Source organism: Adiantum capillus-veneris, chromosome 16 (assembly GCF_014529385.1).
Source record: "Adiantum capillus-veneris isolate H3 chromosome 16, ASM1452938v2, whole genome shotgun sequence".
Lineage (NCBI taxonomy): Eukaryota > Viridiplantae > Streptophyta > Polypodiopsida > Polypodiales > Pteridaceae > Adiantum > Adiantum capillus-veneris.
Window position 1 is genome coordinate 120,519,880 of NC_140946.1, and position 72,089 is coordinate 120,591,968.

Here is a 72,089-nt window from a genome sequence, read left to right on the forward strand (position 1 = left end):
AGCCTAATTGAGTTCATTTTTACAACAGGAGAAAATATTTCATTGAAGTCAATACCTTTCTTTTGAGAAAAAACTTTTACCACAAGCCTAGACTTGTACCTTTTCTTCCCACCTTCTTCTTCCTTTAGCTTGTACACCCATTTGTTTTGAAGTGCCCGCTTACCTTTAGGCAACTCAACCAACTCCCATGTTTGGTTGCGATGTAGTGAGTCCATCTCCACTTGCATGCTCTTCGTCCATTCTTCTTTGGATTCATGTTGCATAGCTTCTTCATATGATTCCGGCTCTCCAGAATCTGAGATCAAGAGATGGTTGAAGGAAGGAACAAACCTTTCTGGAGGTCTACTTGCTCTTGTAGATCTTCGGGGAATAGGTTGAGACTCCTCATTTGGTTGACGTTGTTGCCCATTGTCATCGTTTGCAGTCCTTGAGTCTTCACCGTCCTCAAGCTCCATGTACTCATCACCTGTTTCTTTTGTTTGTTTTCTTTCCAAGTAATTTTTGTACATATTTTGTTCGTTAAAAATTACATCCCTACTCCTTAAGATTTTACCATCTTCAGGATTCCATAGGCGATACGCAAAGTCTCCTTCTCCATAGCCAATGAAGAAACACTTTTTGGACTTTGCATCTAACTTTGATCTTAGGCTTCTATCTATGTGCATGAAAGCCTCATACCCAAACACTTTGAGAAATGCATAATTCACCGGTTTACTTGTCCATGCCTCTTCTGGAACTCCCCCATCCAATGCTGTTGAGGGTGACTGATTGATTAAGTACATAGACGTACTTACAGATTCCGCCCAAAGCTCAAGTGGTAGGCCTGCATGTAGCCGCATGGTTCGTGCTCGTTCCATGATTGTCCTGTTCATCCTTTCCAAAATCCCATTTTGTTGAGGTGTCCTTGGGGTTGTCCTTTGCCTCCAAATGCCATTGATAGCACAAAAGCTTTCAAAAGCTTGGCTGCAATATTCGCCTCCATTGTCGGATCTGAGGCATTTAACCTTGGTACCTGTTTCATTCTCCACAAAGGCTTTCCACCTTTGAAATATGGAAAATACATTGGATTTATTCTTCATAACATAAACCCATGTTTTTCTAGTCGCATCGTCTATGAATGTTACATAGTACAATGAGCCACCAAGTGATGGTGTACTTGCAGGACCCCAAACATCAGAATGAACCAACTCAAGTTTTTTATTTTTTCTTTCATTTCCTGATTTTTGAAATTTTACCCTCTTTTGTTTACCATAAACACAATCTTCACAGAACTCTAAGTCCACTTCTTTCAAACCTGGTAGAAGCTTCTTTGTTTGAAGGATTTGCATTCCTTTGGCACTCATATGCCGAAGTCGGTAGTGCCACACCGCACTGTCAACTTCTGTAGTTGCTGCACAAGCTGAAGGTTGTGTGCTAACAGTACACAAGTAAAGTGTACCGACTTTTTCACCCTTGGCAACCACCAAAGATCCCTTTGAGATCTTCCACCGTTTGTTTCCGAATGCAATGTTGTGACCTTCATCGTCCAATTTTCCTGTAGAGATCAAATTTTTGCGAAGAGAAGGAACATGCCTAACATCTTTAAGCTTCCATTCATTTCCGTTAGCAGTTTTGACAGAAACTGTACCTTTGCCGACAATCTCACAAGCTTCATCATCTCCCAAGTATACATACCCAAAATTACCTTTGGTGTAGTCTTGGAAATGTTGCTTGTGTGGTGTTGCATGGAATGAAGCCCTGGAATCTACTATCTAGGAATTAGACACATTGTCTAATGAGAGAATTAGAGCATCTTGCTCTACTTTACCTACCACATTGGCCTCCGATGCTGGCTTGTTGTCTTGAGACTATGTCTCCTTCTTCTTCTTGGACCAGCAATCCTTCTTGACGTGGCCCTTCTTGCCGCAGTTCCAACATTCAAGAACTGACTTTGTGCGTGACTTGCTCCGCCTTGAGCGATCACGACCCTTTTGGTTTTTGAACCTCTCCTTAAGCCTTCCTCTTGTTTCCACTGATAGTGCAACACTTGATGATTCTCCTGTGCTTCTTCTTCGCATTTCCTCGCTTAGGAGAACACCCACAACATCATCAAACTTAAGAGTATTTATGCTAGAGATAGAATTACTTACAGCCATCACAAGGCTGTCCCAACTATCCGGTGGAGATGATAGTATAAGGAGAGCTCGCACTTCGTCATCGAAATTGATTTTCACTGATCGAAGTTGACTTATGTTTGTGTTAAAGTCATTTAGGTGTTCTGAAACTGAACCATTCTCTGCCATCTTTAGATTGAACAAGCGCTTCATAAGAAATACCTTATTGGATGCCGATGGTTTCTCGTAGAAGTCGTCAAGTGACTTCCTCAAGTCCTCCGTGGTCTTCATCTCCGAAACATTGAAGGCCACCGTTGACGCCAAGCTTAACCGGATTGTTCCCAGTGCCTTTAGATCAAGGACAATCCATGCTTCATCTGCCATTGTTGCGGGCTTCTTCGCAAGACCGCCTAGTGGCAAATAGAGGTCCTTCTGGTAGAGATAGTCTTCAATCTGCATCTTCCAATGTTGGTAGTTTTTGCCGTTGAACTTCTCAATCTTGAGCTTCCCTTCCTCCCCCATAACTCCCACTCAATTCAAGGAATCCTTTCCTTGAGATAATTTAGCTACAAGCAAACCTTGCTCTGATACCAGTTGTTAGGAAATAAGACGTAGCTAAATAGATAATTGAGTAGATTACTTAATGGAGAGAGACAGATTTATATATACGAGATTATAGAGTAGAGAGAGAGAGAGAGAGAGTACACACAATATACGTGGTTCACCCAATGTGGGCTACGTCCACGGGAAAGCAGCCACTCAATGGCTTTAGTACTTCAAAACAAGAAGTAGTTTACAAAGGGATTATACCCTTAATGGAGCCCCCGCCTTGCTTCACTCTCACCACCTCACACTCACCTTGTTGCATCAACTTCACACTATGAAATGTGTGTAGAAATGGCCTCCTTTTATAGGCCAAAAGGGCTGCCCTCTCTTATGAGAGACAGCCATGTGTAGCTGCCCTTGTGCGAATAAGTCCAAATCGGACCCTCCAATCCGCCCATGTGTGGCCGCCCTTGAGAAGACAAGTCCGCCTTTGAATTCGGCCACCAGCCACCGGCCATTGACTTCTGACCGCCGGCCACCGGCCATTGACTTCCAACCACCGGCCATCGGCCATTGACTACCGGCCACCGGCCAACCGACCGGTTGTTTTCCGGCCGCCGTCCGGCCATAATATTCTGGCGAAAAAGAATATTCCGGCGAAAAAAAAGTCTCGGGGGCCTCCGCCCCCGAGGCCTTTAAAGTTGCCCCTGATTCTTGTCCGTGAAAATTTTGGTTTCCGGTGAGTGATTTTCCTTCACGCACGATGGCTTCTCCTCATAATGGGGGCCTTACAAATGTGCGCTTTTACCACAGAAAATTACAAGGGTAAATCAGGCTCCATACTTAACACATTGTACATAAACACTCTTTCAATAAGTCAATAAAGAGCTCTATTTCCGTGTACATGACTTTTGTTAAAAATTGTCAAAATGAACCTAATGTTTTAACAAAAGAAAATATACACACTCACAAGGACTTAGAGTTATCCAATTTTCTCAAGGGATTTCAAGATGTCTTTTATTGACAACATTCCTTGTGAGCTACCTCCTAGATGCAAGGCAATATGACCATGCAATTGAACTTCTTCCAAGAAGTTCACCACCTAATAAACCTCCTTATAGAGTTTCTCAAGCTCAACACGAGGAGATTATGCGGCAAGTACATGAGTTAGTTGAGAAGGGCATGGTTAGGCCTAGCTCATCTCCATTTTGCTCACACGTGTTACTAGCGCAAAAGAAAGATGGCACATATCGAATGTGTGTCAACTATAGAGCACTAAATAGGATCACTATCAAGAATAGGTTTCCCGTTCCACGGGTAGAAGACCTATTTGATAAGCTACAAGGATCGACCTACTTCAGTAGGATTGACCTAAAAAGTGGCTATCATCAAATAAGGATAGTTAATCAAGACATTGTAAAGACCACTTTTTGCACTACATTTGGTCTTTACGAATATATTGTCATGCCTTTTGGCTTGACAATACACCAGCCACATTCAACAGCTTGATGGAGAAGCTATTGAGGCCTCACCAAAAATTTACTGGAGTGTTCTTTGATGATATCATCATCTACTCTAGTTCATTAGATGAACACAAGCAACACCTCCAGGTAATATTTAAAGTTTTAAGAGAGAATAAACTCTATGTTAATCGAAAGAAAAGTGAATTTTTCTTACAAGAGATTCCGTATTTAGGCCACATTATCTCTCAAGATGGCATCCAAATGGATCCATCAAAATTGGAGGTAATAAAAGGATGGCCTAAACCAAGGAATCTTCATGAACTAAGAAGCTTTATAGGTATGTGCGCATACTATAGACACTTCATAGCTTTATAGGTATGTGTGCATACTATAGACACTTCATAGAAAGTTCTCACAAATTGCACCATTACATGACCTAACAAAGAAAAACATTAGGTATACATGGTCTGCCAAGGAGAACAATGCTTTTGAAAAGCTTAAAGAAAATCTTATCTCTCAACCTGTGCTTACACTACCGAATATCTCAAAGGTATTTGAGGTCCAATGTGATGCTTATGTTGACTACCTTGGAGCTGTTTTGCTCCAGGAAGGACACGCCCTAGCCTATGAAAGTCGAAGACGCAATCCTGTTGAGCAAGCTCTAGGCATATATGAAAAGGAACTCCTTGTAGTTCTACATGCCTTAGACTCATGGAAGCACTATTTATTGGGGACTCCTTTCATTCTGCAAACGGATCATCAAAGTCTTAAGTACTTCTTGATGAAGACCAAGCTCTCCAAAAAACAAATGAGGTGCAAAAATTTCCTTTCACAATTTCATTTTCATATTGCTCACATTGCTGGCAAGCATAATCAAGTAGCCAATGCACTCTTAAAACGGCCGAGAGTGAATGCGGTTTCCAAAGCAACTCACAATGATCTATCTTCTATGATAGATGATTATGCTATTGATCCCAATTTTAGAGATGTGATTTCAGCCCTTGCATTAGGGAAGAAAGAGGAACAATTTACCTTACAAGATGGTTATCTTCTCTAGGGCAATAGACTATGCATTACTAACTCACTACGTGAGAAAGTAATGTATGAATCTCATGCTCCTCCTTAGGCAGGGCATAGAGGGATTTAATCTACCCATAGGGAATGGAAACATATTTCTATTGGCCTACCATGAAAGAAAACATAAAAGAGTATGTTTCTAAATGTGTGGTATGCCAAAAGACAAAGTTTGATAGAAGGAAGCAACCTAGATTGCTTCAGCCTTTGCCAATCCCTAATTCACCATGGGAGAGCATATCCATGGATTTTATCTTTGGATTGCCTAAGTCTATCCATGGGAATACGAGAATACTTCTTGAAGCACAAAGATGAGGTGCTCAAGGTCTTTAAGACATTCTTGCAGCTTGTGGAGAATCAGAGTGGTCAGAAGTTGAAGTGCTTAAGGACAGACAATGGTGGAGAGTATGTTTCCAAGGCTTTCCAAGACTTTTGTGAAGCAAAAGGGATAAAGTGGGAACTTAATGCCCCATACAATTATTCACAAAATGGAGTTGCAGAATGTATGAATAGAACCATACAAGAGAAGGTCAAAAGCATGTTGTCAAATGTTGAGTTGCCTGATGGATTTTGGGCGGAAATGGTGGCTACAGCAATCCATTTGATCAACAGGTCTCCTAGTAGGGTTCCGGATAAGAGTGAAGTGGCCGAGATGCTATGGACAGGCAAGGCACCTTCGTATAAGCATCTCAGAGTCTTTGGTTGTGAAGCTTATAGACATATTCCTAAGGAGTTTAGGAATAAGTTAGAACCAAAGAGCGAGAAGTGTATATTTCTTGGCTACGGAGAATCGGGCGAGATGGGTTACCGGCTTTGGGAACCTGAGTCCAGAAAACTTATTTGTAGCAATGATGCGCATTTCAATGAAGCCAAGTTTCACACTAAGCCAGAGAAGACAGAGGAGATCAGAAGAGTTGTCTTTAGGGAAGATGGACCTAGTGCTAGCACATCAAGACAGCATGGTCAGGCTCAGGAACAACCTATAGTGGCTAGAGAGGCAGAATCAGTTATGGTGAGACATTCTGAGCGTGTCTCCAAACCACCTAATCGTTATGTGCCATCTCTAAATTATGTCATGCTCACAGATTGCGGAGAACCATCTTGTTACAAGGAAGCATTACAAGTGGTTGACTCGAAAAAATGGTAGTTGGCCATGCAGTCAGAGATGACAGCTCGACATAAAAACCAGACATGGAAGCTAGTTAAATTACCACAGGGCAAAAAGGCTCTACCTTGTAAATGGGTTTACAGGTATAAGATCACCGCTCATGATAGTCAGCCAAAGTCCAAAGCAAGGCTTGTTTCCAAGGGCTTTAAGCAAGAAAAAGGCATTGACTTTGATGAAGTCTTCTCTCCAATGGTTAAGATGACTACATTGAGATGCTTTCTTGCATTGGTTTCTATATTGGATTTGGTGTTGCACCAAATGGATGTCAAGACAGCGTTCTTGCATGGTGATTTAGATGTGGAAATTTACATGGAGCAGCTAAAAGGGTTTGTTGAGAAAGGCAAGGAATAGTTGGTATGCTAGTTGTTAAAGAGTCTTTATGGCTTAAAACAATCACCGAGGGCATGGTACCATAAGTTCCAACACTTTATGCTTTCTCAAGGCTACAACCGTAGTGAGTTCGATCACTGTCTATATACAAAGAAGGCTAAGGATGGCAGTTGGCTGATCCTTATTTTGTATGTGGATGACATGTTGATTGTTGGCAAACACTTGGAAGAAATTTCAGCTTTGAAGTCAAAGATGGAAAAATCATTTGACATGAAAGACATGGGTGAGACAAGTCATATACTTGGTATGCGCATTGAGAGAGACAGATCAAAGAAGTTGATTTGGTTATCTCAAACAGAGTATATTGACAAGGTTTTGCAACGTTTCAATATGGAGAAGGGAAAGGAATTGAATGTTCCATTGCCACCATATGTGAAACTTAGCAAACAAGATTGTCCTGTGTCTGAGGAAGAAAAGGTTGAAATGGATAAGATTCCATATGCATCTGCAGTGGGTAGTTTGATGTATGCAATGATTGCTACACGTCCGGATATTGCATTTGCAGTGGGAGTGGTTAGCAGATATATGTCAAATCCCGGCAAGAAACATTGGGAGGCAGTGAAAGGTATCATGAGATACTTAAAACATACAAAGAGTATGCGCATATGCTATTGTAGTCAAGATTTGAGTGTCAGAGGATACACTGACTCAGATTATTCAAGAGACTTGGATAAGAGGAGATCTACATCAGGCTATGTCTTTACATTGGCTGGAGGTGCCATATCATGGCGATCTCGATTACAAGATTGTGTTACGCATTCTACTACAGAAGCTGAGTATGTTGCAGAAAATGAGGCATGCAAAGAAGCTATTTGGCTTGGTAGATTGGTAGTAGACTTGGGAATCAAAGTAGATATGCCAGAGTTATATTGTGATAGTAAAAGTGCTATACAATTGGCAAAGAATCCAGTGTTCCATTCGAAGACTAAGCATATTGATGTGAAATATCACTTCATTAGGGAAGTACTTGAAGACAAGCAGATACAACTGTTGAAGATCCACACCAAGGAGAATCTTGCTGATCTACTCACAAAGGGACTTCCAGGACAGGGATTTGTGCATTGTCGTGATTTATTGGGCACTGGATAGATGGCAGCCATGTAAATCTTTGTACATTTATGTTCATAGATCTACAGTTACTTAAAGTGCCACATTGGACTTTAAGTGGGAGGTTGTTGGGATTAAAGCCCAAGTGGCCTCTTATACGGATATGGCTGGCCGCCCACCTAACTCACTTGTCACTAACTCTTTGTATATACTCACTTATATTTTTGTGGATAATAAGGTTTTGGGAGATAACCCTTCAAAACTATTCTCTGCGTACTGCGTAAGCTCTTTGTGTATCTGTGTGTGTGTGTGTGTGTGTGTGTGTGTGTGTGTGTGTGTGTGTGTGTGTGTGTGTGTGTGTGTGTGAGTCGATCCACGCTCCACTCCGTGACTTCACAAACACCATGTTCATGAAGCATTGAAAATTTGCAGAAGCATTTGTCAGGCCAAATTGCATGACTCTAAAATCATAACAACCCCAAGGAGTGATGAAGGTTGTTTTCAATTGATCTTCTAGCGCAATACCTATTTGAAAGTAGCCTGAGCATCCATCACACACAATGTACTTCTCATGACCAGCTACCTCATTTAGTATCTCATACTAAAATGGAATCTTGATCTGTTCTACACACACAACCAATACAAACAATTTTATCATCAAGTATCATATGCACTTTCTCCCCAGATTCAAAATCTATCATGTAAGTGAAAAAGATGGCCTTCTTAAGTTCATAGTCATAAATAAATTCCCTTCGAACAAAAAAATTATAATTTCCATTTTACAAAATACATGAGGGTTATAAGCATTATAACTCCACTTAGTCTCAATGTGATGAGCCCAATCAAGTCTAGCTTGGACAAGTGGTTTGTGGGCCTTCCTTCTATCCATACATCAATGGGGCTTACCTTGGGCTGGTGGGGGATCTCAAGTTCAAATTCCCCATGTTACAACATGCAAAAGACCTAGATAGGTTGGAGACATGGTATATCTTGTGATTAAACCACCCTTTTTACACCAATAGATGATGAAAATCTAACGATGTAATCAATGTTGAACAAGAGGTGGTCTAGCTAGTGGTTATTGGAACCAAAAACCTCTTTCTTCATTAGACCATAGCTTGTGAAAGACCTAGTTTTAATGCCCTGTGTCAAAGGTCACCTATTGTAGGACCTTGCGTGCGAATGTCCAAGTAGCCCTCTCTTCTTTCAATGGAAGCAAGGTTGGACAAGTGGTGGAACTATTTTTGAATGCCCAATTCCCAAGAACCTTGTTTCACAATGCTCGAGTAAACCTTGCTTCTTTTGATGGAAGCAAGGTTGGAAAACTGATGGACCTAGTGGTGAACGTAGTTTTTTTGGCAGATGCCCAAGGTGAGGTGTTGTAGGAACTTCCTTACCAATGACAAAGTAGCCCTTTCTTCTTCCAATGGAAGGAAGGTTGGATAAATGGTGGAGCTTAAAAATGAATGCCCTTTTTCTATATTAAAGGGTACCTTAGACAATTGGTGGATCTAGTTTTAATGGTCAATACCCAAGGTAAATAACTAGAGGACCTTGCTTCTTAATGTCTAACCCTTTCTTGTCAATGGAAGAAAGTTTGGAGAAGTGGTGGATCTTGAAACCAAAACACCTTCCCACCAATGTCCAAGTAGCCCTTGCTTCTTACAGTGGAAGCAAGGTTGAACAAGTGGTGGACCTTGAAACCAATTTTCCCTTTGCTATATTAGACTGTAGCTTAGACAAAGTGGTGAACTTAGTTTTAATGGCCAAAGCCTAAGGCAAACTATTGAAAATAGTGTTGAAGAAGGGGTTGGACCTATGATGGATATTGAGAAGCATAGCTTGGACCTATGATGAATAGGCCCCAAAATTGGTGCACTTTGAGAATTCCCATCAAGCGAATGTCCGGTTTTAGGATTGAACATGCGGTGGAGCAAAATTCTAAATGATTGAATGGATCAATGATCAATATTAAAATGAGAAATCCTCTTGCCAAAAAAATGTAGTGAATCAACAAATTATGCATGTTAAAACCACACAAGTGCAATCAATGTATTTTCAATTGCCTTAGCTTGAGAAGTTCACTAAAGTCAATGTAACATAGCACATGGCGTCAACAAAAGGAATTTTATTTTCTTGTGGAGTTATAAAAACATGTGCGCGTAATGTGTGTAAGGGGTACATATAATCTGTTTTGGTGAATGAGCCTCCTGGGGGTAGTTTCCAATAATGAACTTTTTTTAAAAGTGCATGCAGTAGATGTTTAAAAGTGGTTTTTAAGTTAAGCACATGGAAAAATTATGGTTTTTACAAAGTTTTATACTCTCTCTCTATACCTCTATGAATGCATCTCTTGTGTGCCAATTTTGAGCACATTTATGAAAGTATTAAAAAACGTTTTGTATGAACAAAATATAGTTCAGCTAATGTAGAAAAACTTTGTCTCTTTGAGTATTAAAGGACTTTTCCATTTTGGGCTCCATTTGATGATCTAAATTTTGGTGTAAGCAAAAAAATTGCTTGTATTTTCTTCTCTCTCTAGAATTGAAAATTACGGGTTAATTTTGGAGAAAAGGAAGTCAAAGCTCAAAAAATTTGATCTCTTGATGGATGTAGAGCTTTTCAAGACGAACGTTTTTAATTTCTCACAAGCCTCTCCAAATGCTTGTTAAAATTTGAGTTCTGGGCTGTGGAATTTTCATTTTATCTTCGATCATGTTTTTTGTCGATTAATACACGATTTGTGCTTTTCAAAAGTCTTGGTCAAAATTAGAAAGCAAGAAATCTATCAATATCAATATTACTATTAAAATGGTTTTGTAGCTTACATGGCATTCTAGTAAGTAAACCTTAGACACAAAGATACGTGTGCGTATATAGAACAAAAAAGCACAGAAGAAGCACACATATATTTCACGCAGGTACAACATTCATGTAAGTAAACCCTACACATAAGGAAACGTGTGCGTATATATAACACAAAAGCACAAAAGAAGCACATAAATATTTCACACAGGTACAACATTCATCGGGGCATAGGGATCGACAACGCACACCACACACAACGTAGGTAGGAGGCCAACATCGCGCAGAAGGTACAAACTCGCCATCGCGAGCAAGAGACCATTATCTTACAGATTCGTGCTAACTGGTGTTGTGTGGAAGAAGGAATAGATTGTTGAAAGGTCCATCTCTCTCTCTCTCTCCATGTGTACTTAAAGGTTCTCTATCACTCTTTCTCGTGTACATAAATACAGAGTTTTTGAGCCAAAGTTTTGAATGTTTTTTGCATTCCCAAGTCACTTACGTGTACAAACAAACATGTTTTGTCTTCAACATACATAAAAATAGTCAAATCTATCATATGTGCCCCTTATTAGGTACCACCTTATTTTGGACGCCTATATTTTTGTTTTGTTTTAAGCATTAGGTCATGCATAGACTATGGATAATGGCCCATGAATAGAGGTTTTCCCCTTCCATTTCCCTCCACATATTAGAATAAATGTTGCAATTAGTTGAAAGATCCATTTTCAACAACTTATGATGTTCATGTTTGGTGCCCAAAGAGTAGGAGAAATTCCTGCGTCACCAAACCCTATCATTCTGCCTCTTGTTGACTATCATAGATCATTTGATGTGCATATTTTCATTTTGTTGTAGAATAAATTGCAAGTTAGAAAACAATATTGTGGAAATATTTTTAATAAAGAAAAAAACCTATTGTCACTACTGCTGTGAAGTTGATTCAATGGAGACCCAACGCCAAATGTCAGGATATCCTCTCTTTTTTTGGGAGCCTGGCAAGGATGCCGAGCTATTTCTAGAAAATTTCAAAATGGCTTGCCGCATAAAGAGAGTGACAGGAGACGAGGAATGATTAGAAATGTTTGAGGTAGTTTTGAGGAAGGATGCTAGCACTTGGTTTGACTCTCTATCTCACGAGGTTAAGGGAAGCTATAAGGAAGTTGTTGATTATTTCAAGAGATATTTCTTTGACCCCCAAAACACTCAAAAGCTATGGCAAGACATCATTTTTTACAGGGAAAAAGACTTAGATGACTACTACATATATAAACAAGAGTTACTACGTCTTTGGGCTATATGGGTGAGAAATGTTGCCAACCTTGGTGATGGTGCAGAGTTCCTAAAGAAGGAGAGGTTCATAGCTAGTCTCTTTTCCAAACTCAAGATAAAATTTGAGGCAGGTGCACCTGCTACCTTTGATGCAGCTAAAACTAGGGCTGTTGAAAAGTATATAAAACTTAAGTGCATAAGGGAGAGGATCCAATAGAGGGTCCTAGACCCAAATGAAAGTTGCAACCATCAACATCTAGAGAGATTCCTGATGTAACAAGTGAGGTGATTGGGAAGCTAAATGAGTGCTTCAACAACTTGTTGATTCACCTTGCACAAGCTGTAGGTCCCAAGGGACAAACAAAGAAAGTTGAGGAGCGCGAGCCACGACGACCCAGGCGAGTACTACAATGTTGGAATACGGAGATTTTGGACATAGGATGTATAATTGTCATTGGCCCCTGGGGAGCCAAGGAGACCTAACTTGAATTACCCAGTGATGAATGCAGGTGAAGGAACTAGTCAACAACCAAGGCTTCTACAAAGGCCAAATGGAGCAATACCATATCCATGAGGAGTAGAAGGAGTTCCACCTTTGCCAGATACAAATGTGCATGTGGTAGATGTGACAAATTCAAATGAGATTGACATGGAAGCAAATGGCATTAAGTGTGGCCATGGAAAAGGTAAGGAGAAAGAAGGAGTCACATCACAAGTGAGCATGGACGAGTCAAGAAGGCAAAGGAGACCAAGGAAGCCAAGAGGACTTGACATTGTATTAACCTCCAAGACTTCTCTTTTGGACATGGTATGGCTCCATACAACCTATTGGAAGACATGAGAGGTAAGGGTCCTGATATCTCATGGCCTCAATTTCTTGCATTATGTCCACAAGCTAGGAGGAATTTAACGAAGGCAGTTAGCACTCGGAGAAAGGTAAAAGAGAGTGTCCCTATGTTAAATATTTCACAAGCTTAAATGAATGTGGACATTACACTGGTACTAGACTGCTACATCAAAGGAAGGTTACTTAGGAAAGGTCTAGTGGATGGGGGTGCACAAATTTGTATCATGACAGAGAGACTCATGTAGAGACTAGGCATGCACATCCATGAGACACCTGAAATCAAAGTAAAAATGGCAAACAATAGCAACGCTAGGTGCGTAGGCATTTGTAAAAATGTTTCCGTGGAGGCCTTTGACATTAAGAAGGCAGTGGATTTCTATGTTACCAAAGGAAATGGTTACCCATTTATCCTCGGAAGACCATGGCTAATGAAAATGCGAGCTTTGCAGGATTGGAAGAGTGGAAAGTTCATTTGCAGGAATGAAAATCTTAAGAAGGTTGTGTTTGACATGAAGGAGAAACACCAAGAGGAGATCCATGAAGAATCATCTCAAAGTGATACGGAGGAAGATTGGACCGATATTACTTCACAAGAAGAAAGTAGCGGCCACATTACTGAAGAGGAGTCTTCCATCAAAGTCATGGGGGTAAAGTTTAAGCCATGCAACCAAGAGACCTCTTGTCAAGGCCTGGAAGAGGTAGGTCCTCATGAGAAGGTGTGGAAGATGAAGCCATGATAGAAGGTATGCTATCAACAACACTTACAAAAGAAGAAAGAGAGGAGTTCAAATGTGTGCTAAGGAAGTTTCATAGGCATTTTGCTAAAGACTACACAAATGTGCATGGGGTAGATGTTGCTCAACACAAAATTGAGTTAAAGCTTGAGGCAACACCTAAAGCTCAGAAGCTACGAAGGCTAGGAGTTATCAAGGAGCAGGCTCTACTCAAAGAGGTAAGAAAGCTTCTCGCAGCAGGTTTCATTTATCTAGTGGAGAATCTAGAGTGGGTCTCTTGACTTGTTGTCACTCCCAAGAAGAACGGAAAGTGGAGGGTGTGTGTGGATTACTGTCCACTAAATGAGGCAACAAAAAGGGATCACTTTCTCCTCCCATTTTAGGATGAGATACTATATGAGGTAGCTGGTCATGAGAAGTACACTGTGTGTGATGGATGCTTGGGCTATTTTCAAATAGGTATTGCGCTAGAAGATCAATTAAAAGCAACCTTCATCACTCCTTGGGGTTGTTATGATTTTAGAGTCATGCCATTTGGCGTGACAAATGCTTTTGCAAGTTTTCAATGCTTCATGAACATGGTGTTTCAAGCCTTCTTTGGAAAGTTAATCAGGGTATTCATTGATGGTTTTTGCATTTATAGCTCAAAAGCGCTGCATCTACAGAGGGTAGAAGAAGGATTGAAGAATCTCTATGCATGGGAGGTCAACTCAACCCCAACAAGTGCCACGTAGGTGAGGATGAAGTGATCTTGGTTGGTCACAAAGTTTCTTACAAAGGTATCGAGGTGGATCCCTCAAAGGCAAAGGTTCTTATTGAGTTATCAACACCCAAGAGTCTTAAGGAGGTCATCTTATTCATTCAAAAGGTGAAGTATATGTCACACTTCATTCAGTTAGCCTTAGAGTTACTTCACCCTTTGCAAAAGTTGACACAACAAGTAGAATTTTCATGGTCTGATTAGCTTGAAGAGTACTTTTGTAACATTAAAGTCATTTTGTCAGAGCTACCAACACTCATGCCTCCTTGTTGGGAGTACACATTCTTTGTTAGCTCTAGTGTTGGGAAGGAAACAATTGGCGCAATTTTATTACAACAAGATCCCCAACCAAGATGCGACCCATCTACTTTGCTAGTAGGGTCATAAATGCTTTGGAGAGAGGCTACACAGAGGAAAAACTCATGATGCTTTCTCTCATGTTTGTGGCAAGGAAGTTTATATCCTACTTGCTACCAAAACCTTTTGTAATTCTCACTGCAAAAAAATTGTTCCCTTGGGTGTCATCTCAATTGGATCTTAGTACTAGGATCTCAAAGTGGATTATGGAGTTGCAAGAGTTCCAATACTCTTTCAAGATAGAAGATAGTGTGCGTGCACAATTGTCAGAGATTCTCACTTATAGGGTACATGAGAAGGAGATTAAGGTGCCTCAAATAAAGACCCTACCATTGCCACCACCTAAAAGTATTCCTAATGCTTTTACCTTGTTCTTTGATGGAGATTTTCAACGAGCCACATGAAAAGGAGGGGGAGGGCTACTGTTGCTCAACCTAAGTGGAGAGGTGTTCATGAAAGAGAGGGTCAATCTACCAGGTTCAACTAGCAAGGATGAAGCAGAGTACGACATACTACTTCATGGTTTGAAGATGTGCATTAGCCAAGGTATACAACGTCTCATGGTAAAAGGGGATGTACTTCTCATTGTGAAGTAGATTTTAGGAATTTGGGCATGCAAGTGCCAAGAATGAAAGACTAAGGAAAAAATTTCATGCTATTCGTAGGTTGTTTAATCACTTTGAGGAAGTGCAACTATATCATATTCCTAGGAAACAAAATGAAGATGTCGATTTACTTGCACAATAAGAAGTTACATGTGTTGAGAAAGAAGTGTAGGTCATCATGGTGGCAACAACTGTCAAGCAACCAAGATACCCGGGATTGGAGTCATTGGCTCCCATTATTGGCTACATGTTGGCTACATGTTGGAGGGCGAGTCTCCACAAGACTTCACAAAAGCTTATAAGAGGAGACTCATGAAGAAGGCAAGCGTTTATCTCTTCCTAGAAGGCTCCCTCTATAAAAAAGAAAAGGATCAAATGTGCAGAAGAGTACCAAATATTGAGGAAATTCCAACCATTCTAAAAGGTTTACATGAAGAGGCGTGTGGTGGTCATTTTGCCCCCGGGAGGTCACCTAATAAAAATGTAACCTATCACGTGAGTTCAACATAAGGGTATTTAAAGTTCTTGAAACTTACAAAAATATATATACAGAAGGGCATTATTTTTTCAAATTTGAAAAAAACTTACAGATTTTAAAAGAAAAGGGTACATTATATTCTAAACAAAATTCACAGATAAGGGGTTTTACAAACATGTCTTTAACGCACGTGATATGGTAGTTTTACACATAGTGAACCCCCATGGATTTTTCCCAAGAGTTAACTATGAAGAAGATTTTTCTTGCGGGGTATGTTTGGCCAAGTTTGCATGTGGATGTCCAACGTTGGTGTAAAAGTTGTCACAACTGTCACGTAAATGGGAATAGAAGATTGGTACATGGTCCAAGGAAAATTGTGCTTGCAAGTGGACCCTTTGTAAAGTGGGACATTGATGCTATGGGTCCTCTGCCTAGAACAAAAAATAGTAAACTCTACATTCTAGTGGCTGTAGATCACATGACTAGGTGGGTAGAGGCTCAAAGTGTGGCAAGGGTAAATGAAAAAACAATGAGTAGGTTTGTCTACACTAATATTTATTGTAGATTTGACACAGCTTTGGAGATTGTTTCTGATAATGGTCTAGGGTTTAAGAAGGGTTTACTCACAAAAGTTTGTGAAGAGATTCACATTCTACATCGTCATAGCACACCCTACTACCCACAATCAATGGTGGAGAAGGCTAATGTTGTCATTACATGCAGCATTAGAAATATGGTGCAAAACAAGACAAAGTTATGGGATGACTTCTTGGATGGTGCCTTGTGGGTGTATCAAACCACATATAGGGAGGCCACAGAGTTCACACCATTTCACTTGGTGTATGGTCAAGAGGCTTTGCAACCAATTGAGCTCAACATTCCAACAATGCGGCTTCATGGCAAAGGGGCACAATATAATCAAGAAGCATGGATGGATCGACTTCTTACCTTGGCTGAGCTTGAGTGGAAAAGAGAAGAAGCGTATGAGTGCTACAAGAGAAAGTCTATGCAAACAAAGGAGAAGCTTGACAAGAAAATGAAGGACAAAGGCATCAATGAAGAAGATCTTGTGCTAAGGTATGACAATCAACTTAAAAATTGTTTTGATGCCAAGTTTGAAAGTAGATGGCAGGGGCCATACATTGTTAAGAAGGCTTCCAATTCAAGTTACTATCAGTCTATGGACTTGAATGGCAAAGAGTACTCTAGGAAGGTAAATGGGTATCGCCTAAAGCCCTACTTGAGTTGCACTCAACCATTAGCCTCCCCTCTCACACCCATAGCTCTCTTTTGGATCTCTACCTACATCCACCATCTCCATATCTCTCTCTATTACTCCCATATTACAATTTTATGCTACCCTTTCAACAATTCATAAAAAAAATAAAAAAACTTTAACCATACTTAATCTCTACAAAATTTGGGTTTTGTATCAACAAAACCCTTATTGCCTTTATGATGATTCAACTGCGGTGTGAAAAGAAGAAGAAGAAGAACGACGATCACTTTCGACAATCTATGCACGGGTGAGTCAAAGATTCCTCAAGGATTCACCATCTCACCCATCTCATTCAAACATCTTTTTTTATCCTTCAAGTCATTTTACCTGTTGTAAATATATAACTAACTTTTTCTAGTAATTGCTAACACTAACTACTAACATACTAACACAAACACCCTTTAACCCAACTTGAAGCACCTTCCCTCAAGACATGTACATATAATACAACTCTCTCTCTCTCTCTCTCTCTCTCTCTCTCTCTTCCCTTAAAAATTTACTTTTGTCTTATCTACCATCAATAATGCGCTGTCTTGAGCCCACATCCATGACTCAAGCAGACAAAAAAGACCCGCAATGTTTTGATATTAGAAAAAAATCATACTCCTGATTTGTTACCTTGTAGATTAGGATTTCCAATAATCTTAATGAGAGGTTTCTAACCTATAAATAAGCCCCTTTCCTTCTTGTAAAACTATTTCCAAAATTTCACATAGCACCCCAACACTATAGGCGTGAGGAGAGACTTATGTGTAGCAACCACTTTGTGAGTCTCGCTCTTGGTGTGAAAGAAGCTTTGATGCTACACACTGCAAGTAAGAGAGTGTGAGTGCCCTATCTAAAACCATTATTATATATGCTCTTCCAATTTCAGTAATTTGAGGTTTTGGTGCTTCAAAGGTGTTTCTTAGTTCTATAATCGTCATCCTTCACACTTGTGCCGTGTGGTTTGGTGAATGCAAGGTGACTCGTATCTTTTAAGTTCCGTCATTTGAGCTTGTTTGAGAAAGTGGTCAGTGTGTTTTCATTGCCAAGTTTCTTGTTCATTGTAAGAGGGTTTTGTGGTTTACCATTCACTAATTGTTGGTTTAGTTTATACAAACTCCATGATAGTGTAAGTATACATCCTTACCTTGCAAGTTTTCAATCAGGTATTTGCACAAACTCCACTTCTCTATCTCTCTTTCTTTCCTTTTCTCTGACTCTCTCTTACACCATTTGGTGTGTGTCTTTGTGTGCGATTGCTTGTGTGCATTTTGTTGCACCTCCTCTTGGTTGTGACAAAATCTCTCTTGCATCCTAGTTCGCATCCCATAACTAGGTGGTGCCCCTATCTTGTTTGGGTTTGGTAGTGGATTTGTTGTTGTGTTGTGCTTGTGGTTTCCCCAACCCCATTTGAGCAGCACAAGAGCCTTGACGGGTGTTTAGAGGTCGCCTCTCTTGTTGCCCCCGCCCCGGACCGCCTCAATAGTGATGAGGCCAAGTACTATGGGACAATTCAAAGGATACTAAATTTCAATTTTAGAACCTTTCATATCTTCATCTTCAAGTGCAAGTGGTTTGTAAATGTGTCTATGAGAATAGAATCTACATGGTGAATTCCAGTGTGCATCACATATGAGGTATGACCACTTAGTTTTTCCATGAAATCTTGAGCCGTTGAGTGATTACCAAATATAACTTTATTTGTTTATACCATAATACCAATGTGATGCACTTTGAACTTGTGCTTTGTGTGCCAATTTTGCGCACACTAATGAAAGAATAAAAAAAAAGTTTTGTATGAACGAAATATAGTCCAGCTAATGCAGAGCAACTTTGTCTCTTTGAGCATCGAAGGACTTTTCTATTTTGGGCTCCATTTGATGATCTGAATTTTGGTGAAAGAAAAAAAATGCTTCTATTTTCTTCTCTCTCTAGAATTTTGAAAATTGCAGGCTAATTTTGGAGAAAAGGAAGTCAAAACTCAAAAAAATTGATCTCTCGATGGTCATAGAACTTTTCAAGGCAAATGTTTTAAGTTCTCACAAGCCTCTCCAAATCCTTGTTAAGATTTGAGTTACAGGCCCTGGAATTTTCAGTTTATGTTTGATCATGTTTTTGTCAATTAATACGTGATTTGTGCTTTTTAAAAGCCTCGGTCAAAAAATAGAAAGCACAAAAGCTATCAATATCAATATTACTATTAAAATGGTTTTGTAGCTTAGGTGGCATTCTAGTAAGTAAACCCTACACACAAAGAAACGTGTGCGTACACAAAACACAAAAGCACAAAAGAAGCACACAAATATTTCACGCAGGTATAGCATTCATGCGGGCATAGGGATCGACAATGCACACCACACACAACACAGGTAGGAGTCCATCATCGCGCACAAGGTACAAACTCCCCATTGCTGACATGAGGCCATCATCGTATAGATTCGTGCTAACGCTTGCAGTGTGGAAGAAGTAATAGCTTCTTGCAAGGCCCATTTCTCTCTCTCAAACTTTCTCTCTCTCTCTCTCTCTCTCTCTCTCTCTCTGCCCATGTGTACTTAAAGGTTCTCTATCACTCTTTCGTGTGCACATAAATACAAAGTTTTTGAGCCAAAGTTTTGAATATTTTTTGCATTCCCAAGTCTTTTACATGTACAAACACACATATTTTGTCTTCACCATACATAAAAATAGTCTAATCTATCATCCATGCTCTCTATCTTTCTCAAAAAATAAAAAAGATACATAGTCATGATCTATCACTCTCGCCCTCTTTTGTCCTCTTTGCTATTGATGAATCAGTCAAATCCGTCATTCTTGCTTGCTATCTGTCTCCAAAATCAAGAAAATAGAGAGTCATAATTTATCACTCTTGTTATGTTCATCCTCTTTCCTCTTGCATAGATTCATCAAACTGCAAATGTGTGTTATCTTATTGTGATAGTCATGCATAATATTCATAGACATTTAAATTACATCTAACCTACATAGTAGACGTAAGTATCTACATAAATAGAAAATATAACTAAAACATACTTGTAAACTTGAATGGACGGATGACCTACTCATTGAGATCAATCTTTGTGGAGCCCTCTTGAGTTTCCTTTCCTCTAATCTGTTTGTAAATTTTATTGTAATGTTGTTTTTCAACAAAACAATGTAGTCTAGTGATATGCATAATCAACATAAGCAGTTGAGACTAGAACAAGTAAACAAACAGTACGTGGATAGAAAGGTGATACGCTGTTGGGATGCAAAAAAATCATTCACTAGGCTAGAGATTTCTCCCTTTTCAAGAGCTTAGTCTAGACATGTGGTGGATGTATGATGTTCTCATTTCTTTATGGGATATAGGATGGACAAGTATGTGATTCAAGATTAGCCACTTTGTATTTAGACAGGATAATTAGTTTAAACATGGTTTAAATTTAGGTAGGATATTTTGAATTTAGACGGGATAATCACATCTTTTTTAGCAAACTTGAATTTTAATTTGAATTTGGGTGAGATATTTTAAATTTAGGCAATCAAATTTGAACTTAGGCAATAAATTTTAAATTTAGGTGGCTAAATTTGAATTTGGGCAAGAAATTTTAAACTTAGGTGGCCAAATTTGAATTTGGGCGAGAACTTTTAAATTAGGTGGCTAAATTTGAATTTGAGTGGAAAATATTAAATTTAGGCGGCTAAATTTGAATCTGGATGGAATATTTTAAGTTTAAGCGGTTAAAATTGAATTTAAGTGAGAAATTTTGAATTTGAACAAAAATTTAGGCAGGATAGTTTTGAATCTCCAACCAAAATCTCTGTAATACAATGTAGTGTAGGTTGGACACATGGTGGACCTTTAGGCCACAAGAAATGATTGGTGGAGTATTGTATGCATCAATGCTCAAATGTAGCTTGTCTCAACCAATGGATAAGTGATGGACCATCCTTTTCTCCATGCTTGAATGGATTTATGCTTGGAAAAATGAGGTGTAGCTTGGATGGACACATGGTAGACCACTAATTATCTATGTAGCTTGGACAAGTGGTGGACTTCAAAACAACATAGCATGGGTTTTTCATTTTTATGGAGCCTAGTTTGGATAAATCAAAAAGCTTGTCTCTCTCCATGTTTCAATTGATCCAAGCTTGGACAAGTGGTGGAGCTTTTCATTTCTCCATGTTTCAATGAATCTTGAGACCAAACATCTTCATGCCTAGATTAGGCAACCAGATTACCTTGCACCTTCAAGTGTTGAAATTTTAAACTAAACAAATCACTATCCATGAAGCCTAGTTGGAAAAGTGGTGGAGCTTTGGTACACACCATGTTTTGATAGATTCTAACTTACCTTGCACTTCTCAAGTGTTGAACCTTCAAACTAAACAAACTACTCTCCACGAAGCCTAGGTTGGAGCTTTGGTCCTCACCATGTTTTAATAGATATCTAGCTTACCTTGCACCTCTCAAGTGTTGAACGTTTAAACTAAACAAAATACCATCCATGAAGCCTAGGTTGGACAAGTGGTGGAGCTTTAATACACACCATGTTTTAATAGATTCTAGATTACCTTGCACCTCTCAAGGGTTGAACCTTTAAACTAAACTAACTACTATCCATGAAGCCTAGGTTGAACAAGTGGTGGATCTTTGGTATACACCATGTTTTAATAAAATCTAGATTGGACAAGTGGTTGACATTGAAACAAAACTCCTCATGTACAACATATATTTGGGTTCTCCATGTTACCCCCTAGCTTAGCTTGAAGAAATGATGCAACATTCTTCTCTCTAGGTTTCATTGGAGCCTAGCTTGGCCAAGTGGTGGATCTTAGCTACTCTTCATGCTTCAATGGAACCTAGTTTGGACAAGTGGTGAAGCTTTCTTCTCTCCATGTTTCAATGGAGCATGGATGGACAATATATAGTCTTATAGGTTGGACAAGTGGTTAATGTTAAAACCAAATTCTTCATATTATAGTAATGTATAGGTCAATTATACCTTGATACTAAAACACCCATGCTACAAGATAGTAGGCTGGACAAGTGGTGACTTTCTATTATTTCCCCATGTCCTACTTACAAAACACGTATGCCTTTCATCGATAGGTCAGTGGACTTTCAGAGTAAACCACATATTATCTATGTAGACTAGCTTGAAGAAGTGGTTGAGTTTTTTTTCTCTCCATGCTTCAATGGATCCTAACGTGGACAAATAGTAGACCTTGGAACCAAAACCCCATATAGAATAAAACCATGATGGATTTTTTCATGTTTTACTAGAGCTTAGCTTGGACAAATGGTTAAAATTGATTCTATTTGTCTTTCAATGGAGCTTGGCTTAGACAAGTGGTGGAGATTTTCTTCTCTCCATGTACCAATGGAGCTAAGTAGACAAAAAGTAAATCTAGATGTTGAAAATAGTTGGGGTTTTCCATGCCTCTTTGATGGATCCTAGCTTGGACAACTTCCATGTTTCAATTGATCAAATCTTGGACAAGTGGTGGAACTTATCTTCTCTCCATGTCTCAATGATTCTTGAGATCAAACATCCCCATGCCTAGCTTAGATAGCTAGTTTTCCTTGCACCTCTCTCTAGAGGTTAGGCAAGTGCTAGATCTTAGAAGTAAAAAAACTACTATCTATAAAGCTTAGGTTAGACAAGTGGTGATTTTTAAACAAAACTCCCCATATACAACACATATCTAGTTTTTCCATGTTCAATAGAGCCTAGCTTGGACAAGTGATGGACCTTGAAAAAAAATCCCCCATGTACAACATATAGATGGTTTCTTCATGCTCCAATAGAGCTTAGCTTTGAGAAGTGGTAGAGATTTTTGCTCTCAATGTTTCAATGGATCTTAGCTTTGACAAGTGGTGGATCTTGCTTCACTATATGTTTCATCAATGTTTCAATTTTAATGGATCTAAGTCAGAAAAAAAAGCACCCTAATGTATGAGAACTTAGATTTTCCATGTTTCAATGGAGCTTAGCTTGTACAAATGGTTGATCTTGATTCTCTCCATGTTTCATTTGATCAAAGCTTAGACAAGTGGTGGAGCTTTGATTCTCTCCATGTTTCAATGATTCTTAAAAAAAAACCTACCTACACCTATCTTACCTTGCACCTCTCATAACGTTGGACCTTTGAACTAAAGGAACTACTATCTATGAAGCTCAGGTTGGACAAGTGGTGGAGATTTGATTCACACCATGTTTCAATAGATCCTAGCTTAAACAAGTGGAGGAACTTAAACAAGACTCCCCATGTAGCACATTTCTATGGGTTTTTCATGTTTCAATAGAGTGTAGCTTGGAAAAATGGTCAAGTTTTCTCCTATCTGTTTTTCAATGGAGCCTATCTTGGACAAGTGGTGGACCTTGAAACAAAACTCCGCATGTACAACATATATATGGTTTTTCCATGTTTCAGTACATTTAACTTTGAGAAGTGGTGTAGGATTTTGCTATCAATGTTTCAATGGATCCTAGCTTGGAACAGTGGTGGATCTTAGCTGCTCTCCATGTTTGAATGGAGCCTAGATTGGACAAGTGGTGGAGCTTTCTTCGCTGTATGTTTCATCCATGTTTCAATGGAGCTTAGCTTGTATAAATGGTTGAGCTTGCTTCTGTCCATGTTTCATTTTGATCAAAGCTTGGACAAGTGGTGGAGCTTTTATTCTCTCCATGTTTCTATGAATCTTCAAACAAAACCTCCCCAAACCTAGCTTATACAACTAGCTTACCTTGGACCTCTCTCATAAGTTTGGACCTTTGGAACTACTATCTAATGAAGCCCAGATTGGACAAGTGGTGGAGCTTTTCTTCAGACCATGTTTCTGTAGAGCCTCTATCTTAGACAAGTGGAGTACCTTAAACAAGACTCCCCATGTACAACATATATGTGGGATTTTCATATGAAGAGTGCGTGTGCATGGATGCGTGCATGCGTAGTGCGGTATGCGTGTGGGAAGGAGAGAGTACACAATGTGTGGGTGGAGAAAGAGTCTTGTAATGAGATGCCCCTTACTGTTTGTATATGTACATAAGAATAAGATATCAGTGGGTGGACAGGCGCCCATAACCTGGGTGGTTGGGCAAGGCACATGCACCTGTATCCCAACAATCTCCCACTTAAAGGAAACTATGCTGATAAGTGGGTCCTACAAGCTAAACTACTAGTAAGTACAAGAAAACAGGTGAGAGACTCTCTCAACCTACACCCACTGACTTGCTCAGTCAATCTACATACAATTGTATTGGGTCTAGTGGTAGGTGAGCGTGTGTACCCACACTAGAGCTTGCATGTAAATCTCACATACTACTTTGTATGGTCTACAAAACTCCACTATGCATCATGCTAGTGTTAGTCACCATATGACTGACAATCCTTGCTGCAAATGCTGCCACTTCATATGCTAGATTGGGCCTCGACACTAGTAAGTCAAACATGTGACACCCAAACATTGACAAAAGCTGTGAAAACATGGATATACTCGCCTCCCTTGTGCTATCTGCAATCACTGCATCATCAAGGTTACCCATCCCGTATGGATGTGTCAAGGCCGACACTGGGATAGCTACGTCCCTCTCCCCCATAGGCAGAATTGTGCATCTTGGTACCAACAACTCGTCAGCCTCTAGCATGAGAATATCAAAGAAATCCATGTCTTTCATCTTTGCCTGTGTCTCTAGGGAGTAGACCTGCTCTACCTCTACCTGCAAAAACTTTGACGACACATGCTGCGTCTCACTAGAGAACTGCCGCTCTATCTCTGTCTCTACAGAGTTCACTAGCACATCCTGCATTTACATCACATCCGGCATATCTAAATGCTTTGTCTTTTGAGCATGGTGGAGCTCACCTGCAAAGGAGACGCATCTCGTCTCTTACTCAAATCATGCCAACAACAAAACTGAGTTAATGCCGTCTCGAATCTTAGACACATGCATAGGATATACCAAGCTACTGCGGGCTAAGAATCACTAATGAACTATAATGCATCTGGAAAAATTTCTCTCTAGCATGTATGACGCCCACTAGGCAAAGACAAACAAACATCTCCTACACACCCTCTACGTAAAACGCTGAACCTTCAACCAAGTGCACACAACCAAAACTCCCACTAGAAAAGGGTGCTAAACAAGTTACAATGTGGTGTGACGTGGAAAGCAACATCACTATCTAGTAAATTATATGGAGAAACTATCCATAGACATATTTGCAAGAGGTACACTCTTCGAGGCAAGCATGACATGACTGTCATTGGCATAGACTGCCACTATAACTGCCTCTCCAACATGTGTCAAAGCCGTATCTACATCATGCATACATATCCGTTGATGTCTCATACGTTTGAAACAATGGTGCCTAATGTGCCCTGTGTGACCACAATGCCAACAACGCAAGTATCGACAAGAACGAGACCGCCGTCTCTCAATGTCACACATGTCTGCTACCATAAGTGAATGCCAAAATGACAACAAAGTGCAAGATCACTTGACCACTACACAATCATGAAAACCATGACCAATCGCATCAAAACCAATTCTTGCATATGCATAAAACATCTCCACAATCTGCAAACTATGCAAGCACACAACCTGGGACAAACTGCTCAACTAAGCGTAAAGCGCATAACCATAAATGCAAGTAGAGAGAAAACTAGCTCAAAATGCATCCCACAAAAGAAATTGTTGATAGCTATTTTTTGGCTATCCAAAATTTCCATAGCAAGCTACCGTACCCTATCAAAATCACTCAAACACTATGGCTATCTTCACCCTTTCACCGTACATAGGTGTGTGTGGGCTAGGGTACTTTTCCCATATGTCCTTAAAACCCTTAGCTAGCTAGTCATTGGACTAGTTGAGCCAAAAAAACAAATAAAACAAAAAAACAAAAATACATTATGGACGATTTGTGTGTAAATATTTCATTGTATATAGGGTCTAAATATAGGAATTTTTTATAATTCTACCTAGGTGTGCGCTATTTGCCTAAGTACGTTATATTCACATTACCACATCTTCTCTTACCAATGTGCATACTCTTTAGTATATAAATAAATATTTTCATGCAATCCTCTCCAAATCTCGATGTGAACCCACTCCGAGAAAAAATCACAAAAATACCTTTCATATAGTCATTCCCTTTTACTAAATTACCATTTTTCTACATGCATTTTTTATTACTTCTTCTAAATAGTCCTTAATCAATAAAACAAATGAGGGGCCTCGCATTTGATTCCCCATAGTTTCATAAATTTTTTTTCCATTTTATTTTTACATACAGCTGACACTGTTCTATATTCCATGAATTGTTTATATACTAACCTGTTTTTTTCTATCATATCCATATATCATATTTGTGAATAATCATAATCCATGCATATTTTGAAACCCTCAAGAATCTATCAGGTCATGCTCTCATGCAAGGAGGAGCCTCACTCTTGGAGGATTATTCAAACTTAACAAAAGGGGAGCCACTGAAGACTTTTGTAGGAGGAAAAACATGAATTTTGGTGAGATTTGTGGCATCCACCTCCACTCCGAATTTGAGAAGGTGATCACAATTAAAATTTTAACTCACAAGCTGAATAATCATCTCAAAGTTTTGCATAATTTTTGGACCTGCCATCGATGAGATTTGATTTTCTTGGTGAATCTCAATTTGTCCATGTTTTCTCACAAGTCACCGTAGTCTTCTCGCACCTCCACTCACTTCCACACACACACACACACACACACACACACACACACACACACATTCTTCTCCATTCCTCACTCAAACTTTCACCTTCCATGGTTTCTCTCACCCTCTTCACAATTAACCTCCCCTCTCACTTCCATAGCATATGAACTCTACATGTACATACACCATCTCTATGCCTCTCTCTAATACCTCTAAATCACAATTCCTATTACCTCTTCTCTATATACATAAAATTCAGCATGTAGAACCTTGATTAATCTCTACATACTAAAGGATTCTCATCAACTGTGATAGTCACATTCATCATGGTGTTCACCTTTGTGGGGATGACGTAAGAAGAGAAGAAGAAGAAGAGGATCGATAGTCATATTTGAGAACCTACACAAGTAAGTTCAAAAATTATTCAACGCTTCACCATCATAAGGATTCCCACACTTCGTTCATCCATCTTACTTCAACCATCCACATTATTCTATCCATTTTAAATTTATCGTTAACTTTTTAGTGATTACTAACACTGACCACTTACATACTAGCACAAAATAGCCATTGACCTAACCATAAAAGGCACCTGAGTCACCTCAAGACATGTACATAGTGAAATCTCTCTCTCTCTCTCTCTCTCTCTATGTCTCTCTCTTTACTCTTACTCAACACTCTAATTTCACTCTATCTATTGAAGCGGTCCGGGGCGGGCAACAAGAAGAGAAACCTCTAGACACCCTTCAAGGCTCCCGTGCTGCTCAATGGGGCTGGGGCACAACACAACACAAACCAAAACAACAAACCCCCAGCCAAATCCCAACTACACAAGGGGCACCACCTAGTTTAAGAGCGAACTAGGACGCAAAAGAGGAGAATCGTTAGAGCAACCCACAAACAAGCAAGGAATTTACACTAACCCTAACACCAATGGAACACTCTCACACACTAAAACACGAGAGAGAGAGAGAGAGAGAGAGAGAGAGAGAGAGAGAGAGAGAGAGAGAGAGAGAGAGAGATGGTGCTCGGGCTGCTTTGAAGTGTATCGTTAATGATCAAGCAAACATAAATATATATATGTAAGAAAGAGAGAGAAGGGGGAAGGGGGTGCTTGTTTAATGCCTTCTTACAAATCTGTCATGACCAATCAAAGTCAGATTAGTATTTGTTCAACATAGCCTGAGTAAATTACACCACAACACATCACAAGAAAAAAGCCACCCCAATCACTGTCTTAAGGCCAGGGGAGTCCTCTTCACCCTGTCGCCCTCTTACAGCATGTGGGATTTATGGCTAAATTGATAACAATACCCGGAGACAAGCTATCAAGAACTTAAATAAAACACCAAGACACTTACACATCATTATTGTCCATGACTTCACGTTGGAAGGGAGACAAAGTATCCATGCTTAGTCCAAATTCACCCTCCTTGATTCAGCAAATGTTGGGCTTACTCTAGTAGGAGAAATGATAGATTTCCTACTCTCAATTTAATGATCACTCTATCTTACAATGGCATAGAGTTCCCTTGCTAATCACCCCTAATACAACACATACATATGCCTAATGCCAATGAGATTCCACTCAAGAGCTCCTTCTCAAGAGGTTGAGCTTGGCTTCTCAAGCTATAGCATAGTTCTCTTTCTTCTCCCCCTTTTTGTGCTAGCTACACCCTCCTTTTATAGCAATTTTGAAGGCTAGGGTTACTCCTCTAACCATGGTTGGGTTAGATTTTCAGCAATTTATCTAATTTCTTTTGCTTGGAATTATCAAGAAGTTGGTGGGGAAAGAGAGAGGAGAGAAATGGAGGTGATAGGACTTTTCATAGTGGGTTAGTGTTAGTAGAGTTAGTATTAATTTACAAATGGAATTGGATATTTACAATGGGAGTATCCATGTAGGATACAAATAAGGAAGAAAAACTCTTAAGAGGTAAGAAAAGGTGGATTTCTTACAAGGTTGATGCTCCAAGTGTCTTGAGTAGGGCCAATTTTGACGCTTGTTGACGGTCCACTAGCTTTGACGGTACATTTTTTCTCCACTCTTGACCTTCCTTGAGAGACAAGGTAATTGAAGCTGAGTAATCAACCACCATGATGCTGTCTTTTAAGAGAAGAGGCTGAATTTTGTGGTTTTTTTGATAGATATGGGTAATTTGGAGGAGGAAAAATGAGACTAGGTGGTCAATTTTGGAATGGAATTGTGTGTGGGAGGTATGAGTTCACCATGGTTTCTCTTATTCTTCAAGGTTGAGGAGAAGGTGAGTAGGGTCCAGAGAGGAGTGGTGAGAGAGGTGGGGATGATGAGTGGAGAAGTGTGTGTGAAAGAGGAAAATGATAAAGTGGAAGAGAGAGTGTGGCTACATAGCATGGGAAAATTGGGGTCCACTAATAAAATCATAGCTCACAGCTCCTAGCTCAAAAAAATATGAAAAAATTTGAGGCAAAAGTTCAGCCCACGTGCTACAACTTTTGTTTGTATCACCTTTTCAAATTCGGAGAGCAAGTGAACTTTAAAAATTCAGCAAAACCGACCGTTTTTTTCCACTGCACAAGGTCCTTGTGGGGTCCTTCTTTGGATGATTCTTTTGAATACCTCCAAGAGTGAGCCCTCCATAGTGCATGTATGCATGCCACCTACCGTTGACCTTATTTGGTAGGTCTATAATTGAAGATATTGTTGAGATCATGATATAAGTGAATAGTACAACTAAGAAAATCAAATATTGAGGGGTCTAAAAAATATGTACATGTCAAATATAAATAATATAAGTGGAAAAAATATAAAGGGGTCAAAAGAAATCTCTCTCATTATGAGGCTACCATAAAAAGATAAATATTTTTGGTGTTCTAATTTTTTAGAAAAAAAACAAAATAGATGTAGGAAGGGAAAAATCACAATAGTGAAAAAATATACACATAAATAAAACTAGTTTTTTTTGGATTTTTGTTGGGGTGGAGTTACACCAAATATAAGAGAAGCTTACATGAAAATATTTCTATATGGAATAAAGAGTATGAAAAATGGTAAGAAAAATTGTGGTAATGGTGAGGCAATGTACAGAGCATAAATAACACACACCTAGGTAAAAATATTTAAATAAATACCAAAATAATTATGAAAAAATCTTTTATTTAGGCCCTATATACAAAGAAATATTTACATACGCATGGGCCATAATATACTTATATTTTTTATATTTTTTATTTTTTTGGCTCAACTAGCCCAATGCCTAGCTAATTTAGGGTTTTTTATTTCAGTAAGGAGATATGGGAAAAGTCCCCTAACTCACACGCACCTATATATAGTGAAAGGGTGAGGGTAACCACAGTGTTTGAGTGATTTGATAGGGTGAGATAACTCACTATGGAAATTACATAGAGCCGAAAAAACGGCTATCACTATCATCAATAATTCCTTTCTCTTGAGCCCACATCCATGACTCAAGAAAACAAAGAAGACCCACAATGTTTTGATATTCAAGAGAAATCCTAATCTTGATTTTATTAGCGTATAAATAAAGTTATCAATAAACTTAATGAGGGGTCTCCAACCTATAAATAGGCCCCTCTCCTTCTTTTAAATCACCCCCAAGCTCTCACATAGCACCCCAACACTCTATACGCAAGAAGAGATTTAGGTGTAGCCATCACCTTGAGAGCTTTACACTTGGTGTGAACGAAGCTTTGATGATACACATTGCAAAGTGAGAGAGTGAGTGTCCTATATCAAAACACTATTGTACATGCTCTTTCACTATCAACAATTGAGGCTTTGGTGCTTCAAAGGCGTGCTTGGCTCCAGGATCTTTTTCCTACCACTTGTGTAAATCTCTTTGGCAAATGCAAGGTGACTTGTATATTTTAAGTTCTTTCATTTGAGCTTGTTTGAGAAAGTGCTTAGTGTGTTTTCATTGCCAAGTTTGTGTCCATTGTAAGAGGGTATTGTGGTGAGAGGCCTCCCACACCCTAGTAAGACAATGTGCGTCTGTGTTGGCAATGTTTAGCATTCACTATGCATTGGGTTATGTTTTGTACAAGCTTTATGGTAGTGTTATAGAGAGAACCATCTCCATTTGAAAGATATAAACAAGGTATTATGCAAGTTCCGTTTATCTCTCTCTTCCCTTTGCTCTAGCTCTCTCTTGCACCATTTGGTGTGTGTCTTGGGGTGAGATCTTTTGCGTGTATTTTGTTGCGTCTCCTCTTGGTCGTGACAAAATCTCTCTTGCGTCGTAGTTTGCATCCTATAACTAGATGGTGCCACTTCACTTCTTTGGTTGTGGGTTTGTTGTTTCTTTTTCTTGCTTGTGGTTGCCCCAACCCCAATTGAGCAGCATGGGAGACTTGAGGGGTGTTTAGAGGTTGCCTCTCTTGTTGCCCCTACCCCGGACCGCCCGAATTTTGTTGCCCCCACTGAGGAACGGCTTGTGTATGTATTGTGTAGGTTCAACCTTTAGAATAGTCAAGTAGTTTGCATGAATCAGGAGAATTTGTATGATCCTTTCATTCCCATTGCAAGTCAAAATTTACACATCATTGTTAATAAGTTGAAATTTGAACATGTAATTTGTAGAATTTAAGATCCTCTTAGGTTGGCCGGAATAAACGTTTTGGTAAATCCTTTTATGTTGCCTCTCTTTAGGTACGATCTTAGTTTGGCAGTATATGTCTTTGTTATTTTTTAAGCATTAGGTCATGTATATACCATGGATAATGGCACATGAATAGAGGTCCTTCATGAAAGATAAAAGCAGACAAAGACAACCATTACAAGACCTACATGTTGTGCGATCGGTGGATAAATGGTACATGAATGTACCATTATTTAGGGAGGGGCTAATGGTAGCTGTTTTTTGGCTATCCAAAATTACCATAGTGAGCTACCTCAGCCTATTAAAATCACTCAAACATTGTGTCTATCTTCACCCTTTCACTATATATAGACGTGCATGAGTTAGGGTACTTTCTCCATATCTCCTTAAAACCCTAAGCTAGCTAGTCATTGGACTAGTTGATTAAAAAACAAATAAAAACATATTATGGCCCATTTGTGTGTAAATATTTCATTGTATGTAAGGCCTAAATATAGGGATTTGTTATACTTATTTTTTGTGTTTATGTAAATATTTCTACTTAGGTATACGTTATTTGTCTAAGTATGTTATACTCACATTATAAACATTTTTTCTTATCAATGTGCATACTCTTTAGTATATAAACATATATATTCTCATGCAACTCTCTTCAAATCTCTTTGTGAACCCACTCCGAGAAAAAATCACAAACATAGATTTTACCCAATCATTCCCTCTTACTAAATTACCATTTTTCTACATGCACTTTTTTTCACTTCTTGTAAACAGTTCTTAATCAATAAAGCCCCCTCATTTGATTCCCTATATTTTTGTATATTTCTTTTTTCTATTTTATATTTATACATAGCTGACACTATTTTAGATTCCATAAATTGTTTATATACTAACTTGTTTTTTTCTATCATATTTGTGAATAATCATAATCTATGCATATTTTCTAACCCTCAAGAATCTATTAGGTCATCCTCTCATGCAAGGAGGGACTCACTCTTGGAGGATTATGCAAATTCAACAAAAGGGAAACCACTGAAGACTTTTGTAGGAGGAAAAATTGTTACGATATACGCCGCACATTACGGTCCTGCGTATGTCCGAACATTGCGGACTAGGATTTCATGCGGCTTTGGGACAATTCTTTATAGAATATCATGGGACAGGATGGTTTTTTGCACTATTCCCGATCTGTGCTGGAGCAGCGGGTGTATTTAAGGGGCATGCCAGTCTTTGTGGCATGCAATCAATATATAATTCTCATGTAATTCTGTGTTCTGTTACATATCAATGAAGAAGATGGTGTTCTATTCCTGTGTATTGTCTTTTGTCTTCATATACCTTGGTGCTCATATAATGTAAGGAAGTGTGAGGGTATCCATTCCCTTAGTGCTTATTGCTCCATTGTGGAGCATTAGGCATTACATCTGGCGACAACGATGCACAATTTGCGACCTGCTATGAACATGCATGCACACTAGGTTGAAGGGTCCTCCTGACCCTATTGTTCCAGTTGTGGGAAAATGACGGAGGAGAGGCGATTCGTATGAATTCGTTTTTTCTACACCTCAGGCTGAGGAACATGTGTCTCCGTCGCCAAGCGCGGTGAATGGTTGGCATGTGCGGCGTACTCGGCGTAGTCAGTCATGTCCTCCTACCGTGCACTCTCCCTTACCCACACATGTTTCTCCACCACCAACTCCAGTAAGCAGTCTCGGGGTTTCACCGCCATCATCCCTGCCTCCTATTGTTTGTCAGCTCTTTCTAGGAGGGGGTACAGTTGGGCAAGGGACTATGGTGCAACCAGTAGCGGGTGGTCAGAGTAAGTATAGTTGCTTTCGAGGTATTTCAAAGGAAGACCCTGATGCACATTTGTGACAATTTAATAAAGTGTATGGATTGAATCCTCCTGGAACTGTGGTTCCTCTCCATCAACAATCGGTGTTTGAATCCACACTTTTAGGGAAAGCTGCAAAATGGCTGTCAGAGTCTCTACTTTCAAACGTATGTCAAAGGGTCGAAAGAGTTCTTGTGTCAATTTAGAATGAAAAAGACGGTCCCTCAACATTTGGAAAAGATTCGGACGTTATGTCAAAAGTCGTTGCCAGTAGAGGATTATGCTGCTTCTGCAGCGGGTACCTCAGGCACAACGACCAGCACAGCCGAGGTGTTGAATGATTATTTTCCATGAGGACTCAATAAGGATCTCAGAGCTTCTATTGCATCAGTGGATAAGATAACCACTCCAGTGGATAATGTTATTGCAAGGGCTCTTGTCGCAGGAGAGGCTTTAGAGGATATGGAATCACCAAGGAAATCAAAGAAAAAGGATCGCAAAAACTCTCATTGTAAATCTCAGGGAAGTGACAGTGATAGTTCGGAGTTGGAGAGTGCAGATTCAGAATCCTTACATTCAGGCAGTAGTGGTTTTGTGAAAGAATCGGAGGAAGCACCTCAGAAAAAATCCCAGCATCAAGGGAAAGGTGTTCCAGCCGGATCGGTGGAATCTTCTGCGGTGGTTAGAAGTCTAAAGGAGCTCTGGTGTACTTAATGCCGGAATCCGGAACATGCCGCTCAAGAGTGTGCAATGAATCAAAAATGGTGTGCGATTTGCAAAGTCAACACCCATAATACAGTGGAATGTTATTACAATGGTCGTGGCCGTAGGAGTGGGGATTCTTCTACATGGCAGTCATAATAGTTAGAACATGGACAAGACACTGTGATGGCGTTGGCCCATGCTCATGCATCATAGGTGCCTATTCAAGGACCAATCAGTGGACGGGGTCAAGGAGGGGGTCCCGGTCGTGAAAGAGGTGGCCGAGATCCTAATTGACCCAAGACCTGCCGTTTTTGTTTGGGAGATGGGAATTGGCGGTCGAAGTGTTTAGAAGCTATGGAATATGATCCGAAGAAACAAGAACATACTGTTAGAAAGCATCCGAGTGTGGCTATGGTTCAGATTGAGGGGCTGGATGAATCTGACCCGGTGGTTTTGCTGATTACTCGTTTTGGCAAAAATGTGGTACCGGCAGCCAGCTGATATTAAGCTCCTAGATTGGGCAACTCAAGAAGATGTACGTAAAAAGACTGTAACGTGGATGCCACATTCAATATCACCATTGCAATCATCAGGACCATTGGCCTCCTCTTCAAAAAAAAAAGAGGGGGAAGTCCGAAACAAGGCAAATACCATGGAAGAGGATAATTGGGATTTTGTTTGGAAAGAGGTTCTAGAATCATCATTACAAGTACTATTGGGATCGTTATTGAAATTGGTTCTGAATTTTCATAACGCTTTGCTGAGTCAGAAGTTCAAAGCAATGAATGAGATGGAAGTTGATATTGCGGTAGCTGAGGGTGAGCGGGATGATTCAATTCCATTGATGGCAACTAAGATTACGGATACAAGCATTCCAGAGCTTTCGGTAAGATATCATGGCACATATATCGACAAAGTCCTATTAGATGGAGGTACGGGAGTGAATATTATTACTCAAGAGGCTTGTGAGTGCTTTGGTATTACTGATTGGGAACCTGCATGCGGATCAGAGAAGAGTAAAGCCAGTAGGATTACTCCGAGGCATTGTGTTGGATGTGGCTCATTTGTCTTTTGTTGTTTTGTTAGTAGTGTTAAATATTGAGGATCATAGTCAGGATTATCCTACTATTTTGGGGAGATCATGGTTACGTCAAGCCAAGGGAAAGAAAAATTGGGAGGCAAATATGCTGACAGTGAAAAAGGGTCGTAAGAAAGTTCGGGTGATGTTAGAAACATGCAGACAACCAGTTCAGGCAGCATGGCTTGTGAGCGGAGACAGTGAATAGGAGCAAATCCTGAAGGCTAACCCGGATTTAGTTTCTCTCTATCTTGCGGATATGTCTACGATTTTGGAGGGGAAGTCTTTAGGGGATCCAGGAATAGTAGAGCTAGGGGGGCAAGAAAAAGTCTTGCCTATTCCCAAACCATTGGAGGAGACTATTCGGCAAGAACGGGAGTTTGAAGCACAGGTGAATAAAGTCACAAGGGTAAAGGAGGATAAACTGGAGACGGTCTTTCTAGGAGCTCAAGAGGAGTCTCAGCCAATTCATATTAGTAAGTAGCTTGAGGCATATTTTCAAAGACACTTGATTAATTTGTTGACAAAATTTAAGGATGTTTTCGCATGGGAGTATGAAAATATGAAAGGGATTGGATCCAAAGTTTTAATAGCATACGATTCATTTAAAACCAAATGTAGTGCCGGTGAAGCAGCATTCATATAGGATGAATCTGGATGTGGCAAAGCAAGTCAAGGTGGAAATTGATTGCCTATTGCAGGTGGGTTTTATTACCCCTATTGACAATCCAGAATGGATTTCTCCTATTGTGGTGGTACCAAAGAAAAATAAACAAATTTGAATCTGTGTGGATTATAGGAAGCTGCATGCAGCTACTATTCCAAACCCTTTTTTGCTTCCATTTTTGGATTCTATTTTGGATGATGTGGCAGGACATGAGATGTATTCTTTTTTGGGTGGGTTCAGTGGATATAACCAAATATGGATGGCTGAAGGTCATTAAGATAAACCAGCTTTTATTATAGCATGGAGCATTTTTGTATACGTCAACTTTTCAAAGGGATATGTTTCAAATTTTTGGTCCCTATTTGAAAGATTTTATGCAAATATTTCTAGATAATCTCAGTGTCTTTGGAGTGCAATTAGAGCATTTCAAGCAATTGCGGTTATGTTTTATGAAATGTAGAGAGGTAAAATTTAGTTTAAATCCTCTAAAATGTGCATTTGCAGTGCGAAGTGGGAGATTATTGGTTCATGTAATTTTTGAGGATGACATTTTAGTGGATCCAGATAAAATAGCAGCAATTATGGAAGCACCTCCGCCAGCGAATTTGAAGCAGTGTGCAGTATTTTTGGGCCAAGCTCGTTGGCATGGGAGGCATTTGAGGTTTGTCGCACATTTAGAAATCCCTATTAATCAGGCAGCACATGCCAAAGTTTTTGAATAGAGAAAGAATGTGATCTGGCCTTTAGGAGATTAAAAATTCACCTGTTCAAAGCTCCGATCATGATCCCTCCAAATTGGGGTCAATATTTTCATGTTTTTGTGGATGCTTCGGATAGGGCTATTGGTAGTGTGCTGATGCAAGAACAAACTCAAGGGTGGTTTTGACCTGTCCATGATGCCAACAGACGATTATCATCCGCAGAAAAAATTTATTTTGTAACAGAAAGAGAATGTTTAGGGATGATTTACTCGGTGAAGAAGTTTCGTCATTATCTGTTGGACCGGTGGTTTTTCTTTCATGTAGATCATTCAGCTCTTTTATACATGGTGTGCCAACAAAATTTCATAGGAAGATTAGCCAGATGGGTTCTCTCCTTACAAGAATTTGATTTTGAGGTAATACATCATCCCAAAGCCCAACATGCGGTTGCTGATTACCTCTCCTGGCTAGATTCTGGCGAGCCGTCGATGGGGGTTGCTGATGAATTTTCGGATGCGTCTATTTTTTTGACAGGAGTAGTTGCGGATGAGCTTCTAGTTACGCAATCATCCCAAATGATTCCCAGTATTCCCTAGACCTGGTATGAGGAGATGTTCCATTTTCTCGACAGTGGAGAAATGCCTTAATTCTTGTCCAGACATCAACGTCGCCGGATGGCTATGCGAAGCCTGAATTTTGAGATTTCCCTGGGAAAGTTGTATTATCGCACAGTAGCGGATGTTCTGCTAAGATGTGTTCTACCCCACAGGAACAAGGATCTGTTCTGGAGGAGGTTCATACAAGCATTGCAGGGAGTCACTTTGCAGCTTTAATCACGGCAAGGAAAGTGCTACAATCTGGATTATGGTGGCCAACATTGATTCAGGATGCGAGGGGTTTCATACAACATTGTGATATGTGTCGGTGATTGGGGTAGCCTACTAAAATGTCTAGAATGCCTTTACAACCAATACTACCCTTGGAGCCTTTTCAGAAATGGGGATTGGATTTTATTGGGCATTTTCATTAACCAGTCACAGCTAACACTGGTAATAGGTATATTTTTATGGCCATGGATTATGCAACTAAATGGGTGGAAACATGGACTTTGAAAGATAATACAACAGTTTCTATTGCTGGGTGCTTATATAAGGATATTTTTTCCAAATATGGCTGTCCTATTGAGTTGGTTAGTGATCGGGGTAGCCATTTCTTGAATAAGGTGATGGAGAAAATGTTACAATTTTATTTTGTGTTACACAGGAAATCTTCTCCATATTACTCTCAGGCGAATGGGCATGTAGAATCAACTAATAAGCAATTGGTTCACATCTTTACAAAGCTAGTTAATTTGCATAGAACGGATTGGGGTGTTAAACTTCCTTCCACATTATGGGCCTATCGTACAACATATAAAGTGGAAACATGACTAACTCCTTTAAAATTGGCATTTGGAATGGAGGCAATTACCCTAATGGAGCATGTGGTTCCAATCTTGCGGATGCTAATTGGGGATAGGGTTCTTCTAAAAGATTCCATTGTTTATCGTTTGGATGTTTTGCAAGAACTAGATGAAGAGCGATTGCGTAGTTTTGCGGTGTTGCAAGATTTGCAATCCCGGTGGAAGAAATGGCTAGATCGCCCTAAAGTAGGGCAATTTTTGCCGGGCCAATTGGTTCTTGTATTTAATTCCCGCCTTGGGAAGATGCTCGAAAAGCTGAAATTATGGTGGTTAGGGCCGTTCTGGATTTTGAAGTCATGTGGGCCTACCTCCTTTTATTTGGCTGATTTACGGGGGAGGTGATTTCTGTTCTGGTGAATGGGTTTCGACTGCGCCATTATTTTTTACCTACCTCAATTCAGTGCCCCTTTGCTGTGGTACAAGAGCCAAAAGCCACCTTAATCATGATTAGTGATTCTTTAACATGCAAGCTGAAAAAGCGAGAAAAGGGCTATGATGGTTGCGACACAGTGGCATGCCCTATCTTGAGAACTCTTTGTGATTGGTTTTGTGCATGCAGTAGATACCTTATATTTTGTGTGTGCTATTTGCAAGGCTGCACTTCTACATTCTTCTTTTCTCCTATATGTCTTTGCCACCATGAAGGCTTCTTTACTACAGTGCATTCTGTTTACTCTTGTGCAGTAGCTGGTTCGCAGACGGGTGGATGCATGGATGTAGGATTTGCGGCTGCGTGTCTTTGCCAACCTCGATTGGTAGGATATCCCTTGTTCACCCACAGGCTATGGCTTTGATCAAGCAATTAGCTCTTGGTGATATGGTGCATGTCAACAATTTGTAGATTCAATTAACAACAACTGAAAGAATTTCAAGATGTTATTTTTCCTACCTAGCGATGGTGTTGTGCACGCTTCACATGTTATTCCCTGCAGAGGCAGAGCTGGAGTTTGGATTGAAAGTGAAGGGTGAATATAAGTTGTCAGGACTCACTGATGCAGCGATAAGAGATGCATATTGCTGGTTCTTGGAAACAATCTGGTTGCAAGCCAAAACCTACATCATTTCTGCTAAAGCGCGTAATGTATTGCATGTTGGGGTATAAAGCCCAATGTGGTCGCCCAGGTAAGTGGGCGGGCCGCCAGGTATGTACACATATTCTTTTGTAAAAACCTAATAAGAACTCACTATGCTCTACACATTACAGTAGAGCGCGTTCACCATATCATCGTGCTCTTCTTCTCGCACTCTCTCTTGCGTCGCACTTCCGCTCGTACTCCTTCAATTGGTATCAGAGGTCAGATCGAGGCTCGGGGCAGCACTGCAGGAGGCTAGAGTCACCAGCTCAGATTGGAGTGAAATTCGACAGGCGAAGACACGGCCCCAAATCCTATGGGGGAACCCAAAGGGTCTGGTGTTCTCAGAATTTCATTCTGAGGTCATCTCGGTCACCGTTCGGCTTCGACAAAGGTCTGCGCAGACCATTTTTGACTACGTGGTCTCGGCGGGTGCAGATCCGACTCTGCAAATTTGGGGTTTTCGGCCTACGACTGTAGGTGCTGAGGATATCAACACTCCCAGAGTGTTGATTTGTGGCTGTCTACACATCGAAGGACGGCTCACAGTTCTTGGAGGTGTGTCACATACGACACGGGCGCATCTACACACAGTCTGTAGGCGACATCCACTAGTTCATCAGGTAGCTTGTGTTTGCTGCTTGATATTCCAGATTTCATCCTGACATTGCAGGTACTTCCACATGGGATGTATTGTCAGAGATGATGTATGTATGTTGAGGGGTTTGCTGGCTGTGAGTCACGCAATAAACAACCGCCGCAGCGGTTACAGCATACAGTGGAAACTTTGTGGATGTATGACTTTGTGGGAAGTCTATGTACTATCAAATTTACTGTAGCCTTTGTTGAGGGTCGAGTGAGGTTTTATTGAGCTGGGGGATTCTCGAATGTTGAGATCCTTTCAGTGATACAGGTCTTGGAGCGATCCCTCGAGCACCCTTAGATAGGCAGCTAGGATGTATTGACTGTGAGTTAGACAGTTGGGATTGCATCTTTGCTTTACTGCCGTTGAGGCATTGTCGCAATCTATGCTTACACGACAGTGACAGGACAGTACAGGTGTAGGACAGGTTTACCCGCAGCTTACAGTGTCAGAGAGACAGTGTTTTTTGAGCTGTTTTTTGGTCTGTTTTTTAGTACACCAGAGCCATTTTACAAAGGAGACTCTGCCGAAATTTATGCAGAATATGAAGCTTTTTTGGTTCATTTGACAGGTTGATATTGGTTTAGAGGTCAGTTTACAGGGGAAACTCTGCCGAATTTTTCCCAGGAAAGTAAACCACTGTGAAGTGTAGCTATGGCTGGATCACAGGACACTGCTCTTTACAATATCAAGAAGCTGGATGGAACCAATTTCCCATTGTGGAAGAAGCAGATTTGGCACGTGTTGGTACAAAAGAAGCAGATAAAACCTATAAAGCTCAAAGGGATAAAACCAGAAGATATGGACGAAGATGAATGGAGCAAAATGGATGAATTGACACTTTCTACCATTATGCTGACTTTGGCAGAAAGCGTTTACTTCAATGTAGCAGACGAGATGTCGGCTTATCAAGCATGGTTAAAGCTGAGTGATCTTTATGAGAAGCAGAGTGCAGATTCACAGGTATACTGGCTTAAGAAGCTTGTTGACTTGAAGATGAAAGAAGGGACACCTATGTCCAATCATCTGAATGAATTCAACACAATCTATAGTCAGTTGTCAGCTCAAGGTGTCAAGTTTGATGAACCTGTTAGAGCTATGTTCCTGTTGATCACATTGCCGGAAAGTTGGGACACTTTTCGCACAGCTTTGAGTAATTTGCACCTCCAGATGGTTTGAACATAGCCGGTGTAGAAGGAATTCTACTTACTGAAGAAACCAATAGAAAGAAAATGGACAAAGGCAAAGGAACAGCCTTAGTTGTCAGGGGAAGGACCAAAGAAAAGTACAAAGGTGGAAAGAGAAATCAGTCTCGTAGCAAGTCCCGCAGTGCTAAAGGGAAGAGTGACATAGAATGCTACCATTGTGGCAAGAGGGGACACATGAAAAGAGACTACAGAGAATGGAAAGCAGAAAAAGGCAAAGAGAAAACTGAAGACCATGGTGAGAAGAACAAGTCCTCAGTGAAGATCCAAGAAATAAATGTGACAAACACTATTGCAGAGGATGACAGTCTAGTGTCAGGAGACATCTACTTCTTGAAGAATACAATGGACTCAGCTCTTCTTACAGCATCTGATGCAAATGCACTGAGTGACTGGATTATAGACTCACGGGCATCACTTCATGTGTCTCCAAACAAGGAGTGGTTTACCTCTTATGTGACCACTAAAGATCATGTTCGGCTAGAAAATGGGTAGACATGTGAGATCTTAGGTGTTGGAGATGTTCAATTGAAGTTTCAGAATGGATCTTCTTTCACGCTGAAGAATGTGAGACATGTTCCCGCAATTACACAGAGCTTGATCAGCATAGGTTTACTTGATGATGCTGGCTACGTCACCACTTTTGGATAGAACATGTGGAAGATATCCAAGGGTTCTATGACAGTAGCACATGGAGTAAAGTCTGGAGGACTTTACATGATTTATGTTTCAAATGTCTCTAAAAATGTAATCAATGTAACCGACCAGCCGAACGTTTCTTTGTGGCATAGCCGGTTAGGACATATGTCCAAGAAGGGAATGGAAATCTTGTCTCGTTCTGGTTATTTGCCTGGCTTTTCATTTAATGATTTTGAATTCTGTGAACATTGTCTATATGGTAAGCAAACACAACAGCCACATAAGCATAGAAGCAGTAGAAGAGATACATAGTTGGCACTTGTTCATAGTGATTTGTGTGGACCTATGCCTAACCTATCTCTAGGGGGAGCTTCTTACTTTATGACATTTATAGATGATTACTCGAGGAAAGTATGGGTTTACTTTCTCAAGCACAAGGATGAAGCGTTTAGTGTTTTCAAAACGTTTGTGACACTTGTGGAGAATCAAAGTGGCAAGAAGCTTAAATTCTTACGCACTGACAATGGTGGAGAGTATGTTTCAAAGGCCTTTCAGGACTTTTGTGAGTCAAAAGGTATAAAACGTGAACTTACTGCTCCTCACAATCCTCCTCAAAATGGTGTTGCTGAGAGGATGAATAGGACCATACAAGAGAAGGTCAGAAGTATGTTGTCTAATGCACAGCTGCCAAATGGGTTTTGGGCTTAAGCTGTATCAACAGCTGTTCATCTTGTAAATAGATCTCCTAGCAAGGTTTTGCAGAAGGATTCAGTGCCAGAGATGGTATGGTCAGGCAAAATGCCCTCATACAAGCATCTCAGAGTCTTTGGCTGTGAGGCATATACTCACGTTCCAAAGGAATTTAGGAACAAACTTGAGCCAAAGAGTAGAAAGTGCATCTTTCTAGGCTATGGTAATTCTGGTGAGATGGGGTATAGACTTTGGGATCCCGAATCCAGAAAGGTTGTCCGCAGCAATGATGTTCACTTTAATGAATCCTAATATCATTCTAAACCAGAGAGGGTTGAGAAGATTAGAAGAGTTGTCTTCCAAGAAGATGGACCTGCACGTGCAAGACAAAATGTCAGGGCTCAAGAGGAGCAAGGACAGGATAGAGTGGAACCACATGTTGTGGCTGAGCCTGGGACACCTATTGTGCGTAGATCTGGACGTGTCACGCGACCTCCTGATAGGTTTGTTCCATCTATGAACTATGTCATGTTGACTGATTGCAATGAGCCTTCATGTTAAAAGGAAGCAGTGCAAATGAAGGACTCCGGAAATTGGCAATTGGCCATGCAGTTAGAGATGACAGCTCTGCATAAAAACCAGACATGGAAGCTAGTTAAATTACCACGGGGCAAAAAGGCTCTACCTTGTAAATGGGTTTACAGGTATAAGATCACCGCTCATGATAGTCAGCCAAAGTACAAAGCAAGGCTTGTTGCCAAGGGCTTTAAGCAAGAACAAGGCATTGACTTTGATGAAGTCTTCTCTCCAGTGGTCAAGATGACTACATTGAGATGCTTTCTTGCATTGGTTGCCATATTAGATTTGGTGTTGCACCAAATGGATGTCAAGACAACGTTCTTGCATGGTGATTTAGATGTGGAAATTTACATGCAGCAGTCAGAAGGGTTTGTTGAGAAAGGCAAGGAAGATTGGGTATGCCAGTTGCTAAAGAGTCTTTATGGCTTAAAACAATCACCGAGGGCATGGTACCATAAATTCCACAAGTTTATGCTTTCTCAAGGCTACAAACGTAGTGAGTTCGATCACTGTCTATATACAAAGAAGGCTAAGGATGGTAGTTGGCTGATCCTTATTTTGTATGTGGATGACATGTTGATTGCTGGCAAGCACTTGGAAGAAATTTCAGCTTTGAAGTCAAAGATGGAAAAATCGTTTGACATGTAAGACATGGGTGAGGCAAGTCATATACTTGGTATGCGCATTGAGAGAGACAGATCAAAGAAGTTGATTTGGTTATCTCAAACAGAGTATATTGACAAGGTTTTGCAACGTTTCAATATGGAGAAGGGAAAGGCACTGAGTGTTCCATTGCCACCATATGTGAAACTTAGCAAACAAGATTGTCCTGTGTCTAAGGAAGAACAGGCTGAAATGGATAAGATTCCATATGCCTCTGCAGTGGGTAGTTTGATGTATGCAATGATTGCTACTCGCCCAGACATTGCATTTGCAGTGGGAGTAGTAAGTCGATACATGTCAAACCCAGGCAAGAAACATTGGGAGGCAGTGAAAGGAATATTGAGATACCTGAAAGCTACAAAGAGTATGCGTATATGCTATGGGAGTCAAGAGCTAAGTGTAAAGGGTTTTACAGACTCAAATTATGCAGGTGACTTAGACAACCGAAGGTCTACGTCACGGTATGTCTTTACATTGGCTGGTGGAGCAGTATCATGGCGTTCTAGATTACAAGATTGTGTTACTTAGTCTACTACAGAGGCTGAATATGTTGCAGCATCAGAGGCATGCAAAGAATCAATTTGGCTTAATCGACTAGTAACAGATTTGGGAATCAAAAATGAGATGCCTGTGTTATATTGTGATAGTCAAAGTGCTATACAATTGGCTCGCAATCCAGTTTATCACTCAAAGACAAAGCATGTGGATGTGAAGTATCATTTCATCAGGGAAATGCTCGAGGATAAGCAACTTCAGCTTGTCAAAGTTCACACCACAGAAAATCCTGCTGATCTACTTACAAAAAGACTTCCCTCAGAGAGCTTTGCGCATTTTCGCAAGCAGTTAGGTGTAGGGTAGTACATCACTTCTCTACATCTCTTGTATATTAGCTTGTATAGTAGCTTCTCTCATACTTAAAGTACCACATTGGACTTTAAGTGGGAGGTTGTTGGGGTATAAAGCCCAATGGGGTCGCCCAGTTAAGTGGGCGGGCCGCCAGGTATGTACACATATTCTTTTGTAAAAACCTAATAAGAACTCACTATGCTCTACACATTACAGTAGAGCGAGTTCACCATATCGTCGTGCTCTTCTTCTCCCACTCTCTCTCGCGTCGCACTTCCGCTCGTACTCCTTCATTGCATTCAACCAATTTTGAGCCAGTGGCTTGGGCAACGATCATCAGAGAATGATTGCTCACAGAATGTCAACGAGTGGTGGAGCAGATGGGGTGCAGTACCCCAACGAATATCAAGGTCGGACAACTTCTTACATTGGTGTTTCTCTTACAGGAAGTTTTTCCTCTTGTCCTTTGCCCTTTGTGCCACTTCAAGGATGATAGATTTCTAGCATGCAACACTATGTAGTTGGCATAGGCTCCGAGTTTCCTGCTTGTTGAGGGTGTGTCTCAAACATCTTCTTGAGTATTGGATGTGGCTGGTGCTTCTACTCCAGTGGTAGCCTCTGATTCAGAGGAGATGGCCATTGCAAGGACATCAAGCCAAAAGCAAGGATGGGAGGAAGTTCTGCTTTCCACACCACCTCCTGCTGCGACATCATCTCTGATTAGTGGTCGACTGCCAAAGGATTCTGTAGTTTCATGCTAGCATTGAAGAATGAAAGAGCGGGCTACAACTTCCAATCCGGTGGGAACTGGCTCTGCGGGTGCGGACACTTCCTTGCAACCAGAAAACCCTGATGTTAATAGGGCAACTCTCAATACGATGGGAACTAATCCAATAACTCTACCTTGGGAGACTCATACCACAAATCCCTCGGATCAGCTCAAGGTGTGTGAAGCCTTTTTGCAACGCATTGTGGATTCCCCACGGTCAGTTTGGCCAGCACCGACAATTGAGGCACGAGTTACGAAGCTCAAAACGCAAATAGCTAGCTTGTAGGCTCGCAACGGAGCTGACGAGCCAAAATTCAGCATTGGATACTACAACCTTCAGTACGTTGATGAAATACATACTCTAAGGGAGGCTAATTCTGTGTTTGTTGCTTCTGTTCAAGACGAACTTCTTTGATTGCGAACGAAGAATAGGCTGGAAAATTATTTAGCATCACATCCTGGTGATGCGATGATCAATATGAATGATCTTGATGCCTTAGCAGTGGAAATGCAGCAGGACTTGCACATTTTTTTGGAGGTCAAATTTAGAGCTGGATGTCAAGGCTATCTAATGTGGCACTAACACAGCACTAGCTCAACAACTCGTGGTGAGCCAACCTGAGCCACTGACTAATGACGGAGGTAAGAGCATTGTCTAATAAGGTTTTGATATTTTTGATTGGGTGAAAGCTACAAGAGAATATGCTGAGGCCCAAGCCCATGTCTCTCATTTGCCATGAGTGATTTGTTGTCTTTGTAGGGAGCGACCCAGAGTTTGTTTTTGGGCGGAGACACTGGCTCATTCTTTTTCACTCAGTCTCCCGCCATGTCCACCTTTTTTGGCCTGCTCTAAGTAGATACTTGGCTCAGTATTACCCTATTCATACCCCTCTTGGCCCTTTACCACAGGCCCCTTAGTCTGTTTCCTTGCCAACACCATTCACTCCAAGGGATCCTTGGCCAGAGCAGCCTGAGATAGATCCACAGTTGCTGGTGGAGGTTTACAGGGCCCATCGGCAAGATTTTTGGGGATTTTCCTACATTGATATTCCCTCCTTGCCAATGTGAAGAGGAGCAGTCGGAGCCTTTGACATGGACAGGCTAAAGCTATGGGTTCGCGCAATCCACCGTGCATGCCAGGTGTTACGACATAAGCCACACATTGTGGTCCTGCGGATGTCCGGACATTGCAGACTAGGAGTTCATGCGGCTTTGGGACAGTTCTTCATGGGATATCATGGGACAGGATGGGGTTTTGCATAGTTCTCGATTTGCACTAGAGTAGCGGGTGTATTTGGGGGGCCATACCAATCTTTGTGGATATCTCTCATGCAATCAATATATTATTCTCATGTAATTCTATGTTCAGTTACATATGAATGAAGAAGATGGTGTTTTGTTACTGTGTATTGTCTTCTATTTTGTTTTCATGTACCTTCTTGTTCATATAATGTAAGAAAGTGTGAGGGTATCCATTCCCGTAGTGCTTATTGCTCCATTGAAGAGCAATAGGCATTACAAAAACAGACATTTTGGTGAGATTTTTGGCGTCCACCTCCATTTATGAGACAACTAAAAATTGTCCAAGATTGGGTTTATGACTATATCTACTTGAGAAATATGGAAACCATGACAAAGATAAACTTGAAGGACCATAGTTACAGGGATGTGACAAGAACACCCCTTGAGGACTTTGATTAAGCTACTGTAGCAGGATCAAAACTTCCAGCATGGTTGGGTAAGCCTAAAGAACTGTGGATGTGTGGAGCTTCACAATGTGGAAGCTTAAAGCGAGAGGAAGGCATCCTAGAAAGGGCAATTGATGATATGGATTACATTCCACAACCCTTTCCCAAGGAAGAATTAGAGCCACTTGAATGGGAACACATCTTGGCTACTCTAGATGTGTGCGCTTTTGAAGACGGTCCAACAACGAAGTTTTGTAATGAAAATGGCTATGATGCCGTTCCTTACTTTGTAGTGAGTGTAATCCAGGAAAATGAAGATGAAGAAGAAGACAAGTTCTACGACTCTGTAGAACACTTGGAGCTTCAAGAAGATACCACCAACAAAGAATATCCAAATAACCTAGCAGGTGACAAGAACAAAAATTTAACTAATGCACAGTTTTATGATTGTCCAGATCAAAAACCCAAGAACCAATGTCATTGCTACAAGAATAAAGTGCATCAAAAGTGGATTCCAAAATCCTCGGTGGAATCGCAACTGCAACAAGCATCATCATACGTGGCTCCCATATATGAAGAAAAGACTCAACCACGAACACAACCATGTCAACAAGCTACCAACGCTCTAATCAAGTGGATACCAAAGAGCAAGATTGGCCAAAAGAAGTTATGGATCAAGAAGATGAAGATATTTGATGAAAAATCACAAGATTCAATGCCAACAGAAGAACAATCAAAGCCTACAAGAACATCTAAGAAAGTCACAAAGTCCCAAGCTTTTGCAACTCAGATTTGGGTTTCAAAGAATTTGACTCAATGAAGACTTATTTTGATTTCAGATAGTCACTTTGCCCAATTCTACAACATATCATAAACAGTGAAAAAACTACTCTCTATAAGATAACATAGATTGGACCAATGGTATCACATAACATAGGTTGGGACCAATGGTGTGAGATCCTAGCTTGTTCATTTGTTGAATCTTGCTTATGCTTATGTTTCAATAGTTCCTAGCTTGAAAAAGTGGTGGATCTTGCTTCTCTCCATGCTCCAATTGTGTGTAACTTAAAATTTTGGACATTCCTTTTGTCCACATTTGGAACGAGCCTCTAGTTTGGAAAAGTGGTGGACCTTTCTTCTCTCCATGCTCCAATTTTGTGTAGCTTGGACAAGTGATGTTACTTGGGAATAACACTAATCTATCCATTTTGACCCAGTGGACATTCCTTCTGTCAACATTTGAAAGGAGCCTCTAGTTTGGAAAGGTGGTAGACCTTGAAACCAAACTCTCGATGCTATAGAAAATGGTGAGAGAAAATACCCTCCATACTGTAAAATAACATAGGCTTAGGCCCTCTATCAATTTTCCATGCCTAGCTTGTACAAGTGGTTGACCTTGATTCTTTGTAATAGAGCGTAGCTTGGATAAATTTTCAATATTTCTTCTATCTATGATCCAATGAAATCTAGCTTGAAAAAGTGGTGGAGCTTGATACCAAAGCTCATGTGCTAAAACATGGCATATCTTAATAGATAATGAATAGAAATTGTAGTGGTTTCTATTGCTTAGTTCTGTCATTTGGTGAATCTTGTTTCTCTCCATGTTAAATGGAGAATATCTGAGACAAGTGGTGGGCCTTGTTTCTCCCTATGAATAAAACATTGGACATATGGTGGGCCTTAAAACTAGAATCTGTATAATACAATGGAATGAAAGTTAGACAAGTGGTATACCTTGAGATCAACTAGCCATGCTATTGGAGATGAAAGGTTGGTCATGTGCATAGATAAATCATTTAACCTATCAAGGGAAACTAGTTCAAGGTCCACTAGTCAATCTCAAGTCCATTGAAGTCCTTGTCGCAGGTTAGATCCCTTGAAACATAAGGATAAACAAGGTATCTCACTTGACTAAGTTGGGCATGGATAATGAACACAAGATCCACCACTTGTACGACCTATGATATATTGTAGATGGTAGCTATAAGGCTCACCATTTTATCAAGAGAAGCTTCATTGAAACACAAATAGACAAATACCATGGATGCAAGGTTATTGTCATAGGTTCAATCTATTATCCCTATTAGCATGGTAGGTTTGTTCTTAAGCTCCACCACATGTCCAAAACCATTATTTTTTTGTGACAAGGAGATTTGGCTTTCATGCTCACCACCTACCCAAACCCTAGTCCATTGATTCTTGAAGAGAAGCATAAGGTCCACCACTTTTCCAAGCTACGCTTCTTTAAAACATATAGAGAGTAAATCCCACAACTTCTCCAAGCTTGAAGAGAAGCAAGGTCCACCATTTGTCCCAACTATGCTTGCTTAAAACACATAGAAAGTAAAGTCAACCACTTCTCCAAGATTTTTACTATGAATGACTACAAGGTAAACCACTTTTCCAAACTAACATCTCTAATGTATTGGCTAGGTGACTAATGTCGAAAGTCCCCCACTTATTGAATCTTGTCTCCATTGATTATAGAGAGGAGAAAGCTATTGAAACTTGTTTCCATTGTATCATAGAGAGGAGAAATGTCCATAACCTATCTGAGCAAAGCTTCATTGAAGCATAGAGAGAAGCAAAATACACCACTAATCTCAACTGGTTTTTAAAAAAACCACTCTACAAGGTCCACTACTTTTCTAGCAAGGATTTAATATTTACGTGATCAGGTGAAATTTCTTCTGATCACAATGTTTATTATCACATTCACATAATAAAAAATAACATGATCACAAAAAAGCCGATAAGTGGTGACATGGCAACAGACCAAGAAACTATCAGAACACTAAATTGAACCCACCAAGAAATGAAAAAACCCCAGTGGGGGCGTACTGAATTGGAACATTTCTATAGGTTAAATGGAAATCACGTGAATATTTAACATGATCACATATTTTGAAATGTAATCACTTAATGTTATTAACATGATCATGTATTTGTGATCACTTAATGTTATTAACGTGATCATGTATTTGTGATCACGTTAATGAAATCCTTGTTTTCTAGTAATCTACACTATCTTGTATCATGAAGTGTTCCGTTTCAAAGTCTAGCACTTGTCAAGCTAGGCTCTAATGGAGAGTGGAGAGAAGCGAGAGCCACCACTTGTGCATGTTAAGACCTATTGAATCATATGAAGAAGCAAGGTCCAACACTTGTCCACATTACAAGGACAAATTCTTGATATAAGGTCCCACACTTTATGCTATTTTATAGAATGGATAGTGTTTTTTTCTACTATTCTTTCAACTTAAGATATGTTGTAGCATGGGGGGCTCAATTTCAATGTCCATCATTTATCTAAGGTAGGATACATTGACACATGGATAGAAAAAAATTCTACCACTTATCCAATCAATGAATGGAAATTACAGAGAGGAGGTCCACCACTTGGGTTGCACATGGTGGCATTGTATCAATAAATTACTCCTAGATTCCATGGACAAGTAGTGGTCCTTCAAACCAAATTCACAATGCTACAAACAATGAAAAGTTTGTGAAAAAGTGGTGGACCTTGAAATCAATAGCTCATTTACCCCAATGGGCCCATTCTATAATTGAGAGTAGGGCCATGGACCTTATATTAATTTCCCATGCTTAGATTGGACAAGTGGTGGAACTTAATTCCATGTATGCTAAGATTGAGTAGACATTAGTCAAAACCCTATGTTACAGTAATCAAGATTTAAACTTTATTGACCACTTGCACAAGTGGTTAAGAGTTTCTCTTTTTATATCCAAATGGATCTTATATTGGAAAATTGGTAGAATCGATACCTAAGCACCCATTCTATAGTAGCGAATTGGTTAAGAATGTATGCACTTCAAGCATACCTTTGACATGTAGTACTTAGTAATTGACTTAGATCTAGTTGAACTTACTCTATTGTGACCAAGAGAGAGTGCGACATATAAAAGTTCACGTTTTCAATTTGACATTCTTTATAGCAATGAGTATATTTGTAGATGGATTTTTCCATCTTATATTATCGTATGACAATCAATGTAAAACTCACGTCTATTGTTTCGTCGACAAATTGTTTCATTACAACCTCATCCAATACCTTGACCAAGGCTTCAACCACCTCCTTATCACGTACCACTTGCTATCAAGGACATCAAAAGAGTACTTATCTTGGATGTACACGGATTGCTTCACAAGACAACTGGAACAAAACGTGGAGATTCTATGCCAACTTGGGCTCAACACATGCGACTTGTGGAGGAAAATGATGAAGTTTTTCATGTGATGCAACCAGATGCAGAGATTTGTTTTTGGATTTTTGTAATGAATACTTTGAGCTATGGATATGAAGTTTCTATAACTTAACAAGAGTGCAACACATCATGCAAAAATTCTTCCCTAGGCATTATACCAAGTTTAAGATGCTTATGAGTAACAAGAATGGCCAAAATCCAAACATCATACTAGGTTTAAGAAGGGTTTATCATAAATTTTTCTGTCATATTTCAAAGATTTTTGAGAATTTGGATGCAAAAAGTACTCTAATTTTTTACGACACTCCATACATGGTGATGTAGAACCTGCCGAGGACATATCTTATATTTCCAAAGATGTGGAGGAAAATATCTAGGCAACTGCAAAGCTTCTTGCAAGAAACAATGAGGCCATGGTTGGTAGGATGGTTGTTTGCAAGATACAAGAGAGAGTATACATACAACACAATTGTGAATCTGTATTGTGATTCTTCTGAGACAAATTATGTCTTTGGTGTGTACTTGTGAATGCAAAAGCATTGATTAACAATAATTTATTGGGTGTCCACAAGATGTCTCCTTCATTTTTGTAATGGATATCTTTCAATATTTGTATAATTATATTCTATATTTCAATATTTGTATGATATGATATTTTATCTTAGAGCAAATATGTGTCAATTTGATGAACACTTTCATAAAGTGCACCCTTCTCTAAGGGGACTTTAATGTACTACAAGAGGGCATCCTATTGTAAGAAGACTCCAATGTATTGTTAAAGTGGACCTTGCTTTTTGGGGACTTCTTTTTTATTCAATTGGGATATATGTTTGATCATATAGTAAACAAAAAATAAATTTTGTTTCTTGAAATATTTGATGATACTCCATCTCAAGGTTTCATCTACTTGTAACTCGGAGAAAGTGATGTTTTAATGTCAAAATAAAACTTGCAAGTGTGGAATGGAGAATTCATGGACATTGGATGTGTGTGAGAGATGTATTTTATTGATACAAATGTATGTAAAAGAGGTTTAGAAAATTTAAAAAATCTAAAAGGAAAACTATGGAACCTAACTGCACGTGTTCTTGAATTGGCCTAGAAGTCAATGTATGCATGCATGTCTTAATACAGGTTTAGATATAATAAGATTCTTCTTGGAAACTACCTTCTCAAATTTAGTATGCAATAGCTTATAATACCTTCTTTTCTTGTAGGTGGCAAAAAATTTCATTATGTGTATTTTGAACATAATTGCTTGACCTCCTTCAATCCAGGGCTACATGAGTCACTATTTCCTACAGATTGGTTTGAAGAACTTGGAACAGGACCAACTGCCAGGAGACTGGGAGTTGAACCAAATAGACGTGTTAGTTCAGCTGATTTCAAAAATGGATCAGAAAATACAGTGGATCTGGGGATCCATATGACCACTTAGCAAGCTTGAAACAAGTGCTAAGAGCAGAATGCATATTTGATTTCCATACTCAATTCAAGGGATTTGGAATGACATTAGAAGTAAAAGCACTGACATGGTTCTGAAATGTTCCACCAAGGTCAATCATGGACTTAAATACATTAGCTCAAGGATTTGTAGCTGCATGTTCCAAAACGGGGATAAAACATAACATTATGGCTCAAATCGATAACTTTCGAAACAGAAACAAGGTGAGTCCGTTAGGGATTGTGCAACTAGCTAGATGAAACAATACACTGCAAGTCTTATTTGTTTCAATAGAGAATCTAATGGAAATGGCCTATGAACTTTGAGAATAGCACAATTAAGAGAATTAGAGTGAGAATTTTTGTGAGATTACTTTGAGAACATAGGGGTGAACTTAATTGATGGTAGCAGCATAAACATAGTACTTAAATTGGCATGAACAATAATTTTGCAAGAGAGAGAGAGAGAGAGAGTATTAGAGAACATGACAATAGTTGAGGACCGGATTTACTTGGAGCCAATCCCCCCTTCAAAAGGTGTTTGTATTATAGATTCTTCCATCAAGAGAGACTTGGTACAATACAATCTTTGTTTTCCTTGTGACCTTGGTGATGCTATGAAGATGGAAAGCTTCATGCATCACGAGCATACCATACAATTTGCAAAAAGCATTGACTATCCCAAGCCTCAATTCCAAGGCCTCAAACACCTTCGAAGGTGGAGAGAGCTAGCGGGGAATGAGGGTAGGGAAGAGGAAGAAGAATCACTCATAGGAGAAAGAAATAGTTCCTCACTTATCATCACTCTTCTTTCTTAGCATAGCATAATAATAGCATAGTAATGAAGATGAAGAAGATGGAAAGCTTAATCATTGAAGAATGGCTCTTGGTTGGATTTGCATTCCATAGCGAAGAGTGTTGGTGTAGGCTCTCCACTTCTCAACAATCTTGCAGAAGGAGATGGAGCTCTTGCACTTTTCACTCCACACAATGAGAGAATGTGCGTGTGTGGAAGAGTATACCCCCCTCTCATACTTGATCCACACCTCTGTCTCTCTCTCTCTCTCTCTCTCTCTCTCTCTCTTATTATTTGATTATTTCATTTGGACATGTGTCCTCTTTTTTCCTCTTCAAGAGAAAGAACTTAAAATTTTTTTTTAATGCATGTTGCTCTTTGATAGACTACCTCCTTTTGGACCCCTTTTGAGATGTAACCATCTCTCCTGTTGGTCCCTTGCTAAGGTGAATCTAGAAGCACTTATTGCACATTGCTCTTTGGTAGACTGTCTCCTTTTGGACCCCTATTGAGATGCAACCATTTCTCCTTTTGGTCCCCTGTCTTGAGATACGCCTAGAAGCACATATCTATATCCTAACTCTTGTTCCCCTTTTATCTTTCCATATTAAATGATCACTTTAATATGAGAAAATCATTCGGTAAAGTTAGATATTATATTTTATGACATTACCTCTCTCTTGAAATCATAGTCGGCCTTGACTATGAGGTAGAGAAGATAAAGCCTAGTCATTAGTCCATGTTTCTTAGCGGGTAGACGATCCCTTTTTACCCTACGATATCATTCAAGAATGGATGAATAATCTATTTGGTGCTTGGGAGACTTAGCTGCGACAAGCATGTCTGTTCTTTACTCCATATCATACTTCCAAAATAGAGTGACAAGTTCTACTTGGTGTTTGCGAGACTTCGTCACCACAAACATGATCCTAAGCATGCATACTTCTTAAATTTTGTGCACAATAAAAGAAAGAGAATGAGTCTTATAAGACAAAAACATTGTTCAATTAAAATGCATTTTCATTTGCTTACTCTAATGTAGCATTTTAAGTATTGACAAGGTTTATATTATCCTTAAGTTAGGTTCCTAGCATCCATCTAGCATCTTCAAAAGAATAATCCTTAAACTTAACAAGATATCATTGGATAATGTTACCGTTTCTTAGTACTTTTTCTTTGTGTCGAAGAATTGATTCAGGTTGCAACACCTCTTCTTGATCTTCGATCTCTTGCAGGTCCTCCATTATTGGTTCTTTTGATGGCTCTCCTTTGTAAGGCTTGAGTAGGCTGACGTAGTTAGCATTGTGAATGAGCCAATGGTTGGGCAACCTTAACTAATAATCCATCTCATTGATTGGCTTAAGAATTTTAAAATAAAGGACCATAGTATCTTTTTACTAGTTTAGCATAATACTCTTGGTGGCTCATAGGATTCTTGCCTGTAGCTTGCCTTAGATGAGCGTTGAGAAACTTTAGCAAGACCCAATCATTTTTCTTAAAGTCTAAGGCTCTTCTATGCTTATTAGCAGCATCCCTTTTTGCCTTTACTGTGAGATGGAGATAATGTTTTTGATATTTGGAAAAGATTCTTATAAGTCTTGGCTATATTCATTAGCAGCATCGAAGATCTTCCCATATACTTTAAGTAGTAAGGGACTTTTGGATCTTCCCTCTTTAACCGCGAAAGGTGCTTTCCCCATAGAAGTATGTACAATGTCATTGTACGCATACTCTATAAGAGGTAGGTACTTATCTCATTGAGAATGTTGATCTACTTCTATGACACAGGCTTAATAGATTCAAGAATCGTTAGATTAGTTATTTCACTTTGGTCATCCGTTTGTGGATGATAGGCTGAAAGAGAAATTTAGTCTACTTCCTAGATTCTCAAAAAGACCCTTCTAGAAATTACAGGTCATTCTACGAACTTTTTCCGACACTATGGATGTTGGCAAGCCATGATACTTGAAAATTTGAGACCTAAAGAGGGTTTCTGTTTGATGTTCCTTAGTAGTCTTTTTGACATGCATAGAGTGTGTTTTCTTGCTAAGCCTGTTGAGACTGAAACAATCCAAGTGGCTTCCCTCGATCAAATTTCAATTTTTGCTACACCACGCATTTTGAAACATACTCTTGTATGTTTACTTTTCATGGTAGACCAAAAAAAATGAATTTCTACTCCTCAAAGAGTAGACTATGGAATCCTTCATTGCCCCGCTTAATGAGAAGCATGGGATTAATAGATGACTTTCTTATTGTATGGGTGAGTAACACATAGCCTATTTCCATTTGGAAGATAACCATCCTTCAAGGTGAATGGTTCTTTTTTCTTCACTAATGCAAAGGCTATAATAACCTCCTTAAAGTCTTGGACAATAGCACACTCATCTATCATAAAAGATAGATCATTGTGAGTTTCTATAGACACCACATTTACCCTTGGCCATTGTGAAAGTGCATTGACCACTTGAGTGTGCTTGCCAGCAATGTGAGCAATATGAAATTTAAATTGAGAAAGAAAATTTGCCCACCTCATTTTTTTGTCGGAGAACTTGGTTTGTGTCATGAATTTCTTGAGGCTTTGTGATCCATTCGTAGGATGAATGGAGATGCCAAGACTTACATGTGTCTAGGGCATGTAGGATAGCTAAAAGCTCTTTTTCATATATGCCCAAGACGCGTTCATCAACATTGAGCCTTCGGATCTCATATGCTATGGCATGCCCTTCTTGAAGAAAAATTGCTCCAAGGCAATCACCTCAAGCATCACATTGGCCCTCAAATGGCTTTGAGAGATCCAGAAGCATAAGGACTGGTTGGGAGGTAAGCTTCCCACTTAACGTTATTCCTTGTTAAGTCATTCAATGATCCTGCTATTTGATAGAATTTTTCTATGAAGTGTCTATAGTATGCACACATACCAATAAAGCTTCTTAGCTCATATAGATTCCTTGGATTATGCCATGCTTTTATTACCTCCAACTTTGATGGATTCATACATATACCATCTTGAGAGATAATGTGACCTAAATATTGAATCTCTTGTAGGAAAAATTCACTTTTCTTTTGATTAGAAAAAGCTCTCTCACAACTTGAAAGATTACCTGGAGATGTCACTTATAATTCTCAAGAGAGTTTGAGTGGCCTGAAGATTTTTGTCCATCGTGAGTTTGAATGCGGCCGGAGCATTTGCCAGGCCAAAACTTGTAACTATCAAATAGATCTTCTACACGCGGCACGAGAAATATTTTTTCTATTGATAGTGATCCTGTTTAGTGCTCTATAGTTGACCCACATGTGATATGTGCCATCTTTCTTTTGCACTAAAAGTACTGGTGAATAGACTGGAGAGGAGCTAGGCCTCACCATCCCTTTTTCCACCAATTCATGCACTTGCCTCACGATCTCCTCTTGTTGAGCTTGTGAAACTCAATAAAGAGGTTTATTAGGCGGTGAGATTCCTAGTTGAAGCTCTATTGCATGGTCATCATCCCCTCGTTTTGGAGGTAGCTCACTAGGGATGTCATTAATAAAAACATCTTGGAATCCATTGAGGAAATTAGAAAACTCTAATTCCTCTTGATTTCCTTTATTGCTACTTGTAAAAACATTAGAATCATTTATAGATTCTCTAACAAAAATCATATACGTAAAAATAGAGCTTTTCATTATGTGCGCTCCTTGCCGCACTGTCGAAGCAAGGGACTTGCCAATACACCGTGTGCGAGCCACAAACGGCTCCAAGCACACAACAAGCCTAAACTAGCAAGCTCAAGAGAACAAAGGGTGTGTCACTCACTGCTCTACGCTCGCCTTTGTGGTGGATTCCTCGCCGCGATGAAGAAGAAGCTGCAGTCGTGCCGCGCTCAACCGCTTCGCCGCCGTCGTGCCTTCGTAATGCTCGATCGCACACACACTCTCCCTCTCTCTCTCTCTCTCACACACACACACACAAGGAGGTGAAGAAGAAGAAGATGGAGATGGAGATGAAGCAAGAGCACTCTTCTATTGCACAAATGAGAGAATGAGTAAAAATTAGGTGTCGTTGGCTTTTATAGGAGCTCACCCCATTCACACTTGGGAGCCCATGCTTAGCCAACTAATCCCTTGAATGTCGCAGTTAGAGTGCGCCTCTCATCGGCGATCACTCTACCTTTCCCTATTGGTCCGACAAGCCCGGTACCTGACTCTAAATAATACAACGTTTATAGATCATAGGGTGTCCGTGTGCCGTGAGGGTTAACATGCCCCCCTTCCTGATGTAGATTCCGTCCTCGGAAGCTATTGAGTTGAAGCTGGTTCGTCGAGGTGGAAGAGCATTTGAGATGAATGTCCTTAGCCTTCTTTAGTCACTGCAAAATCAAACAACATTGGCACAGTAATTGCATTCTCTTAAAAAGCATATGCAGTTTTAGGTAGACAAATTGATTGGTAAAAGAATTTCAAACAATTTGTTAGCAATGAACATTAAATTGCAATGTAATCAAATGCATAAACAGATGTAAAGGTAGAAAATTAAACAAGTCTGGGGTCGCTAATTTGACGGTCGAAAGGCACTAGAGATCGAATATTAATACCATGGGTAAGCTTCTTAATTTTCAGTGGTCAATTAAGTTGTTTAATCGCGAGAGCCAAGTATTGATGTTCGAGGGATGACTAGAGGCTATATCTAGAAAACCTTGTAGTTAAGCTACCATAAAAGGAATTTCTCATGAAATCATCGCCTGACTGATTACTTTTTCTTTGACCCCCCAAAGTCTTTTTACATTGATTCAATTATGATGTGTGTGCTTATTTTGTATGCCTTGGGTTTTTTGCTTTTCAAGGAAAAGCGCCCACGCTGGGAACCTCTAGGGCTCTAGTACCATAGGCAATACATGTGAGTGAAGTACCAAATCAAGCCGAGATTTCTCTTCCAGCTTAAGATTTTACAGCGTGGCACTTTGATTTTTTGTTTGTTCATTTTCAACATTTTAATTTTGTAACTTTGGGGGGTCATATAACACTGTTACCCTCCCCAGGCTCATCACATTAGTAAACTCCCTTTATAATACTTAAGCTAAAGGTCACTAGGGTTAAGCCCACTAGAAAGCCCTAGTACATTTCATACAATGCTGCCTAAATCGGATTAAGAACCTAAGTAACCATTGTTTATTAGGAAGGCATTCCCCATGGTATTAAGAGAAGATTTCTAATACCTAGCTTGGTCAAACTAGCTTAGTCGGACTGCTTGATTTTTAAACCTAGACAAGTGACTGTGACAAAACACTACATTGAATTAAATGTTTGATACTAAGCCAATGCGCTGAATATTATGCTACCAATCACAATCAAAGCAGACAAACATGGATGCAAAAAAGATAAGGGCAATGCTAATGGACAAGAAACACCTGTTTGTGTCGATGGTCGCGCTTGATTTGAAGTGTGAACGAGAGAAAGGTTCCATGAAGGTCCAAATCCTAACCACAGCAACACGTTCCTGTACACACTATGAAACACAAACAATACCTCTAGGAGGCACATCAGTGGGAAAAGAGAACTTTGCTAATCACTCAACTCTAAAACAGAAACACTCCTATCGTACTAATCTTACCTACCCTCCATCATTCAAGTGATGAGGATCAAAGGTGTTTTATGGCATAGGTTTCTGTTTCACTGTACCAGATGTGACATGTGTAGGTCTGAGTCAATGTTTTGACTTTAATGTGCATACTCGTTTGCTAATTGCTCTTGCTCTTTTTTTTTTTTTTTTGAGTATAAAGATTTATATGTACATTCCCGATTGGGAGATATAGAGGTCAGGGAAAAAGGTTGAGAGGGAAACAAATGAATGCTGACTATCCACAAACACTCCCCCCTTCCTTGGGTAGATCATACCGTTTGAAATGAGCTTGTCACCCTTTGAAACCAATTGTTCCAGTTGGTAATAGGTGAGGATTTTTGCCAGTAGTTTTCTATTACCCTAGGTGCCTCGTCAAGTTGCAAGGGTGGTAAGGTACTCTCCCAGGATCGAACTTGAAGTGGTTCATCAGGTGATTCTTGAACACTGGGAGGTGTGGATTCTTTTGTAGCTTCATGGAGGTCCACTACTATAGATGGAGGCTGTGTAGAAGCTTTTACCTCTATGGATGTATTACATGAGGAGCTAGAATCTTCATGGGACTCCCCCCTTCCTGAGCTAGGTGGAACAAATCGTTCTTTCTTTGGTACCCAAACTAGCTCAGGAGCGGGTGTGTAGCATTCTGTGATTTTCTTCTTTCCACGATCCTTGATTCGTTTTGGAGCTACGGGATTGGGCTCACTTGGGTCAGGTGATAGGTAAGAGCACAATCTACGTTTTGGCACCCAGATTTGATCATTTCCTTCATAGTAGCCTTGGGCTTCCAATAGTCGTTTAGGGATCCATCGCAACATTTTCTTACTTTTCTTGGAGCTAGTGGTACGTTTCTTACAAGGCTTCTATTTTTTAGCACTAGCTATGGTCACTAAAGAAGCTTTAGGGACCCACTTGTATGTTTTCTTCGTTACATTAGGATGAGTCTTGTCGGAAGAGATATGCATTGCTTGTAGCATATTTAAGGGTATAGGCATTTCATCCCCCTCAGGTGTTACCCAGGTTGTCCCCCTGTTTCCCCAAGTGTCTATGGTTGATGCTAGGTGGACCCAATCTACATTGTCTGATTCCGTCATACCCGGTAACACATCCATGTAAGGAGAATCTTTGCCAATGTCTGTATCCATCTTACAAGTGTAACAATATTGTAGTGGGGCCGAGTGAACTGTGGTGTCAGAGCGATGATCAATAATGGTTTTACTCCCTAAGGGGTGTACCTTACCAGTCACCAAATCCACTCTAAGGACAGAGTCTTGGAATTGCAAATAGACATGATTTTTAGACCAATCATGAACCATTTGTGCTTCCCTCATGAATGGTCGTCCTAAAATCATTTCATATGACATAAGGTGTTTAGAGAAATCCATTACAATGAACGTATGTCGTACCTTGTGTTAGACTTTGATCTTAAGATCCTTGAGCATCCCCATAGGTTTGGCTATGGTACCATTTGCCATCTTTACCACAATGTTAGTAACACTGAGGCGGGGTTTTCCCATGGATTCCCAACAATCTTTTGTAACGATGCTAACTCCCGCACCACCATCAAGAATTCCCTTTATAGTTAATCCCTTGGTAGTGATGGGTAGGGTCGCATTAGACTCGTCGCCTTCAAAATACTGCCCTAATTCGTTAATGGGTACCTCAATCACAGACTCGTGTCCATCTAAGTCAAGTGATTGCACATGATTTTCCTCATCAATCATAATCGAGTCAGGCATATTTGGTTGCGCAAACTGCGGTAATCCCGTTCGTAGCTCTCCGTTAAGGAATTCTCGAAGTGCAAGGAATAACTCAGGATCTCCCTACAGCTTTGCTATGATCGTGGTTCGGACCTCAGAAGACATGAAGTCCACTAGTTTGGCAACATTCATTGGCGTTTTGCAGGGTGTAGGTCCTTGACTAGGAACTGGTGAGGATGGAATCTCATATTCCTCAATGGGATCAGGTATTCCTTCGCTAAACATCCTTTCCAACAAGAAGGGTGTATGCTCACTTTCTGATGTCCCGTCCTCACTCCCTTCTTGGATGATACTAGATATGGCTAACGGTCTATGGTTCATGTGGGGTGGATGAACTTGCGTGGGAAACACTGTGTCATGAATTTTGACATGCATGGGTTCTGGTTCTAGTTTCCTTTGAGTCTCCTCCACTAAACCTCTTAGATGTTTCACCTGCTTAATCTCGTCTACTGGGTTTGGGTACGTCCCAATCTTCTTTTTATGATTCTTCCCTTTTTGCCCCTGCGGTTTATCTTGGGGGTCTTGGATTGGATTTGGAAACACTTGTGGTGTTTTGAGAGGCTCTTTATGATTTTCTCTTATTCGGTTTTCATTTGGTTCCATGTTACGGTTTTCTGTGTCGGTCTTTCCCCTTGTGGTATTGGTTCTAGTCTCCATTGTCTTGATTGAATCTGAATCATCCTCGAGGTCATTCATATACACGGGGTCATCTCCTGTTCCTATGTTTGTTTTGGAACTTGGCTTTGAATTTTCCGTATTCTGCGACTTCTTCCTTCGTGTCTTCTTTTTCTTTGCTTGGATAATTGACGCGGTATCTCTCTCTTTGAGGATATGGCCTGGCCCTTGAAGCATGGACCGTGTAATCGCATAAGCGGGTGCAACGGGTGGTATTGGTGATGTCACACTAGCAATTTCGACCAAATTCAAGGGTGTGATTTTAGGCGCATTTGGGTTATAGGGGCATTGGGCAATCAAGTGATCTATGCCACAACGATTACATGTGAGTATTGGCATTGCAGACGTGCTCCCTTGATTTACTTGCATCTGTGCAGCATTCTTTTGCAGCCTAATAGGGCACTCCGCTACTCGATGTGGTCCACCACACTCGTAGCATTGAAGAGGTGGCCTCCTAGCCTGGGTGTTGATATTTTGACCTCTGGATGCGAGAGCAGCAGCTTGATAAACCGGCTTGACTTGCCCCCAACAATCTTCCATGTAGTATATAGGACACTCTTCCAATGTATCAAGTCCGTAGGCAATACTAGTGTCTATTTCCTCCTCACAACCATCTGCATAAGCATTTGATGGCTCTTAACCCACTTGGTTCATAGGGGCGACTCTTGGATGCGGGGGCTGCGGTCCTAGCACAGGAGGTGGTAACGGTGTAGCTTGTACAACATTTTGAGATCTAGGGACCATGTGTTGCGGTAGTTGCTCAATAGGTGGAGTAGGCATCAATACAGGAGCTCGAGGCGCATCCATCTAGGCTACAGGTTGTCTATTTGCCATCATACGTTTGATCATTAAACAATCCTTAGCTTGGTGACCATACCTACCACATGTGTTGCAAGTTCCATTAAATTTCACTCTAAACGTAGGGCACTCACTAGTGCTATGTGGACCTAAGCAAATGGAACACCATTGTTGCTCCCTTCTTGGATACATGTGACTATTTTGAGGGGGTCGATTATCCTTAAGAGACTCTTGGATTGCCTTGGTGAGGTCTGTCAAGAATGTCTCAAATACCTTTGGCTCATTGGTAATGGGCTTTGCAGTCATGGGTTCATACTCAATGGCTTGTGAGCTAGTGGATCTCGTGTCGGTAGACACCCTCATGCCTGCTATCATCAAGTTGTCCTCTAATTGGATTTCATTGGCAGTGACATCTTCCCAGGTTGTGATACCTCTAATCACTAGTCCATTATAGATTCCTTCATTCCTCAACCCTCGAATGAATCGATCAAGCAGTTGGTTATTGTTGAAGCGCTCATTTACAGGGCAGCGAGAGTTTAAGTGCTTTAGACGACTAATGAAGTCCCTTACTGACTCTCCTTCCTTACGTTCGGCCTTCTGTAGCTGAGATGCTACACCCCAAAGCACACCTTCTCGTATGTAATCCTTTAGAAACAACCTTCGAAGGGAAGGGTAGGGTAGATTGTTTTCTCGTCCACCCTTAGGGTTCTATACCAATCTCCAGCCTTCCCACTTAATGTCAAGCTTAAGGCATTGCACTTATGTAGTTCGTTGCGTTCCCCTAAGGAATCACATACTTGTTCAAACACTTCAATGTGTTTTCTAGTATCTTCGTCCCCATTGAATTTTTGCGTGAGTTTGGCAATTTGTACTGCCTTACTTCTAGGCTCTTTATCAGATGCATGACGCATATTTTCCGCGATAGATCGACCTATGGTTTGAGCAAACACTGCCAAGTCACCTATGTGAGGAGGCAGGGCCGGTGGAGGTACTCTTGGAATCATATGTGGGAGAGGAACGGGTACCGGTCTTGGCATATGTGTGGATGATGCAGGATATGGAACATAACCGGGCATAGGTCCACTCGGATAAGGGCTAGGGAGCGGGACTCGAGGAGCATGAACAAGTGGTACAATTGGAGGTGTGGGGGTCATGTGTGCATAAGGGGCTAGAGGCACATATGGTCGAGGCCCCATATTAGGTACTACGACACTAGGTAGTGGCACTGCGCTAACCGTAGATGTCATCGGTACATTCTCTGTCAAGCTTATCCCTGGAGTGAGCACTGTGTTTTCCTTGATGGAGGGTTGAGCCAAGTTAGGGAAGCTAAAGTTTTCGCTCGAAGGCTCAGATTGCATAGAGACCCCAGGTGAAATGACGTAAGATGGGTCCATGGGGCTCATTAGAGGAGTCTCCATTTGTGATAGAGTAGGCTGTTGAGCCTTGCTTGTATCCAGAAATCTCATGGGGCCACTTGAGAGTATATTTACCCCTCGGTTTTGCCTTTCTGATTGAATAATGCCATGGATAGCATTACAGATCATTTTCTGTTGATCTTCGATGCTCGTGGCACTAGAGGTGGATTGTACAATCTCTATCCATCCTACATGGTAGGCGTGGCCAGAGTGTAGATCCGTCAACACCTCAGTGTGGAGGTCGTATGTCCAATGATCATTAATGAACAATCCTTCCAGAGTCGACGTGTTAACGGTTTCTTGTGAGGTAGAAGCAATGTTGCTCCCCGTGGTTTTACTTGTCACCAACGGTACTCTAGAGGGAACTTCTGAAGGAGGTAGCTCAACAGGGCCTTCTTGGTAAGAAGTTGGTAGGATATCCTCATGGACACTCTTTGGGGGTGTGGGGTCCACGTCCGATGTCAAAGGAGAGTCCACTTCCCCACCCCCTTCGTGTACTTCATTTGCATCAGGTTCCGAGCGAGTAGCTCTACCTAATGTTTCCATGAAACGGCTAAACATACTAGTACTAGGCTGTGGAGCTTCGGGAGGTGCATGGCCTGCTCTCTCAGTGTTTTGGGTAGGGTATGCTTCCATGATTTCTGAGTCGGAGGAGGAGTCACTAGCGGCTATTTTAGGGTCTTGGGTGGTGCTACCTTGTGTCCCCGCTGAGGGTCTAGAGCTTATCGTGGATGGGTAATGGGTGTCCGTATGAACAGAGGCACCCTCAATATGCTCGTGTTCTAGCACCCGCCCAGAGCGTAAGTGCATGTGCTTTTGATACCCTAAGGTTTCAAAAAGCTGCTCTAGGAGGCCTTGTGACTAGTTTTTAGCGTGTTTTTTGTTTGTTTTTTTGCTAGATTTTTTAGAGCGTGTCGTGGAATGGGCCGTGTGATAGCTCGAAATGAGCGTATCGGTCAGAGGGTCGTGCCGTGCTTTACAGCCCTCCGTTTGGTCACTCTATGCCCTCGGAATCCCTAAAACTGTCAATTTCCAGTAGGGAACTAGGCCCAAACTAGAAAGTCTAAGGGTGTAAGTGGGAAGAGAAAGGAGGAGAGTGGAGGACTTGTCCCACATGCTCTCATTCTCTCTTGAGGGAGTAGGGTATATATATAAGAGTGAGTCTAGTATATATCATAAGACTGAGGACTGAGGCCTGGGCTTGGGCTTGGGCTTGGGCTTGGGCTTGGGCTTGGGCTTGGGGAAATGATCCCGATCTATCTTTTATACAAACCAACCAGTCCGTTTAAGAGTCACGTTTTTTATTTTCGAAAAATTTCACCGCCCGCTCACTCGCGTTTTTATTTTCCGTTTTTTTTTTAAAAATAAAATAAAATAAATGCAGAAATTGAAAAAACGCAAGAAATACAAAAAATTGAAAAAGCACAGACAATAGCAGAAATTGAAACTTCACAGAAAATGCAGAAAACGCAAAAAACAGAAATCTCCACACACTCCTTCCCTGCCTTTCCTATGATAGAAGTTGCACCACAAGGAAGCGTAAAGTGCTAACTGAGCTTAGTGTAGGGCATATCCCCGGCAGCGGCGCCAAAAATGTGCGCTCCTTGCCGCACTGTCGAAGCAAGGGACTTGCCAATACACCGTGTGCGAGCCACAAACGGCTCCAAGCACACAACAAGCCTAAACTAGCAAGCTCAAGAGAACAAAGGGTGTGTCACTCACCGCTCTACGCTCGCCTTTGTGGTGGATTCCTCGCCGTGATGAAGAAGAAGCTGCAGTCGTGCCGCGCTCAACCGCTTTGCCGCCGTCGTGCCTTCGTAATGCTCGATCGCACACACACTCTCCCTCTCTCTCTCTCTCTCACACACACACACACACAAGGAGTCGAAGAAGAAGAAGATGGAGATGGAGATGGAGCAAGAGCACTCTTCGATTGCACAAATGAGAGAATGAGTAAAAATTAGGTTTAGTTGGCTTTTATAGGAGCTCACCCCATTCACACTTGGGCGCCCATGCTTAGCCAACTAACCCTAGCATGTTCGTGTTAGAGTGCGCCTCTCATCGGCGATCACTCTACCTTTCCCTATTGGTCCGACAAGCCCGATACCTGACTCGAAATAATACAACGTTTATATATCATAGGGTGTCCGTGTGCCATGAGGGTTAACACATTAACTTATCAAAAGCAAGCATATTTACCAGGGATATGGTGTTCCCCAAATCATTAGCATCTATGTACATGCTCCTTTCCATGTAAGTGAAATAGATTCTCCTTTCAAGGAACTTCATATTGGCAACCATGCGGTCGAACTATAGTGCCCCTAGGATAACATCCTCATTTTATAGAGGAGAGATAAAAAAAAGTATTCTTGTCGACGTAGCTTTGGACATGAAGCCTCAAATTCCCAATCAAGGGAGTAACGGAGGATTTCTATCCCTTGAAAGCTCCATCGGAAGTTATAGTGTCTTCCATCTCAAAAGATTGAATTCCCAACTTAGTGGCCAACTCCATTGATATGAAGTTGTGAGTAGAGCCAGGGTCAAAGAGAATAAGGGAATCATGCTCCCTTACTTTTCCCCAAGCACAGGAGAGATATGAGCCTTTGCAATCAATATCCTCGTTTATGTCATTGAGTACATTTCTTCTGGGGCAAGAACGATAACCATGTTCTTGCTCCCCACACTTAAAGCATTTATGGTCTTTATGAAAGGCCTCTAATTTTTCAAGAGAGAATTTATTTTTACCTTTGTAAGCTCCTTTCTCCTTGGCCTTGTTGTTGTTGGTGTTTCCTTGAGAAGAGTTTTGAGCATCGCTCTTTCCTTTACCTTCATTTTGATCCTTGTTTTCTATGGGCTTGAAATTTCTTCTCGCCCCTTGTTGAAAATTGATCCTTGTCGAAGCAACCATAGTGTGGTGGATGACTTTGGTGATTGTGCTAGGCCTTTGTGAGTTGACATACTCGGCCATTTCTTCAGGTAATACCACACAAAATTGTTGTTTTTGTTTGTAGAAGTCTATCCTTTGAAAGACTATAGCTTGAGATGTAAATCCAAAACTTGTCTACATATTTGTGGATAGACTCATTGAAGAGGAGCTTCAAGCTCTGCCATTAGATAAGCACTTTGTCCCTTTTCATCGCTGGCAAGGAATTGTTTCAAGATGAAAAATCGTAGAATTTTCCATGTCTTTGGGGCCTCACCATTGCCACAAAGGCTATTCCACCATTGACAAGCAGACTTCTAGAAGTGGATAGCTACATGGCATAGCTTGGAGGTCTCTGTGAAGAACCCGTCTCCAAAGGCCACATCAAATTGTTGGGTGAAGGCCAATACTTTGTCGGTGGTATCAAAGGTGCCATCCTAGGTGAGAAAAGAGATACTCTTTCCTCCCTCTTTGAAGTTATTAAGCTTTGGGACCTTCGCCATGCACAATAAGTTTTGCGATGTCCTCTCCTCTTGTATTCTCTAGGAGAATAACTATTGCTTTCATTGGAAGAGGAGGAAGGTGAAGAAGAAGGAAAAGAGGGTGACCTCTTTCTTGCCTTTTTCTTCCTTTCGTCGGAAGAGGAGGAAGGTGAAGAAGAAGGAAAAGAGGGTGACCTCTTTCTTGCCTTTTTCTTCCTTTGTTCCCTCTCTTCCCTTTTCGAGTGACAAGGAGAAGGACTATGGGTTGATCGTTTCCTCGTGTGAGGAGTTGGCGATAGTCTAGAGCGCTTTCTTCATGGAGCCACATCTTTAGAGAAACTTAGGGGTTCACTTCTTTCTCGTTATTTGGATTCCTCCTCTCTTATGGGAGAGAGTCTTCTTTTTGGAGTCTCATCAAGAGGCTTCCTAAACTCTCTCTCCTCTTGGAGAGGAAGGGAAATCCCATAAGCATGAAGTTGTTGGGTAACTTTGGCTTGCAAATTAGGGGTGCCCATAGCTTAATGCAACCTAGTAAGAAGATAATTGATAAACATGGGGGCATCATCATTAGCACCTTCATGTGCAAAATCAAAGTTAGCAATGTTCATTCTACTCTCTAGGTTATTGCCACCCATGATAACTTTACTTATGTGTTTACTTGGTGTATTCTTTGGCAATTCAAAACCTTAGTTGCTACTCCACTTAGCCTTTGGAAATAAGCACTTAAGTATCTACAACCACGGATCAAATTGGTTAATTATAGAGAGTAGTGAGGTGGGTCTAACATAGCAGAATCGCAAAGGGATAGCTCCTTTTGGACTTCTTATGGCTCAATAATGATAAATCCCTAGGCAAAAAGCCATAGGCAAGTCTAAAAAGACCCCATTATTAAGACCAAAGCTCCCGAGGTGTGCACCATAATCCACATACTGGGCTCAACAAAACCGATAATAGATCAAAGTCCCACTTACCCTAATATAATTAACAAAATCAACCATTAATAGGGTACTTAAGGACCTCTATTCTTAAGCAAGAAAAGAGATATGAAATGCTTTGATACCAATGTAATGGAAATGGCCTATGAACTTTGAGAATAGTAGAATTAAGATAATTAGAGTGATGATTTTTGTGTGATTACTTTGAGAACATAGGGGGTGAACTTAATTGATGGTAGCAACATAAACATAGTACTTAATTAAATTGGCATGAACAATACCTTTCCAAGAGAGAGAGTATTAAAGAACATGGAAATAGTTGAGGACCGTATTTACTTGGAGCCGGCCCCCCCTCCAACAGGTGTTTGTATTATAGGTTCTCCCATCAAGAGAGACTTGGTACAATACAATCTTTGTGTTCCTTGTGACCTTGGTGATGCTACGAAAATGGAAAGCTTCATGCATCATGAGCATAACATAAAATTTGACAAAAGCATTAACTATCCCAAGCCTCAGTCCCAAGGCCTCAAATACCTTTGAAGGTGGAGAGAGATGGCGGGGAATGATGTTAGGGAAGAGGAAGAAGAATCATTCATAGGAGAAATAAATAGTTCCTCACTTATCATCACTCTTCTTTCTTAGCATAGCATAATAGCATAGTAATGAAGATGAAGAAGATGGCAAGCTTAAGCATTGAAGCATGGATCTTGGTTGGATTTGCATTTCATAGCTAAGAGTGTTGGTGTAGGCTCTCCAATTCGCAACAAGCTTGGAGAAGGAGATGAAGTTCTTGCACTTTGCACTCCACACAATGAGAGAATGTGTGTGTGTGTGTGTGTGGGAGAGTATACCCCCCTCTCATGCTTGGTCCACACCTCTCTGCCTCTCTCTCTCTCACTTTTCTATTATTTAATTATTTCATTTGGACACGTGTCCTCTTTTTTCTCTTTGAGAGAAAGAACCTAATTATTTACTTTTATGCATCTAAATTCTCATTGGAAACTTTTAAAACCTATCCACCAATAGGATTCAAGCACATCATGAGGGACACATGTGGAGGATCATTTGAACATATGTATTCTATGCTTCTTAAGTGATCCGGTTTAAATTGAATACTTCAAGCACTTAGTCAATCAAGCATGGAAACGTTTTATGCCTCTTGAGAATTTATCTTTGAATTGAATACATTAAGAACCTTAGTCATTTAATCATGTGAAAAGCACCTCAAGCTTTTGGGCAAGGTTCCCACAAACACTTAGCAAGCCAACAAGCACCTTGTGCTTGGGTAGGATTCCCACCTCAAGGTCAGCCCTAGCTTGCTTAAGGTTGACGGACTATTTAACACTAACGTTTGGAGGTGTTTAATGAAGCTAACTCTAAGGTATTTTAAGCTCCATTACATGTAGGTTTCTCTTTGATAGACTACCTCCTCTTGGACCCCTTTTGAGATGTAACCATTTCTCCTCTTGGTCCCTTGCTAAGGTAAATCTAGAAGCACTTATTGCACATTTCTCTTTGGTAGACCGTCTCCTTTGGGACCCCTATTGAGATGCAACCATTTCTCCTTTTGGTCCCCATTTGAGATACGTCTAGAAACACATGTCTATATCCTAACTCTTGTTCCCCCTTTTATCTTCCCATTTTAAATGATCAATTTAATATCAAAAAATAATTTGGTAAAGTTAGATATTATATTTTATGACAGAGAACCACTTATAAATAGTTTTAGACAATCATTTTAACTAACTTCATCACTTTGAGTGTAGCTTGAATAAGAAGTGGACTTTACATTCATCCATAAGTCAAGGGAACAATGAAATCAACACTCCTATGATGCAACCAAGCATGTGATACTTATTTTATGTATGCTTCATGCCTCAAATGAGGAAGTCCTAGATTAACAGTGGACCTTTCTTGAATAGAATAGAAAAGTGGGTTGTATTCCTTAATGGGTCCTAGATTGGATAAGTGATGGACCTTGAATAAAAATTTTAGGTACTCACTTTGAACTTAGCTTAGAAAAGTGGTGGGCCTTGAAACCAAGCTCTTCACATCAAGACAAATCATAGGTAGGATAATTGAGCATAGGCAATGATAATGGATGCAGTGTACTAGTTTTGTAATGGTCTTGATGTCCAATTTTTTCATCAATTTGTAGTCTACATGCATAAACTTGATTGAGACCTTAACCAAATTGATGTATTTGACAAAAATCTCATTGCCATATATATGATATGTTGAAAGTTGTGCGACCTATGAATTGGGATTTTTCCCACTTTACCTAATATTGTCTTGTGAGCTTTGTACTAGAGTATGAGTAATGGAGGGAAAAGGTGGAATTATCCCATGTCTATAGGTGCAAGGCTATAGAGCTATTTAATATAAACAAACTCATTCCATTTTGCATTACATCTCTCTTGTTTATGGTGAGCTTGTGATGACTTAACAACCATTCAAGATCATGATTATGAGTCCAAGTTAATTGATCTTGGAACCTACTTTTCTTGAGCGATAATCTAGCCTACAAGCACTCACTTGTGTGCACGATAATTCTCTTTCATCCACCCTAGCTAGCACGGTACCATTCCCATCAGTTTCCATGCCTTCTATATTGATGCCTACATATAAGAATACATCAAGCACACATAGCATAGAAATGATGTAATTAGTAGGTCTCATATTCAAGACACAAGAAGGCAACGCTTCTAGATGCATCTTGTTGCCATGCTTTTTATCAATGTCTACATAGACGGCATCAAGTGCACATAGCACATAAATGATGTAATTAGTAGGACTCATATTCAATCCAAAAGACCGAAGCATTGTGATGGGTCCATCACCTAGAGACAACATCTCATTACCAACATGTAGAAAGCTTTGGAAATCCCTTCCCAACCTATTCTAGACTAGTGATGCACACAAAGAGCTCATATTTTCTCTATTCGCTCAATCTTACCCATGCACATGCCTTTGTGGGCCTCATTTGCTATTGTACCCCCTCATTATGCCCACTATTCCTAAGTTCCCCATGCATGGAGGCGTTGAAGGGTATACAAAGCCATAGGTAGAGGAGTGTAAAAGGGTAATTTGAATTCCTAGTTTACTAAAAGATGCCAATAGGACATGATGCTAAGGCCTTCACAAAGCTTGCAATTCAAGAACCTATAAAAGAGAAAGACTAGCAAGTTGATTATGGAAATCGCAAGATAAATATTAACTATGCAAAACTATGATTCAAGGATGCAATGTGCCTTTGATGTTAGACTTACCTGTGGGAGTGGTTTACGATGCTATCAGTAGGAGTTCATGGATATCCATATCCATATCGTGGAAGTTAGCGATGCCTTCCATTCCTGGATTGGGCCACCAATATCCTCGGCACCATGTGTAATGTTTTATTAGCCCTACACATCCTTGTATTGATGCTTCCAATAGGGAACTAGTTTACTTTGAGGTATATTCCTATCTCTAATTGGCATCTTCCTCTGCATCCTACTCGCTTTTTATTCACCATAATACCATGTTCATGTTAAGCCCTAGCAAAGGACTCTTAATGCTCAAACTACATGAGTTCTTCTAGCTACATGAAAATGCATAAACGTTTCTCAAATTCTTGGAGTTTGATAAGATGGTCTTCCTTCACGGCACCAAGATCTACATATAGCGAAGGTTTCATGAAAATTCTTGACTAAGGAGCTTGATTTTTTAATCTTTTTAAACCACAAAATTTTAAGGGTGATTCGATGGAGCTTAGACTTGCTTCTAAAATTTTCTACTTGAAATATCAAAAGGTTAGTAGGATCAACCTGTTAGAGTTTTGGCATATTAAGTGAATTGCCCAAAGTGATCCCATTCTTTATTTTCGAGTTTAGGTATTTGTTTTAATTATTTTTCAAAGTTTGGGTAGGGAAATTTACTGTGGTGGGTATATATGTGATCCCTTGCCCCCATTGTATTATCAGTTATTCATTGCCAAGGTTGATTGGTTCAAGAGATTCTCTCTCTCTCTCTCTCTCTCTCTCTCTCTCTCTCTCTCTCTCTCTCTCTCTCTCAGACTCCTTGGTCTCTATGCTTTTGCATCTTTGACTTTGACATGGTACCAAAGCTTTGTGCTTGAAGATTCCTTGATGGAGGATTTGCAGTGTGGAGTAGCGGTGAGGAGAACCTGTGGAGGTCCCCCCCTTGCCGACACCATTCCCTTCCCACTTTGCTATCGATGTTCCAAAATGCTACCAATCAGAAGCCTCATGTTGTGTTGCTTCCCCCCACTCTGTGGCCAAATTGAGCTTGTGACACTGTGGCATTTTGAAATGACAACCCATGTAGCACCGATCGATGGCTTTAGCATGAGCAACATGGAAGTTTTTCTCAACATTTGAAACGTTCCTTGTCATCTATGCCTATCTCTTCCCTTGGTGAAGGTAGTAAGACCTTCCACCGTTCAACCCCCCCCAGCCCGCCCCTTGACAATGATGCAAACCTCAAATTCCTCCCCTCATTGCCAACACACCACCCTATTTCCTCGTCTTTTAGATTCAACCCACAAAGGAACCTTTAATTTTGCGAAGGGGTGAAGCATAGAGAATGGAATTAAAGGGAGCTTGATTGGGATTGGGAGGTG